This window comes from Agelaius tricolor, unplaced genomic scaffold (assembly GCF_023055355.1).
Source record: "Agelaius tricolor isolate 1412-34295 unplaced genomic scaffold, bAgeTri1.0.p SCAF_19, whole genome shotgun sequence".
Classification (NCBI taxonomy): Eukaryota; Metazoa; Chordata; class Aves; order Passeriformes; family Icteridae; genus Agelaius; species Agelaius tricolor.
In genome coordinates this window covers 1,558,890-1,625,915 of record NW_027269279.1, presented here as the reverse complement: position 1 = coordinate 1,625,915, position 67,026 = coordinate 1,558,890, and the positions used below count along the sequence as shown (strand labels likewise).

Here is a 67,026-nt window from a genome sequence, read left to right as displayed (position 1 = left end):
TCAAACAGGACACTGGGGCTTCCCAAAACTCAGAATTGCCCAGAAGTTCTAAATTTCTTTTCAATTAAGGGTCTCAGGTATGTGGGACTTGTTTGAAGACAGCAGGAATAACATTCCATATTCAATGCACTCTCCTAAGGAGCTGCCTTACTCTTTTTTGATATTTTTGGAGGAAATTTCAGTTTATTCCCCAAAGATGTGACTCCTGAGCTGGATTTTTTCCCTTTTAATTCCCTATTTCTGCTCCTGGGTGAGATTCCTCTTTTATATGAGCACTTGGAGAGCACCAGTAATAAAATCCCTCTTCCATTCCCCTGTGTTTAACTCTTGATAAGGTTCTTGTGGATTTCTTGTGTGCCCTCCAAGCTCTCTGGCTGACCTGGAATAACTCAGTGCTGGTTTGAGTGGATAAATGAAGGGAAAGCAGCTGTTGAATGCATTTCTTCCCTTGTTGCTGTCTCTTGTGTAGCTGCACCACGAGGCTTCTCTCATCCTGGCAGTGCAAGCAGTGCAGCAGATGCTTTGTTGTGACCTTCCCCACTTGACTTCCTTCTTGGAGGTAGTCCTGGCTTTTGGGGTGAGTCCTACAAACTGATTCCTGTTCTAAGAGATGGAAACACAAATAATGTTTAAAATCTCTGTGATGATGAAAATACCATCCTGTGATGACAACAAAGGGATTTATCCCCAGCAGTGAAAAATGTTGGGTTATTAAGAAAAGCTTCTAAGAAGGGCCTGAAAGATTTTTTTTTTTTGGGGGGTGTGATAAGATTAAAAGATTAGCACAGTCTAAACTCTGGAGCAGATACGGAGGTAGAGAAGTTTTAGCCACGTTTAATTTGACTTCGATTTTTATTCTTTTTTTTTTTTTTTTTTTAATTTATTTCCAGGAATGATTGGCTCTGAGGTTAAATCATATTTTGTCTCTTCTTAGAAAAACTTCTGGGCTCTGAGGCTGCTGCTGGACCAGCTTTGCTGTGAGGAGCACATCCTGTGTGGCACTGCCAACCTGCTCCTGAGGGACCTGAGTCGGGAGGAGGGGACCATGCTGAGAGTGTGAGTGAGCCCAGCTCTGCCTGCCCTGGCAATGCAGCACAGGGACAATGGGGCTGTGGATGTGGGGAATGCACAGCTGGGGTGAAGTTCCTCCACCATGGCTCTGGGGAGCAGGGACAGAGGGGGCACCTCCTTCCCTTGGCCCTGGGAGAGCCCCCCTGGCTTCCAGCAGTGCTGGCAGCATCTCCTGCCTTGGCTCTGTGGGAATTGGCTGCTCCCAGTGCCTCAACCCCTGTGGTTTTGTTGTCCAGGTGGCAGAACCTTGGCCCCCAGTACGTGGGGGAGTTCCTGTGCCTGTTCCTGACCTGCAGACACAAGAGGATGCAATCTGTGGGGCTCTTCAGCCTCAACGTGGTCATAGAGAACCTGCACCTGTGAGTGACTGCCCCAGGGCCCCCTGAAATCAGTCCTGGCATTGTCCCATTCTGAGAGTGGGGAATAACCCAGGGCCACCTGCAAGAAATCCTGGCATTGTCCCATTGGGACTGGATTGGCCCCAGGGCCACCTGAAATCAATCCTGGAATTGTCCCCCTGGGAACTACCCCAGAGCCACCTGCAGTAAATCCTGGGATTGTCCCATTGGGACTGCCCAGGGCCACCTGAAATCCTGGAATTGTCCCTTTGGGACTGAAATAAATCCTGGAATTGTCCCCCTGGGAACTACCCCAGAGCCCCCTGAAATAAATCCTGGCATTGTCCCATTGGGACTGGATTGGCCCCAGAGCCACCTGAAATCCTGGAATTGTCCCTTTGGGACTGCCCAGGGCCACCTGCAAGAAGTCCTGGGATTGTCCCATTGGGACTGAAATAAATCCTGGAATTGTCCCCCTGGGAACTACCCCGGAGCCACCTGCAGTAAATCCTGGGATTGTCCCATTGGGACTGGATTGGCCCCAGAGCCACCTGAAATCCTGGCATTGTCCCATTGGGACTGCCCAGGGTCACCTGAAATCAATCCTGGAATTGTCCCCCTGGGAACTACCCCAGAGCCACCTGCAATAAATCCTGGGATTGTCCCATTGGGACTGGATTGGCCCCAGAGCCACCTGAAATCCTGGAATTGTCCCTTTGGGACTGAAATAAATCCTGGAATTGTCCCCCTGGGAACTACCCCAGAGCCCCCTGCAATAAATCCTGGGATTGTCCCATTGGGACTGCCCAGAGCCACCTGAAATTCTGGGATTGTCCCATTGGGACTGCCCAGGGCCACCTGCAATAAATTCTGGGATTGTCCCATTGGGACTGCCCCAGAGCCACCTGGAATCTTGGGATTGTCCCATTCTGCAAGTGGGGACTGCCCCAGAGCCACCTGAAATAAATCCTGGAATTGTCCCCCTGGGAACTACCCCAGAGCCCCCTGAAATAAATCCTGGGACTGTCCCACTGGGACTGGATTGGCCCCAGGGCCACCTGAAATTCTGGGATTATCCCATTTTGTGAGTGGGGACTGCCCCAGAGCCACCTGCAATAAATCCTGGGATTGCCCCATTGGGACTGCCCAGAGCCACCTGAAATTCTGGGATTGTCCCTTTGGGACTGCCCCAGAGCCACCTGAAATTCTGGGATTGTCCCCCTGGGAACTCCCCCAGAGCCACCTGCAAACCCTGGGGTTCCCCCCAATCATTCTCCTGTAAATCTGGAGTCACCTTGGCTTGCAGCTGTGACCTGCTGGATTTTTGTAGATTTTTGAGCCATGCAAAGCCAGGGGTGGCTGCAGCTGTGGCCAGCTGGGAGGGAATGAGTGGGAATTTCTCTGTGTTTCAGATGTCCCTGGGCCAAGCAGCTCTGCACCTTTTTCCACGAGTCTGTGAGTATCCCAGTGTTTGTAGGATTTATCAGCAAACCCTGATACCCCTCACCAATCAAATATTGAAATGGTTTTTATATCAAAAAAAAACCATTCCTGAAGGGAATTAAGTGTTCTGTCTCTTGCCAGGGCTTGGGGCAGCTCCCCTTTGGCACCACAGTTCACCAGGAAGTTTCCAAGTTCGTCAGTGCTTTTGAGAAGCTTTAACTGGGACCAGATCCTCAGGAATGTTTTCCAGTTGGTTTTTCATCTATCCAGTCTCTTCCTGGAGAGTTCCTTGGGTTTGCTTTGGTTGTCACCTCCAGGAAGAGTCAGCTGAAAACTGAATTCCCTGGCTCTGGAGTGGGACCAGAGCCACATTTTGGGAGTTTCTTGCAGTTCCACATTTTCAGGAGTTGTTGGAAGAGGCAGAAGGCTGGAGTTGTTTTCAGAAGCTGACAAAAGCTTCTGGATGGAGCACGAAGCAGCAAAGAATTTTTCCTCTTCTTGGGACACAAACCTTGCAAGAGGCAACTGCTGAGAGGGAAAAGCTTCAAGCAGGAAACCAGGGAGCTGAGAACTCCCTCTGCAGCAGTTTGGGGTCAGGTGCTGTTTGCACAGCTCTGATTTTGGGTTTCATTCTAAACCAAGAGGCTGGAAGATAAAACTGAGCTTTATTTTCTTCAAGCAGCCCCAGTGTGGGGCAGTGGAGAGCTGGTTTGATTTGGAAATAATCCAGCTTGCAGGCTGGGCTTTTTGTTTTCTGCTGAAAATAAAGTTTAGATTGGTGCAGGTGCCATTTCCCAAATCCTGAATCTGATGGGAATTTGGAATTCACTCTGACCTGGAAGAACTCTGGAGCCTCTGCCCCTTTGGGATCCCTCTGTGCTTGGGCAGGCAGGAAAATGAGCCCCAAGATGTGCCCAGGGGCACTTTGCACATTCCCACAGGGGTTTGGGGGCTTCTGCAGCTCTTGGTATCCCAAAGTTCCCACCAAAAATGCACCTGGATGGAAATCTGACACCTTGATCATTAAAACTCTCTAAGTTCCACTGTAACATTGACATTTTGGGTGGTTTTTTTGGTTGTTCACTTGGTTTGGGGTGGGGTTTTTGGGGTTGTGTTTTGTTTTGGGCATGGGAATTTATTTTTGGCTTTGGTTTCTTTGGGGTTTTTTTAATTGGGTTTTTTTATTGGGTGTTTTGGTCCTGGGTTTTTGGGGGGTTGGGGTTTTTTGGATTTGAGGGGATTTTTGCCTCTTGGGTTTATTTTGTTGGGAGATTGGGTTTTTTTGGGAGGTTGGGTTTTTTTAGGATGTTGAGAGGGTTTTGGGGGGTTTTTCTGAGTTGAGAGGGTTTTGGGGGCATTTAGGGGTTTGTTAGGAAGTTGAGGGATTTTTGGGGGTTCAGGGGTTTTTTTTGTGGAGTTGAGGTTTCCTTTGAATATTTTGGTTTGGGGTTTTTTTTTTGGGGTTTGACTGGGCCAGGCTGAGTCTCCTCCAGATCCCCCCATCCCAGGACCCCAAAGAGGGACTGGGAGCAGATTTAGGGCAGGGGCTTTGTGTCCCCTTCCAGCCTGGATTTCTCCCCCTGGCACAGGAAATCTGGGAAATGCTTCTTTCCTGTAAATAAACCCTTCTCCATTATTGATCCCTGCTCAACTTTACTGCCTTGGAGCAGCCCTATGGATCCTTTAGGTAATGATTTAATCTTTTATGGATGAGGAAAAAAACCTTTTCTGGAGCTCTGCACATCCTTCTGGGCCTGGAGTGGTCCTGGAGGAGGGCTGAGCTCTGCTCCAGGTCAAATGGGGAGGAACAGAGCTCATTAAAAATGGAAAAGTGGCTTTGGAGCAGGAAATGGGGCCCTGGAGCTGCCTCATCCCAAAGCTGCAGCAGCCACAGCAGGAGGGAGCAGAGCTGCAAGGAAGGGACAGCACCAAAAATGACATTTCACAGGGAAAGGTGGGAATTGCACCTGGAACATCATGAATTTCACAGGGAAAGGTGGGAATTTCACTTGGAACATCATGAATTTCACAGGGAAAGGTGGGAATTGCACCTGGAACATCACGAATTTCACCTGGGAAATGGTGAACAGGGACAGGAGGAGAGGGAACTCCTCTGAGTTGGGTATTTGGGAAAATTCCTTCATGGAAGAGCTGGAAGGGGCTGCCTGGGCAGGGACATCCCCAGGAGGGTTGGGGACAGGAGGCAGTGGGGATCCATTAAGGGTTGGATTTGGGGATCTTGGAAGGAATTTCCCACCCTGAGGCTGTTCCCTCTCCTGTCCCTTGTCACCCCCTGGCTGTCCCCTCCTGTCAGGAGTTCTGCAGAGCCAAAACTTCCCCCTGCTCCCCCTTTTCTCCAGGCTGAGCCCCTTCCCAGCTCCCTCAGCCCCTCCTGCTGCTCCATTCCCTGCCCCAGCCCCTTTTCCCTGTTCCTGCCCCTAAATCAGCTCTGAGGGTCGGGGTCCCTGTCCTTGGCCCTAAATCAGCTCTGAGGGTTGGGGTCCCTGTCCTTGGCCCTAAATCGGCTCTGAGGGTTGGGGTCCCTGTCCTTGGCCCTAAATCAGCTCTGAGGGTCGGGGTTGAGTCCCTGCCCAGCTCCCCTGGGATCACAGGGACATTTCCAGCTGCTCTCCCAGCCTGAAATCCCAGTTTTAATCCCAGGCCTGGGGAAATGGCATCTCAACAGATGGCTCTGCTCGATAATAGTGCAGAGCCTGGGGAGCTTCAGCTGCAAAAACCAGGGGGGCTGCACCCCAAAATCCATGGAATCCCAGCCTGCTCCTGCCTGGAGCATGGGATGCACCCCAAAATCCATGGAATCCCAGCCTGCTCCTGTCTGGAGCACGGGCTGCACCCCAAATCCATGGATTCACAGCCTGCTCCTGTCTGGAGCACGGAATGCACCCCAAATCCATGGAATCCCAGCCTGCTGCTGCCTGGAGCATGGGATGCACCCCAAAATCCACGGATTCACAGCCTGCTCCTGCCTGGAGCAGCTCCCTGAAGGGAAGGGATGGGAGCCCAGGGCACGATCCTGCTTCTGGCACTTCAGAAGGACAGAGAAAACACATCATTTTTTAATAGTTTTTAAATATTTTATACATTGATTTCCTATGTATGTCCTATAAGATGTCTCTTTCAGGAAGCCTTTATATTTTTATTTTCATAATTTTAAATTTTTATTTTTATATTTTTATCTTTTTATATTTTTATATTTTTATATTTTATAATTTTTATATTTTATAATTTTATATTTTTATTTTAGTTTTCATTTTATATTATTATTTTTATTGTTTTTACTTTTCTGGAACTATTTATATACCATGCTAATTATATTTATAGAATTTATATAAGTATTTGTCTATAGTATTTATATTCGTATATTTATTTCTTTTATATTTTCCTATTTTCTATTTTGTATATTTATTTTTATTATGTATATTTATTTTTATATTTTTTAATATCTATATCTATTTTGTGTACATATATTTATATTTATATATGCATAAATGTAATCATGCACATGTATGTATGCATATATAGGTATTCTTTACATTGTGTTATCCATAATGCATAAAAAATAATAAATCTGATCTAGAAATTGTATCCTGTCTACATAAACACATATGTGTAATATGAATTTATTTTTCACTGCAATTTGATAAAAAATAGATTTGATTTTCTATATAATTTGGTATGTGTTAAAAAAAAATATATATATATATATATACACGCACACTCTTGTCTTTGTAGAGATATATATATATATTAGATATTAGTTATTATTTTATTATATATAAAATCATGGGCCTGGATGGTCTTTAAGGTTCCTACCAACCCAAACCATTCCATGATTCTCTTTTATATATATATATATTTTTAAAATTAAATATATATATATTCTACAATATCATATTATATATTTATATTATTATTTATTCTATCATAGATTTATAATATGTATTCTATCATATTTAGAGATATACGATCTTATATATAATCTTAAATATATATTATAATATTTTAATTTTTTTATTACTTTATATTTCACCTTCACCTCCTCTCTCCCCCAGGGAATTCTCTCCCTCAGGAATGGGGAATGGCTCCAGCCCCAGTTATTGGGGTAGGACCAGCCCAGCCCAGGTGTGATGCAGAGACACAAAATCCAATATTAACTCCAAATTTAAATCCATGTTTAGTATTATCCCGATATTAAATCCATATTTCTATTGTTTTTATTTATATAAATATTCTGTATTTATTCCCCGGGGAAGAAGGAGCCCTGGGCCAGGATTTGGGTGGGTTTTGCTGTGTTCAAACCTTGTTTGTTTTTTTTAAGCACCAACTTTTACCCCAGGTTTATTTTTAATGCCTTAACAAAGGCAGGGGGGTCCCACCTCTGGTTTTCCATGGATTATTTTGGCTTTAATCAGCTCCAGCTGTTCCGGGGCTTTTGTCTTTCCCTGTAAACCCCTCATCGATAATTCTGATTAATTCCGATTAATTCTGATTATTGATGACGCTGCCCCTTCTCCTGCCAGGTGTTCCCATCCCTTTTATTTTCCACTTTTTTAGTTATTCCCAGCCTCTCCATCTCCTCCGGCTTCGGGAAGGGGGAAAAGCCACAAAATCCAGCGGGGAGCAGAGCGGGAAAACCGGGAAAGGGAGGAGGGAAGGGATGAAGGAAGGAGTTGGGGAAGGGATGGAAAAAAGGATGAGGGAAGGAAAGGATGAGAAAAGGGATGAGGAAGGGATGAAAGAAGGGATTGGGACAGGGATGCAGGAAGGGATCAGGGAAGGAATTCAGGCAAAGATCAGAGCAGGGATGAAGGGATGAAGGAAAGGATGAAGGGATGAAGGAAAGGATGAAGGCAGGGATGCAGGAAGGGATGAAGGCAGGGATGAAGGAAAGGATGAAGGCAGGGATGAGGGAAAGGATGAAGGCAGGGATGAAGGCAGGGATGCAGGAAGGGATGAAGGAAAGGATGAAGGCAGGGATGAAGGAAAGGATGAAGGGATGAAGGAAAGGATGAAGGAAAGGATGAAGGCAGGGATGCAGGAAGGGATGAGGGAAAGGATGAAGGCAGGGATGAAGGCAGAGATGCAGGAAGGGATTTGGGCAAAGATGAGGTCAGGGATCTGAGCAGAGATGAGGGAAAGGATTGGGGCAGGGATCCCAGCAGGGATCCAGGGCCTCCCTGGGGATGTCCCCCAGCCCTCCCCTCTCCCTGTGCCCCTCAGGACGGGGGAGCAGCCGGGATAACCCCAATTCCAGAGCCGGAATAGCAGGAGGCGCCTCCATCCCGGGCGCTCCAGCGGAGCCAAATCCCCGGGGAGCGGCGGGGGGAGGATTCAGCCGCGATCCCTCGGCACCAGCCGAGCACTCTCAGATCATCCCGAGCGTTCGGGACCGCCGGGAGCCGGGGAGGCTGCGGGAGGAGCGCGGCCAAGGCCAGGGCTGCAGCTGCGGCCCCGTTTCTCTGCTGCCGGAGTCCTCGAACCAGGTGCGAGCGGGGATGTGCGGGGTCGGGGCAGCTCCCGGGGCGGGGACGGGGCCGATCCCGCTCCCGGCTGCACTCCGGGGATGCCAGGCTGGGATGGAGCGGGGCTGGCATGGAGCGGCAGGGTCTCACCCTTCCCTGCCCCTTCTCCCGGGGTTCATGGGCTTGGGGACAGGGAAATGTCCCCTTGTGCCGCCGGGTTTTGGGGTGGCACGGGTGCCACCCCACTGCGGGCACTGCTTGAGCCCCCTCTGCTGCTGTGCCTCAGTTTCCCCATCACGCCCATCCTCCCACAGGGTCACTGTTGGGGGACAATGGCGTGGGGGTGCAGAGGGGTTTGCTTTGCTCCCCAAATCTGTGCTGGCCGCCCCCCTGAGCCCTTTCCAGCGCTCTTGAGGCGGCCCCAAATCCCTCCTAGTCCCTTCAGAGCCGTGGTCGGGCAGGACAAGGACAAACAGCCCCTTCCCGAGGAGCCTCGGGCTGCTCTGTGCTGCTCCCCACCCAAATTCCAGTCAAATCTGCCTCAGTCCCTGCGTTTTGCATGAGAGGAGCGCTGGGCAGCCTTTGCCTCAACCAAAACAGCCCCAAAAGCTCCCGGAGCCCTTGGCTGCTCGTCTGTGGGCTTGGAAACCTCCCCCAGAGCCTGTCCCCATCCTGGGGGAGCCTTTGGGGTGCAACTGAGGGGTCAGGGCAGGACAAGGCACCAAAATCCCCATTCCCAGCCCAACGGAGCCCTCGGAGAGCGCGATGGACGAGTGGGATCTCCCACAATGGAAAAAAGAGGTGGAAAGCCTCAAGTACCAGCTGGCCTACAAGAGGGAGATGTCCTCCAAGACCATACCTGAGTGAGTGGGGACCTTTCCCTTTCCTTTCCTTTCCTTTCCTTTCCTTTCCTTTCCTTTCCTTTCCTTTCCTTTCCTTTCCTTTCCTTTCCTTTCCTTTCCTTTCCTTTCCTTTCCTTTCCTTTCCTTTCCTTTCCTTTCCTTTCCTTTCCTTTCCTTTCCTTTCCTTTCCTTTCCTTTCCTTTCCTTTCCTTTCCTTTCCTTCCCTTCCCTTCCCTTCCCTTCCCTTCCCTTCCCTTCCCTTCCCTTCCCTTCCCTTCCCTTCCCTTCCCTTCCCTTCCCTTTATTCTATACATTCTATGTTATCCATAATGCCTAAAAAATAATAAATCTGAGCTAGAAATTGTATCCTATCTACATAAACACATACGTGTAATATGAATTTTATTTTCCACTGCAATTTGATTAAAATTAAAATATAGATTTGATTTTATATATAATTTGGTATGCATAAATATATATATATATATATACATATGCAGTCTCTTGTTTTTGTATATATATATATGATTTATTTTTTTATTATATACAAAAATTGAGGCCCTGGATGGTCTTTAAGGTTCCTACCAACCCAAACTATTCCATGATTCTCTTTTATATAAGTATTTTTGAAATTAAATATAGATATATCGATATAGATATGTATATAAGATATATATAGAATATATATATTTAGATTATATATATTATATATTGTATATTATGTATTATGTATTATATTATATACTATTATATACTATAATATTATATATTATTATATGTATTATATATTATATACTATTATATATTATATTTATATTATATAAAAATATATATATATTTAGAATATACATATTCTACTCTATCACATTATATGATACAGTAGAATCTGCACTCAGGGTGCAGATCCCCCCTTCCCAGAGCTTTGCAGAGCTCAAAATCCTTTAAATCACGGCTGGCTCTGTTCCCTGCCTGCTGTCACAGAGTTGGGGACAGCCCCAGGGCCCCCCTTGGGCTGTGCCCACCCTCCCTCCCCTCTCTGCAGGTTTGTGAAGTGGATCGAGGACGGGATTCCCGAGGATCCCTTCCTGAACCCAGAGCTGATGAAGAACAACCCCTGGGTGGAGAAAGGCAAATGCATCATCCTCTGAGGCTCTGTCCCCCCTGCAGGACGGGCCTGGACCCCTGAGCTCCAGTTCCAGCCCCAGACCCTGAACAAAGCCCTGCCCTCTGCTCCTTTCTGCTCTCGTAGCTGTAGAAGGGGTTTTAGAAATGGGGGGACATGGGGAAACCCCCAGGATGGGCAGCCTGGGGGGAGGAGCAGCAAAAGCTGCTCCAGGGGTGTGCTGCAGCTTCATCTCACACTTCTGCCACCCCAAACAGGCAGAGTTTTGCAACCTGTAAAGAAGCTTTTTATAAAACCCCCCATTTTTAGTGATTTTAGATACTTTTGTACACTGTAGGATATTGCTTCACAGCAAACCAGGCAGAACCTGCCCCTCGAGTTTATGTCTGAAATAAACAGAGCAATACTTCACCATTGATTTTGTTAGATCCATTTTATTTCTTTCTTTTTTTTAACAAAATAAGAGGGTAATAAAAAAGATCATGGCCCAAAATCGTGGGCACACAGGCCAGCCATGAGTTGGAAAGGCAAACCCAGCTGATCCTCCAGCTCCAGCTCAGCTGAGCACAGCCCTAGAGCAGGTCCCTGATGCAGAGGTGCCCCTAGAGCAGGTCCCTGATGTAGAGGATCCCTTAGAGCAGGTCCCTGATGCAGAGGATCCCTTAGAGCAGGTCCCTGATGTAGAGGATCCCTTAAAGCAGGTCCCTGATGTAGAGGCTCCCCTAGAGCAGGTCCCTGATGTAGAGGATCCCCCCTAGAGCAGGTCCCTGATGCAGAGGATCCCCTAGAGCAGGTCCCTGATGTAGAGGATCCCCCCTAGAGCAGGTCCCTGATGCAGAGGCTCCTCTAGAGAAGGTCCCTGATGCAGAGGATCCCCTAGAGCAGGTCCCTGATGTAGAGGATCCCTTAAAGCAGGTCCCTGATGCAGAGGGACTCCCCTAGAGCAGGTCCCTGATGCAGAGGATCCCTTAGAGCAGGTCTCTGATGTAGAGGATCCCTTAGAGCAGGTCTCTGATGTAGAGGATCCCTTAAAGCAGGTCCCTGATGCAGAGGATCCCCTAGAGCAGGTCTCTGATGTAGAGGATCCCCCCTAGAGCAGGTCCCTGATGTAGAGGATCCCCTAGAGCAGGTCCCTGATGTAGAGGATCCCCCCTAGAGCAGGTCCCTGATGTAGAGGATCCCCTAGAGCAGGTCCCTGATGCAGAGGCTCCTCTAGAGAAGGTCCCTGATGCAGAGGATCCCCTAGAGCAGGTCCCTGATGTAGAGGATCCCCTAGAGCAGGTCCCTGATGTAGAGGATCCCTTAAAGCAGGTCCCTGATGCAGAGGGACTCCCCTAGAGCAGGTCCCTGATGTAGAGGATCCCTTAAAGCAGGTCCCTGATGTAGAGGATCCCTTAAAGCAGGTCCCTGATGTAGAGGATCCCTTAAAGCAGGTCCCTGATGCAGAGGCTCCCCTAGAGCAGGTCCCTGATGTAGAGGATCCCTTAAAGCAGGTCTCTGATGTAGAGGCTCCTCTAGAGAAGGTCTCTGATGTAGAGGGGCTCCCCTAGAGCAGGTCTCTGATGTAGAGGATCCCTTAGAGCAGGTCTCTGATGTAGAGGTTCCTCCTGACAGCGTTGGAGAAGCCCTCATTGAAGCGGAACCAGACGTCGCTCCTGCCCACGGCCTTTCCCATCTGCAGCTCCAGGGACTCCTCCTTGGAAACCTGGGGGGCTGCAGCAGCAAAATCCACTTCAAAAACCTTCAAATTGTATCAGCTGTGCCCTGGCTGCAGAGGGGGATTGAGGGAGGCTCTGCTAGGGCAGAGCTGATGCTCCCAAATCCCGGATGCTGCAACCAAAAATTCCCCCCAAATTCCCTTTGGATGGAGCCAGAATCCATGGATGTGCCCACAGGAACTCTCTGCCAGCTGGGCTAGGCTGGCATTGTCCCTGCTGCTGTCCCCTGGGGACAGGGCTGAGGGACAGGAGCCCCTCTTTGGGAATGGGGAGAGCCCCCAGTGGCACCCAGGGGCCACCCTGTCCCTGTGCCACCCACCCGGTTCTGAGGTCCCTGTGTCACCTACCCGGGGCCTTGGCCACCTCTTTCCGCTGGAGTGGCCTCCCAAAAAAGTCCAGTTCAGGCTGTGGGAAGCAAGAAGCAGGAATGGGGGTGGCTCTGGGGCACCTGCCCTCCCAGCTGCTGCTCAGGGAGGGACAGAACCACGGCAGGGCTGCCCCTGGGCACGGCTCAGGCACCCCAAGGCTCTGCTGAGCAGAGCAGGAGCCAAATGCAAATCCTGCAGGAAGGGCCAGAGGCCTGGGAATGCAAACAGCATCCAAATTTGGGGGAAAGGCAAAATGTGAGGCTCAGCTGGGCTTTTACAGGCAGGAGAGGGTGGGGAGCTGAGCCCTGGAGAGGGGCAGTGCCAGGGAAGGATCCCAGCCCCTCCTGGAGCCCAGGGTGGGACCATTCCAGAGCAGCTTTTCCAAGCTGCTTTCCCACAGAGTCCAAGTTCAGCTATTTCAGCCCAAATTCCCAGAGCTCCTCCCTCCCCCAGCCCTGAAAACTTCCCAGGGCACATCCAAAATGTCACCCAGCTCCAAGTCATGCCAATCCCAGTGATGCCTTTACGTGACACGCAGAGCTGGGCTGGGCTATTAAAGGAAACTGGACTAAAAATCCCAATTCCAGAGGAGCCAGGGAGAGCCTGGCAGCCCAGGAAGGGCTGGTGGGAGGTGGGGCAGGAACTGGGGCAGGGATTGGGGCAGGGATTGGGGCAGGGATTGGGCCTGACCTTGTCCTGCAGGGCTGCTCTCCTCACGATGTGCTCCAGGCGCTGCTGGTGGTTGGGGGTCCCTGCTGGCTCCTCCCCAGGGCCATTCCCGGGGTCCTGTGGGGAGGACAGAGCTGAGCCAGGCTCCCCTCGGGGTGTCTGAGCTCCTGGCACCCCCTTGGCCCCATCCCACCCAGCCCCTGCTCGCTGCCAGGTCCAATTCCAATATCCCAAAGATTTTTCCATCATTTTCTGCCTTGTGGGATCAGCCCCAGCTGAAGCCCCTTTCCCTGGGATTTCACATCCCTACCCTGTAAACAAGGAGCCTTCAGAGATGTTTTTTGCAGTTTCTCTTTGTCCCACACATCTCCCAGGAGCCTTTCTCCTGCTCCAAGGGGCTCCCAGGGATTAATTATCCCACTGGCACCAGGGCAGGGCAGGCACCAGCTACACCCAGGATGTTTCTCCACCTTTTCCACCCCTTCCCATCTTTTCCTGCCTCCAGGAGCAGGGGCAGAGCCACTCTGCTGCTCCTGGGTGGCTTTGGGAGCTTTGGGAGTGGCAGCAGCCAGGGAAGGGGAGGCAGGGAAGAGTTCACCTCCCACACGGCCAGGTACAAACAGCAGCCAAAAATTCCCACCTAAAATCCCCACCAAAAAATTCCCACCCCTCACTGGAAGGGTTCAAAGCTTGGAACTCCCTCCAGAATTCCTGCAAAAAGCTGAGCCCTGCAGCCCAGCCCAGCTGTGCCAGGGGGGTTAATCCTGGATTTCCACTCCGCAGGCAAAGCCAGCTTTGGGAAAAACACATCCCTGGGGGTTTCCTGCACATGCACAGCCCTGGCAGCCCTCTGGGGATGCCCACCTGGGCCAGGCTCCGTGCCTCTGTCCTCCTCATCTTCTCCAGCTCGATCTCCCTGGCAATGAGCTGCTTGGCCTGGTAGCTGAGCTGCCTGCGGGCCGGCAGGGCTGGGAAGCGGCACACGGCCTCCACGTTCCTGCAGCAGGGAAAAGGGAACCAACCCCAAAAATCAGCCAGCCCTGGGCAGCCTGAGAGCCCCAGCACCTCCCAGCCCTGCTCCTGGGTCATTCCAGGGGGAACCAACCCCAAAAATCACCCTGTGATTTCACCCTGTGCAGCCTGAGAGCCCCAGCACTTCCCAGCCCTGCTCCTGGGTCATTCCCCCCGTGCAGGAATGGGAATGGGAATGCAGGAGGGATTAGAAGGGTTTAATCCTGGCTTGAAAGCAAAAAGAGGAGATTGGACAGATTGGCCTGAAAAGCTCAGGGGCACAGCACAGCTCGGGCACAGCAGCAGCTCAACCTTCAGAGGCACCCTGAGGTGCCCCCCCAGACAGGTTTAATGGGAATGCAGCCAGGAACAGGAATTTGGGATCATCAGAGCAGCTGGATTCTTAACAGGCCTCTTTCAGTTTCCCCAGCAACAGGAAACCACCAGTCCCTCTGCCAGCTCTGAATATTTCATATTTGTCCACTATTTATTCACTATTTATCCACTATTTATTCACTATTTATCCACTATTTATTCACTATTTATCCACTATTATTGTCCCTAAAATAAAAGGAGCAAAGCCCTGAGTCAGGTGGCTCTGCAGTCATTCAGAAATCAGTTGTCAAACCAATGCTTTAGGAAGTTTTAAAGAAATAAAGCCCAGGTTTTGCTGGTGACATCAGATCTGTTTCCAGAGCTGCCAGGTGCCACAGGGGTGTGCCAAGGTGGGGCAGCCCTGCCCTGCCACCTCCTGGTGACAGCCACAGGAAGCTGCTCCCTTCCCTTTAATCCCATGAAACCCAACCTGCTCAGCCCCAGCCCAAGGGAGGGATGGCCCAGCTGATCTGGGGATGGAGCAGAGCCAAAAGTCCCAACTCCTTCCTGAGGATCACCACAGTATCCTGGAATGGTTTGGGCTGGAAGGGATCTTAAAACCATCCAGCTCCAACCCTGACACCTTCCACTTGCTCCAACTCCCATCCAACGCGGCCTTGGACACTTCCAGGGAAGGGGCAGCCCCAGAATCTCTGGGAATTCCATTCCAGGGAAGGATTTTGACTCCCACTCCCCTCCTCAGCCCTGGCACTCACGGGTCCAGCTTGAAGATGTACTGGCCCTCGGGCAGGCGCTCCTGCAGGTAGGTGAGGTTGTAGGTGAGCATGGTGCTGATGAGCTCAGCCAGCTGCTGCTTCTCCTTCAGGCTGTAGAGCTGCGTGTTCACCTGGCCAGGGGACAGCAGAGACCTTGCAAACCCCAAACAGCCCAAGCATGGGTGTCACTGTCACATTTTCTGGAAAAATCCCTTTGCCAGGCGCTCTCTCCTGGGAAGCTGAGAAGCCTCAGAGAAAAATGAAAACAATAATAATATGATTTGCTTCTCCTGTGTTTTGCTGCTTTGGAATGTGTTTGGAGATTTTTTACCAACTGGTCATTGTTTCATTGGTTTCATGTGAATTGTTTTGACTCAATGGCCAATCACAGTCAGGCTGTGTCGGACTCTGAAGAGTCAGGAGTTTTTCATTATTATCTTACAGCCTTCTGTAAGTATCCATCCTCTATTCTTTAGTATAGTTTTAGTATAGATTAGTATAGCATAATTAATATAATATAATATAATATAATATAATATAATATATGATATGATATGATATGATATAATATAATATAATATAATATAATATAATATAATATAATATATAGAATAGAATAGAATAGAATAGAATAGAATAGAATAGAATAGCCTTCTGAGAACATGGAGACAGATTCACCATTTTCCTCCCAACGATGGGGACTCAGAAAATGCCACACACAGGGTTTGTTTCTGGGTGAGGAAGGACCCAGATCAAGTTTAGTTCTTTCTTAGGGACACAGAGCAGGGACAGCCCCTCTCCTGGGCGAGGGTGACTCTGAGAGCTCCACAAAGCCCAGCCCAGGTGGGGCTCAGGACCCCTCCACACAGTTGGGCACTTCAACACTCTGTCCCCAGCTTCTGCACCAGCTGTGACACCAAACTCAGCCAGATTTGGGACACAAAGCCAGGCTGGTTCACCGGGTGGGGCTTGCAGAGGGCTCTGGGGAGCAGGGCCGGGGGCTGGGGGCACTCACAGGCCGCAGTTTGGGGGCGATGATGTCCAGCAGCAGGCACAGCACGTCCAGCACCAGCGCCTGCTGCCCCGCGCGGCTCCGGGCGCCCGGCGCGATCCCCGACACCATGGACAGCACCAGGTTCTGCATCTGGCCCAGCTTGGCCACGGCCTGGGGACAGCACAGAGGTTGTGTGTGATGGAACAGCCTGTCCCAGTGTCCTGGTTCTTTCCCCAGGTGTGCCAATCACCTCTCCCTTCCCCTCCCTTGCCCCTGCTCAGTGCTGTCCATCTTGGCATTCCAGCAAGGGCATCCTGTGATTGGTGAAGTTCAAAAGATGCCTCTCAGCCCTGGGTGTCATTTGTCCCCTGAGACTTCCCTCCCCTTACCTGGTTGGTGGCATTCCTACCCCTTCCCTGCCCCTCTCCCTGGGGTAAGAAGACACAGCAACCACGGGGTTCTCTGTTCTGTTGGAGCTGTTGCTGCATTCAGACCCCTGTGTGCCAGGAATAAAGCTCTGGATCCAAACCCTCCAGCAGAACCCAACTCCTTTCCTTCACCTGGCCTTGAAGCCTCTCCAGCAGAGGTAAACCTGAGCTCCTACATGCCTGGAGTTGTCCCAAGTGCCAGCTGCAGCATCCAGCTTAGCCAAAGGTGTCTCTGAGGTGAAACCACCACAGCTGCCACCCTTGGTCAAGCAGCAAGGGCCCGATGAGCCCAGGCACATTCCACCCAGCAATTTTGGTAATCAATCCCAATCCACAGGGACACCCAGGCAGGGTCCCTGCAGGCCCAGGGCTGGCTCCAGCAGCCCCTGTGCACTTGCCTCGGGCTGGCTGCTGGGGTAGGCCAGGCGGGGCACGGCGGCGGAGGCGAAGAGCAGGTGGAAGGCCACGGGCAGGAAGGGCAGGTAGCGCAGCAGCTGGAAGCTCTGGGCCTGCAGCACGGCCCGGCCCAGCAGGTCAGAGAAGCACAGCCACTCCAGGGCCAGGCACACGGAGCCCAGGCTGGGATCCCGCACCTTCATGTTCAGGAAGTTCTCAAACAGGCCCTGCAGGGGATGTGGGATCAGTGGAGCCCGGCTGGATGGGGTCTGAGCTTCCCTCCAGCCCCCCCCTGGCTGCTCTCACCTGGGCCAGCTTCTCCTGCTCTCCCGAGGAGATGGAGAGGTGCAGGATGTGGTGGAAGCGGTGGGAGGAGGAATTGAAGCCCCCTGAGCCCCCAGGGTGGGACAGGTCCTCGTCCCCCAGCATGAGCTGGGCTGGCAAAGAGGGGTCCATTCCTATCCTGTGCCTGGGGAAGCCCAAAGGGAAGAGCTGAGGGTTTGGGTTTGCCAGTGCTGGAGGAATATTTGGATCCTTGGAAGCTGGACTGGAGGCAACGCCAGTGCTGAATTATTGGGAGCTGAATGGAGTGGTAACAAAGCATCTGTAATGGCCTTAAACTGAGAGGAAAGGTTTAGAAGGAATATTGGGAAGGAATATCCCTTGGGAGGGTGGGCAGGCCCTGGCACAGGTGCCCAGGGAAGCTGTGGCTGCCCCTGGATGCCTGGAAATGTCCCAGGCCAGGCTGGACAGATCTTGGAGCAGCCTGGGACAGGGGAAGGTGTCCCTGCCACGGCAGGGGTGGCACTGGATGGGCTCTGAGGTCCCTTCCAACCCAAACCACCCCAGCATTCTATGATCAACACAAATCCCCTCAAGAAGTTGCTCTCCAGGACCTTGCACGTCCCATCCAGCCTCCCTTGAACACTTCCAGGGATGGGGCAGCCACAGCTTCTCTGGGAAATGGGAACAGCACCCCCCAAGCACCCAACAGACGTAAAAACCCCCTCCTCCTACCTCTGGGGCTTGGGCAGCTGGAAGATCTCTTGCCAGATGGAGAAGAGCCCCTTGTTCTGGTCCTTCAGGCCAATCCTCATGGTCTGCACCATCTGCACACTCAGCTCCTTCTGCCCTCGGCCATGCAGGAACTGCAGCAGGAGCCAGGGGATGGAGGGGATGGGGATCCCAAAGCCCTTGGGAACAGCTGGACACAGCCACCCCCCTCTTCCTCCACGGGCAGGGCTCAAAACACCCCAGGGGACAGGGAGATGCTTCAGGGACCTGACTGGGAGGGACTTTTGTCCCCTCTGTCCCCATGTGAGCCTGGAGCTCAGCAGAAACGTGGGCCATGCCCGTGTCCTGATGGCCATGCCCATGTCCCCAGAGCCATGCCTGTGTCCTGATGGCCATCCCTGTGTCCCCAGGGCCATGCCCATGTCCCCAGAGCCATGCCTGTGTTCTGATGGCCATCCCATGTCCTGATGGCCATGCCCATGTCCCCAGAGCCTTCTCTGTGTCCCCAGGGCCATGGCCGTGTCCTGATGGCCATCCTCATCTCCCTAAGGCCCTCCCCCGGTCCCCAGGGCCCTGACAGTGTCCCCAGAGCTCTTCCCATGTCCCCAAGGCCCTCCCCATGTCCCCAGGGCTCTCCCCATGTCCCCAAGGCCTTCCCCATGTCCCCAGGGCTCTCCCCATGTCCCCAGGGCTCTCCCCATGTCCCCAAGGCCCTGGCAGTGTCCCCAAAGCTATCCCTGTGTCCCCAAGGCCCTGGCAGTGTCCCCAAAGCCATCCCTGTGTCCCCAGGCCCTGGCAGTGTCCCCAGCACCTGCAGGGTGTTGATGCAGGAGCGGATGTCGCTGTCGGTTTTCTCACAGAGCGCCAGCAGCGCGCCCGTGTCCGCCCGCATTCCCTGCCGGAGCGCGATCTGGGGACAGACAGGGCTCAGCAGGGAGGGGACACGGAGCCAGGGGGACGGGGGACAGCCCCTGAGGCACGGGGCCGGGGCCCTGGGGGAGGCAGACCTCGCTGAGGCGCTGGGCCAGGCGGGAGGGCGCGGTGCGGGGGAAGCTGAGCAGGAAGGATTGCTGCCGCAGCGGGCGCAGCGCGGGCACGAACCTGGGGCAGGGAAACGGGGGTGAGAGAGCCCAGCAGGGAATTCCGTTCTTAATCCTGGAATTATTGAGGCTGGGAAAGACCTCTCAGATTGTTGAGTCCAACTGTTGCCCCAGCACTGCTAAAGTCACCGTGAAATGATATCCCCAAGTGCCACATCCACACAGCTCTGAAATCCCCTCAGGGATGGGGACTCCACCACTGCCCTGAGCAGCAACCAACACTTGGCTGCCCTTTCCATGAAGGAATTTTCCTAAATATCCAATCTAAACTTTCCCTGAGGCCGTGCCCTCTCCTCCTGTCCCTGTTCCCTGGAGCAGAGCCTGACCTCCCCCAGCCATCCACTCTGCAGGAGCTGTGCAGAGCCACAAGGTCCCCTCTGAGCCTCCTTTTCTCCAGGCTTAGCCCCTTTCCAGCTCCCTCAGGGATTCTCCAGCCCCTTCCCAGCTCCTTCAGGGATTCTCCAGCCCCTGCCCAGCTCCATTCCCTTCCAGCCCCTCAATGTGAGGGGCCCAAACCAGCCCCAGGACTGGAGCAGCTGCTCTCAAACAGAGACACTCCAAACAGCCACATCCTGTGTGGGGGCAGGGTTTGGTGTCCCTGTCCCCCCTCCCAGGGCAGGTGACACTCACTGGTCATTGCAGATGCAGATGATGGGCCTGAGCAGGAGCCCCCCCTCGCGCCGCCGCCGCCGCCCTGCGCCCACCTCGCCCTCGCTGTCCTTCCTCTGGATGATGGCCAGCAGGACATTGATGGAGGCCTGGGGGGAAGGAAACGGGATGGGAGGGATGGGGTTCTTGCTTGTGGAACAGTGGGGGGCTGTTAATGGGGTCACGTTTGAGGGGCTGGTGCCCCGGGCTCACCGCGGGCGCGCCGTCGATCTCGTCGATGATGAGGCAGTTGGGCCTCTCGTGGGAGCCCAGCACCGACCTCATCTGGGTGGCAGCTTCAATGCGGGTCTGGAATACCTCGGGGCTGCGGTCATCACTGCCAGGGGACACAGGGACAGGTGACTTTGGGCGTGGGGACACGGCCAGCATCATCCCTGGGACAGCATCACCCCTGGGACAGCACCATCGCTTCCAGAGGACCATCACCACCAGCATCACGTCCACAACAGCATCATCTCCAAAACAGCATCATCACCTCCAGAGCAGCACAACCTCCACAGCACCATCACCTCCAGAACAGCATCACCTCCATGCCACCATCACCTCCAGAGCACAATCACCTCCATAATAGCATCACCATCACCTCCAGCATCACCCCTGGGACTGCATCACCTCCAGAACAGCAACACCTCCACAACACCATCACCTTCACAACAGCATCATCACTTCCAAAACAGCACCACCTCCAGAGCAGCACAACCTCCACAGCACCATCACCTTCAGAACAGCATCACCTCCAGAGCACCATCACCTCCATAATAGCATCACCATCACCTCCAGCATCACCCCCAGGCCATCATCATCTCCAGCATCACCTGCCCTCTTTTGTGGGCAGGGCATGGGCTCACCTGGCCCTCAGGCCTCACCTGGTACCCAGGGGCTCACCTGGCACCCAAGGCTCTCCTGGCAGCCAGGGCTCACCTGGCCCCCAGGGCTCACCTGGCATTCATCTCCACGGCGTTGTACCCCGCGTGCCTGGCGATGACATGGGCCAGCGTGGTCTTGCCCAGGCCAGGGGGCCCACAGAGCAGGGCCACCTGTGGCACAGAGGGAAGGTCACCCCTGGAGGGCTTCCTCCTCGGAGGGGACAACGCTGCTGCCCGGCTGGTGGCAGCACAGGGACCCACAGCCACGTCCCCTCCTGTTCACCTTGTGTTTGGGTCTCTTGTGCTGGTCCAGCTCGGCCTCCAGCATCTCCTCAGTGAGCTGCACCTTGGTTTTCCACTTGTTGGGATGTTCCTTGGCATGGCTGGGTGGGGGATGAGCTGCAGGGCTGGGTTTGGGCTTCTTGCCAGCCTTGTCCTTGCCGAACACCACCGTGTCCCACAGCTTGAGCCACTTGAGCAGGCAGCGGTTGGTGTACTGCAGGGAAGCAGGGAAAATCCATGGAACCTGGGAAAATCCAGCTGGGGGCAGAGGAAAGCTCTCCTTCATGGAGGAGGCTGCTCAGGGTCCCATCTGGCATCTCCCTGGGACAAGGTGGGAATGATTCCCTTCCCAGCTCAGCCCCCATCCCTCAGGCAAAGCCTGGCTGAGTCACATCAGCCCCATCCCCGCTGGCCCTGCTCTGCCTTGGCTCAACTCAGCAATTCCCAGCCTCATCCAGCACATCCCATTCCCTACAAAACTTCTAACAGTCCCCCAAAAAAGTTCAAAATATCCAACAATTTCTGGCTAAAATCCTCTCAATCTTTTTTTGTCTTGCTTTGGTGACATTCCATAGATTCATCTGCCAGAACACCCCCAGCCTCCAGTGCAAAGCTGCCATCCCAATCTCCCAGGGACTCAGGACTGCTCCCAGGGAGAGCAGCACAGACACAGCCCCCAGCCAGTGCTTCCAAAGGCAATTCCTGATCCCAGAGCATGACCCCACCCATCCCAAGCCCCCCCTTGTCCCAGCCCCTCACATCATCACTGAGCAGCTCCATGTAGCGCTGGGGGCTGAACTTGTCCACCCAGAGGCAGTGGGATGCAGACTCCTCCTGGGCTGCTGGAGCTGTGTCCATGCTGGGATCCGGACTCTCGGTGCTGGGCTCGTTCCCCAGGCAGCTGCACCATGGAATTAATGTACCCCACAGCACCCCAGGAGTCCGGGCAGGGTGGGAACTCCACCCAGACCCTCCCAGGCTGAGGGTGATGAGGGCAAAAAGGCTCCTCTGCTTGCAGGTCCCCCAAAACTTTATCGTGAGGGAGGGAAACGCAGCAGCATGGCAGGGACTGGAGAGGGATTTCATGCCAGCATCTCACCTGCTGATGATCTCTGTCAGCTGCTGGGAGGCCTCCAGAACCTGCCTGCGACGCTTGAGCACAAACACAGAGGGGTCAGAGACACCCCCCAGTCCACGGCTGGGGACAGGAATTTGGGAGCCAGCTCTGTGGCCAGCAGGGGTGGCAGGGACACAGGGGAAGGTCAGGGACATGTGGTACCTCCTCATCCACCTGCTCCTTCAGGTAGGAGAAGGGCACCCCCAGCAAGTGGAGCGGCCTACGAGCGTTCCAGCCCAGGGAATCCGGGAGCTGCAGGGACACAGCACAGGCAGCCCCCTCCTGAGCCACCTGGAGGCCACCGAGGAGCAAACCTGACCTTCAGATCCCTCCTCACCTCCAGCCCTGTCCTGCAGGGATCATCCCTCAGCACCAAGAAGACCCTGGTGCCCTGGGTGGATGTCACGTTGATGTAATCCTCCAGGACGGGGGGTCTCCTCAGGACCCTCTTCTTTTCCAAGGGTGGTGTGGTCTGCATGGGGACCATTCCACTCATGTCCAGCTGGTTCGAGCTGGAAAACACCAAATTCCTTCAGTAGGGGAAGGGCCCTTCCCCTCTCTCCTGTTAAAAATGGGGTTCAGGGTGACCAACCTGGTATTGTGGAGAGCCAGAGGTGCCTCTGGGCCACCATCCCAGGAGACATCCGGAGCCAGCTCATCGTCTGCACCGAAATCGAGCTTCTTAACAGCTTCCAGGCGCTGCCGCTTCGGCTTCGGGGCTGGAGCAAGTGGAGAGCATCACTGACGGACGGTGGTACCCAGGGGATGCTCCAGCACCCGGCACCGCTCGGGGTGGGGAACAGGGGCACCAGCACCTGGGGAACCGGGTCAAACCTACTGCGGGGCTCGGCTGCTGCCGGGGACACGGCGGGGACACAGTCCCGGTCCCTCTTCTTGGCACCGGTGCCGCCGGGAGAGTTCCCGGGGAGGTCGGGCTCCTCCGGCGGCTGCCTCTTGCCCCGGAACTGCGATGTTTTGGGGCCGGCGGGCGGGGATGGCTCATCTGCAAGAGAGGTCAGACCACGGTGCCGGTCACCGGAGGGGACCCGCGGCGGCACGGGCGCACACGGGCGCGCAAAGCACAATCCCGCTCCCTCCCTCCCTCTGCCGCCTCCCGTCCCGGCGCCGCAGCAGCGCCCACCTCCCAGCTCGGCCAGCACCTCCAGCTCGTCGGCGAAGCGCTCGTAGAAGCCATCGTCGGGCCCATCCTCGGGCCCGGTCTCTTCGCTCGCCATGCGCGGCACCCGCCCCGCCGCCGTCGCCGCCGCCACCGGCCCCGCGCCCGCCGCGCTTCCGCCCGCGCGCGCCGCGGGGCCGGCGCTGATTGGGCGCGACGCGCGGGAGGACGCGGCGGGGGCGGCGCTGATTGGACGCGACGTGAGCGCTGCCGGGAGGCGCTGCGGGAGCGGGCGGGGCCGGGGCGGCGGCAGCGGCGCTGGGCGGGTCCCCCCAGCCGGGTCCGGGTCCCCCCAGCCGGGGCCGGGTCCGGGTCCGGGTCCGGGTCACCTCCCCCCCGTCCCGGGTCACTTCAGCCCGGTGCGGGGTGCTCTCCGCCGCGCGTGTCCCCGCCCCGCGTCCCCTGTCCCCTCCCCTCTGTCCCGTGCCCTCCGGCGGAGCCGCCGCGCTCGCGGCCGGGCAGCAGCGGGGAGCGGGGCAAGGCCGATGGCCGCCGCCGGGATGGGCAGAGGCAGCACCGCGGGGCTGCGGGGCCTCCACGCGTGACAGCGGGGCGGGCATGGGCCTTCCGCGCGTGGCGCCGGGGCGGCCCGGGACAGCGGGACAGCGGCGGGCCGTGCGCTGTGACAGCGGCATGGCGGCGGCTGGAGCGCTGCTGTAGCGTCCGTACCGCTGTGGGACCTGCATCCGCACGGTGCGACACCGGTGAGCCTGGGGACAGGCAGGGTGACAGCAGGGTTGCAGGTGACCTCGGCAGCATCGGTGCATGTGCGTTCCCTGCTGGGGTATCCCGTCTCCAGGCCCTGCCCGTCCCGTGTGTCCGGGGCCGCTGTGCCCATCCCGCAGCTGGCAGTTCCTCATCCCGATTCCCCCTCGCTCTCTCTGCCCCACAGGGCGCTGGCCATGGAGCCGGGCACCATCGACAACCTGTCCATCCTGTACCAGAGCTCCGACTTCATCGTGGTCAACAAGCACTGGGACCTGCGCATCGACAGCAAGATGTGGTACGAGACGCTGACCCTGCAGAGCCAGCTCAAGCACCGCTTCCCCGAGCTGGCCGACCCCGACACCTACTACGGCTTCAGGTGAGCGCCTGGGCTCTGCCCTCAGCTGGGGACACTGCTGAGATGCCCTGGATGCTCCTTTACCCCCGTGTCCTTCCCAGGTTCTGCCACCAGCTGGATTTCTCCACCAGCGGGGCCCTGTGTGTGGCACTCAACAAAGCGGCGGCGGGAAGTGCCTACAAGTGCTTCAAGGAGCGCCTGGTGACCAAAGCCTACCTGGCCCTGGTGAGCCCTCCCTGCCACCTCCTGCCTTGGCTTCTGGTGTTCCTGAACACCTCTGCCCTGAGGGAAAGCTGAGGGACTTGGGGGTGTTCAGCTGGAGAAGAGAAAGATTCAGAGTTGGAGCCTAAAGGGGCTCCAAGAGAGCTGGAGAGGGATTTGGACAAGGGCATGGAGAGACAGGACACAGGGAATGGCCTCCCACTGCCAGAGGGTGGGGTTAGGTTGCATATCAGGAAGGAATTCTGGCACAGGGTACCCAGAGAAGCTGTGGCTGCCCCACCCCTGGAAGTGTCCAAGGCCAGCTTGGATGGGGCTGGCAGCAGCGTTGAAGGTGTCCTTGCCCCCAACAAGGGGTTGGGTTTGGGGAGATGGATGGGCTTTCAGGTCCTTCCAGCCCCATCCTTTCTGTGATTCCATGATTCCTGTCATGGGGGTGGGTGAGGAGCACGTGCCAGGGCTCAGTGTGCACATTCCTGCCCCCAGGTGAGGGGACACGTGAGCCAGAGCCGGATGTCGATCCGCTACGCCATTGGGAAGAACACCACAGAGGGCAAGACCCACATGATGTGCATCGAGGGCACAGAGGGTGAGCAGCCCCATCCCTTGCTCTGCCCACGCCCCCAGGGATGCTCTGGGGCATCACAAACCCCCTCTGGCTCTCCTTGCAGGCTGTGAGAATCCCAAGCCGTGCCAGTCAGAGCTGATCGTGCTGGAACATGGATCCTACAGCGGAGACCCCGTCACCAAAGTGCTGCTGCAGCCACTGACAGGTGGGGACAGGGGCAGCTCTGACGTGGAGCAGAGCCTGGAAAGGGATGAGGGAAGCTGAGACCTGCTGTGCTCAGGAGGACAAATGCCATTAGGTGCACTGTCACCATGCCCTGAAGGAGGCATTCAGGAATTCCCTGTCCCTGATTCCCATTCTGTCCCCAGGGAGGACTCACCAGCTGCGGGTTCACTGCAGTGCCATCGGCCACCCCATCGTGGGGGACTTCACCTACAGCCACAGGCAGGACAGCAATCCCTACAGGATGATGCTCCACGCCTACTACCTGCGCATCCCCACCGGCAAGGAGCTGATCGAGGTGTGCGCGCCCGACCCCTTCGTCACCGCCATGGACAGCAACTGGGTGCCCCAGCACGTCACCCAGCGGCTGGAGGACGTCATCCAGGAGCTCAAGGACAAGGGGACACACAAGGAGGAGGAGGAGGAGGAGAGCCAGGAGGCTGCCAGAGAGGAGAGAGCAGGGGGTGAAGGCAGCAGGGAGGAGGCGGAGGAGCAGCGGGCGCAGTGTGAGCAGTGGCTGGCTGAGTGGGCTCTGCAGTGAGCACAAAGCACATCCCTGCATCTCCAGCTCCAGCCTTGTCCCAGCGGCTCCCCACGGACCCCAGCGCTGCCTCCACACCTGCACTCCCTCTGTGGCTTCCCTCGCTCCTGGGGCTGGCGTCAGGTGGATTTTAGGAGGGGTTGAGGTGGGGTTGTTTTGTGATGCCCATCATCCATCTGGTCACGGGGTGTCCCTTTCCCAATCCTGGGCCTCAGCAGCAGAGTTTGTCACACTCCAGCTTAGAGTGACCCCAGAGCTTTCCATCCCTGTCCTGGGGCCCGGGCACAGCTGGGCACTGCCTTTGCCATGGACATTCCCACAACCTTTCCATGCTTGGATGCAGAATTGCAGCCCAGCACAGGGAGGGGAGAAGGTGCTGGGTGCAGCTCCAGTGTCCCTGTCCCCCATTCCCTCACTCCAGCTGCTGTGCCATGACTGGGGGCTGGAGCACATTCTGGGGACACTGAGAGTCCCCCAGTCCCAGGGTGTCCTGTGAAACTGGACTGGGATGGGCATGGAAAGGTCCCTTCCCCTCCCTCAGCCCACCTGGGCAGTTTTTAAAGGTTGGTGAAGGTGAAGGAGTTGATACCAATGGATTTTAAACTTTTTTCAATTTTCTAGGAAGAGAATCTAGTCTTTTAGGGTTTGTAAAATACGGGTGGTCTCAGGAATGAGGTATTTTTAGTACTTCTGTGGTCAGAGAGCCAGCAGCCCAAAGCTTTTTTAATGGATTTTATTATTCCTTCTAGCACTGCCTTTCCTGCCTTTATCCCTGCTGAGACAGGTCAGAGGACACAAGTCCCTTTCTGCTCACCCACCTGAGGAGGGATCAGTGTCCTGTGTAGGTCCCATGGGGTGGCTCCTGCCTGGCAGGTTTCCAGAGGGTCCTGCAGGCAGGTCCTTCAGCTGGGCAGTTTGGGAAAGCTCTGGAACAGTAGGAAAAGGACAAAGGTGAAAGAGCAGGCAGGAGCTTAGCTTTGACAGATGCCAAGAAATTTCCTTGGAAGTGCCCTTGCTTTGCTGGTCATCCTGCTTCGCTTTCCCCTTCCCTGCTCATCCTCTGCAGCCCTTGGGGGACATTTGGAAATGAGGAGAACAGGACAGCTGGGGCCACACAGCCCCATCCCAGGGCTTTCTAGCACCACGTCAGCACATGCCCAGAGTTGTCGTCACCTCACCAACCCCATCCCGTTGAAAACACACCTGATGGGGTTCACACAGCTGATATTCCCATCACGAGGGGGAATAAAAAGGCACAGCCCTCTCCTTGTGGATAAACACACCCTGCAAGTCACCAAAATCCCTGGGGGGGGTGGGGGGAGAATTGATCACTTGTCCTATGTGTCCCTTCATGATGTGGCTTAGTGCCACCACTGCAGGGCGGGGATGGCCTGAGATGCCAGCCCTGGGCACTGAGCGGGCACTGTGGGCTCAGGGCTGGTGCCAGGGGGCTCGGAGGGCAGGAGGAGCAGGAACCCCTTGTCCTTCTGCCAGGCCCCGTGGCCGGGAAGGGCTGGGCAGGTCCCACAGCCGGGAAGGAACACAAGGAACCTTTGTTTGCCAAAGATTCGGGGAGTGACGCGCACGGGAGGTGCTGGAAAGCGACAGCGGAGACTGACACAGGGGAGACCCAGCCTTGTCCGCGCTGGGAGCGGGCCCTGCCGGGAACGCGGCCGGGATGAGGGGTGGGGACATGAGGACATGGCTGGGGCTGGCACCGTGAGCCCGCCGTGTTTGCGTGGAGGAGCCCTCACACCCCAGCCCAGCCTTTGCGTGCTGCTTCTCCCCAGCGCCACAGATAAAAGGGAATTTTCCTTACCCTGCAGAGGGAGTTTTCCAGGCGCCCTTCCCGGCTGCGTTCCAGGGCCGTGTCCCCGTCCTGTCCCCTCCTGCCCACGGGGCTGCGGCTCCTCCAGTGCCCTGGGGTTGTGGCGTGGCTGTAATGTCCCGTGCACTCCGCAGTTCCAGTTTTGGTGTATTTGCTGTATTAAACGTGTCTTCTGCCCTTCACTGTCCTCTCTCTGCATCCATTTCCCGGGGGCTTCCAGGAATGAGGGGAATGAGGCCGGACCGGCCCCGCGGGAGCGGCCCCGGGGCTCCGACCCGGCCCGACGGGGGAGGATTGAGTGTGAGAGGATTGTGAGAGGATTGTTGTGAGAGGATTGTTGCGTGAGGGAGGATTGAGTGTGAGAGGATTGTGAGAGGATTGTTGTGAGAGGATTGTTGCGTGAGGGAGGATTGAGTGTGAGAGGATTGTTGTGTGAGAGGATTGTTGTGTGAGGGGCTGAATTGAGTGTGACAGGATTCAGTGTGAGGGAGGATTGAGTGTGAGAGAGATTGTTGTGTGAGGGAGAGGATTATTGTGTGAACTGCAGAATTGTTGTGTGAGGATTGTTGTGTGTGAGAGGATTGTTGTCTGTGAGAGGATTAGTGTGAGAAGATTGTTTTGTGAGGGGCTGGATTGTTGTGTGAGGGACTGGATTGTTGTGGGAGGGGCTGGATTGAATTTTAGAGGATTGTTATGTGAGCTGCAGGATTGTTGTGAGGGACACTCATCCCTCAGGTCAGAGCAGAGGAAAAACTTACTGAAGACCCAAGGAATTATTACAGTCTTTAAGACTGGGAGATTTTTTGAAGATTATGAACTAGACGTGGGCAGAGGGCCACTGGTTAAGGGAGAGGAGCACTCCCAGCCCTCCTGGCACAGGGACCTGCAGTCAGAGCTCACAGCTGACCTGGGAATGTCCCCAGGAACAGCCTGGGGCAGATGTTCCCCCACATGTTCGAGTTCAGAGTGGATCCTCCAGTGGCAGCTCCCGAGGGGGTTTCAGGGCCAGCTTTGATCTCCACAGGGACACAGCGGACACGGTGACCCCCTGAGTGGCCCTGATGTGTCCCTGCCCTCCTGCTCCAGCCACCTTTGTCCAGCCAGCCCGGGGCAGGGGCTGGGTCCCTCCGGTAGCCTCATAGCATTCTGTAATTTTACTGTCCCAACAGGAGCTATTTTCACAGTAAATCCTTCCAAAATAGAAATCAGCAACACCCATGGGCGTCGACCCAGCCCTGGGGCTGAAAGACCGGTTGCGGGATGGGGCTGGGGACAGGACAGGGCTGGGGTGACAAACCCCTCTTGACACTGCCAGCAGCTCCAGGGACCCTTGGTGAGGGCTGGGACCCCCAAACCTGGCTGAGAGGGGGGTGCAGCCCTGCCCCAGCCCAGCCACCCTTCCCTTTTCCCGGGATAAAAGCTCAGATAAAGTTTGTGCTCACAGCTCCTCCAGGTTGTCATCTCAGAGCCTTGGGAAGGATTTGATTCCTTTGGTCTTGGTCCCCTTCATGACACGTGCTTGACATTTGGAGCACGATCAAGGGAAAAGCTGAAAAAAAGGGAATGGGATTACTGTGATCCGGGGAAAAAGAAGAGGGGAGACACCTCCCAGAGGGTGCTGAGCCCATCACTGGGCTCAGTCTGTTCTGTACCCTACCTGCCCTATAAAATAACCCCTGAGCAGCTTTACAGGTTTCCCCCTCACCTGGAGCACCTTAATCCCCCTCAGGGGCACAGAAACTCCCAAACCAGAGGCTTTAACTCCTTCTGGGTTCACTTTCGGTTCAGCTGAACCCAGAGCTCAGTGACCCTTTATGAGAAGTAGGAAACAATCCCAAAGCAAAGCCAGGGAGAAGGAAAGGAGCCTGACAAAACAGAGTTGAGAAACTGCCCCGTCACACCCCGTGTGCAGAGCAACATCCCCACCCCGCACAGATAAAGTGCCGAGCCTGCCCAGCCCCTGGCCCAGCCCCACCAGCACCTTCCCGGGGGAATCCTCCCATCCCGGAGCCAAATCCCTCTGGACGAGGGGGAGGAGAACAGCTCGACACAGCCACGGTAGGATTTTGGGGGGAAAAATGAGATTTGGGGGGGGGAAAAATGAGATTTAGGGGGGGAAAATTCCTTGTGTTGAGTTCAAACAGTGATAATGGATTGCTGTGGGCAGCCCTGGGGCAGTTTCAGGAGCAGGGATTGATTTTCTATCAGGGGATCCCTGTGAGGGGTGTGGAGGGGTGGGGAACACCTGCTGGGCTCCCCCACTGCCTTGCACTGGATTTCTCCCAGTCTGTGCTGGTGAGGAGCTGGGGGATTGAGGGGGACCCTGTCCCTGCAGGACAATTGTGGAGTTTCTTTTACAAACGGGTGGGAAAAGCCCTGTTTTCTGTTATATCAGATTTAAAATCTCTCCCATGGTGGCTGGGGGCCTGTGCAGCACCACAGAGATGGGGTGGGCACAGTGAGACCCCTGACCCCAGAGCTCCAGTCCCAGTGCTGGGTGACAGAATCTCCCCAGGACCTCCAGTGCTGTCCCCAAGCTCTGACCCCAAGTGTGGAACAGCTCCAGTCCCAGTGTTGGGTGACAGACTCAGCCCCAGGACCTCCAGCAATTCCAAGTGTGGGGCACGGCTCTCCAGACCCGCTCCAAGGACGAACCCCCGGTACCAGCACCATGGTGTGGGCAGCCCCAGCCCTGGCAGCCGTCACCCTCTGCCTCCGTGAGTCACATCCTGTCCCCAACAACTGCCCCAGGACCCCCTGGCACCCCCTGGCACCCCCTGGCACCAGGGATGCTCCAGCTGTGCTGCTCCTCATCCCGATCCCGCTTGGTTCAGCCCGCCAGGGCTCTGCCTCCTGCTCCCCTCAGCATCCGCAGGCTTTTCCCAGGGACATCTTCCCAGATTTCCAGGGATGGATTTATCCCCTTTTGTCTTCCACACCCTCTTGGATGGAGCCGGGGGTGCTTGGGCTGGGGGCTGCTCCCTTCATAGGGATCTGCAGCATTTCCTAAACACGAAATTAGCAAAGGAAAGGCTCTTCCCAGACTTCAGACCCGGAGCTCCTTGGAGCAGCCCCGATCGATGAGCCTTTCATACTCCAGGGATGTTTCCTAACCTGCTCCTGCTTCCTCGCAGGTGTCGCCACAGACCCGGTGAAAGCCACAGCGGTGAGTCCCTGCCGGCTCTGCTGGCTCCCACCGTGCCAGGGCTTTCCCAAAATTCCCCAGCAGGGGCTGGAGCTGCCACCGTTCCCGCAGTGCTCATTTCCAGGGCGGCACAGCCACCCCCTCCCTGCTGTCCCCCTGAGCACAGCGTGGCCCTGTCCTTGTCCCGTCCTTCCCCTCCATGCCCTGCTCCCAAACCCAGCTCCAGACAAGCAGGGACAGACCGACCTGAGTGTCCCCGCTGCTGAGAGTGGCTTTGATGGCTTTTGTCCCCACAAGCAACCCAGGGGATGCTGCAGCTCCTGGCTGCTCCCACGGGCAGCAGTCTGGGTCCTCCAGCTGGGTCAGATCCCATTCCCTGAATCTCAGATCCCTTCTTCCCTTTCCTTACCGGGGCTGAGCATCCCCCATCCTCTCCACAGGCTGCCCTGATTGTTGGGGCCGTCCTGTCCAACGCTGAGCATCCCCAGTAAGTACCAGCTCCGGTGGGGGCTCTAGGGGCTCCCGGGGGGTCTGTTGGGGTGAATTTGCCTTTATGCCACATCTGCTGCTGTGCTGGGTCACTGGGCAGGGAGGATTTACAGCCCTGTGCAGCCGGTTCCGAGCTGGGATTGCAGCGGGCTGGGCTCCTGCAAAAACACAAACACACCGAGAGAGAATTCTCCTTCCTCCACGCGGCTGCAGCGGGAGCCTCGCCCCGGCTGAAACCCGGGCGCTGCTCTTTTCTCCCTCACCCAAATCCCGGGATATGGGGGCACCCACCCGGCCGTGGGGATGGCAGCACCCCGGCACTGATTTTAGGGGACATTTTCATGACACCCCACATGTACAGCCTAGGGGCGCTGGTGTGTGACCTGGAGCCGGGCACCATCCCGGCCTCGGACCCCAGCATCCTGGAGAAGCTGAAGCTCTGCCCGGCGCTGACAGCGGCACAGCAGGACGCCCTCAATGCCCTGCTCCTCTCGGGGGACACAGCGTACGGGTGAGGAGCCCTCCTGCTCCTGGAGGTGAACAGGAGGGGTGGGGATCCACGGGCATGCTGAGCTGGTCGTGCTCCTGCTGCCGCAGGGATCCTTCAAGCTGGGATTTACAGACTCTGCAAGATCTGGGGCCGCTCGTGCTGGCGTTGAACCAGACCACGCTGAGTTTGGTGGCCGAGGTAAGGTCCCTTCCTCCTCGGGGGGAGAGGAGCATCGGGCAGGTCAGCTCCGAGGCTGGGAGACCCGGGATCCTGTGCTCCCCGATCCAAGAACCCCTCTGTCCCTGTGCTCCCCGATCCAAGAACGCCTCTCTCCCTGTCCCCCCGATCCTAGAACCCCTCTGTCCCTGTGCTCCCCGATCCTAGAACCCCTTGGTCCCTGTGCTCCCCGATCCTAGAACCCCTCTGTCCCTGTCCCCCCGATCCTAGAACCCCTCTATCCCTGTCCCCCCGGTCCTAGAACCCCTCTGTCCCTGTGTCCCCGGTCCCAGCACTCTCTGTCCCTGTGCTCCCCGGTCCCAGCACTCTCTGTCCCTGTGCTCCCCGGTCCCAGCACTCTCTGTCCCTGTCCCCCCGGTCCCAGCACCCTCTGTCCCCGTCCCCCCGGTCCCAGCACTCTCTGTCCCCGTCCCCCCGGTCCCACACTCTCTGTCCCAGCACCCTGTGTCCCCGCAGGCAGCACAGGAGGATTTCAGGAGGAGCATCGCTGCCGCCTACATCAGCCAGGGGCGTTCCCAGCGGGAGAAATCCCTGATGCTCCTCAGGGCGCTCGCAGCAGCCTCAGCCGCCTCCCAGCCCCGGCGGCAGCGCAGCGCCGACCGTGAGCGTTTCCCTTCCCTCCGGCCGGGCCAGAGCTCTGGGAGGGGACAATGCCCGGGGCTGGTAGGGTCTGGGAGCTCCCGGCTGGACCAGACAGAAATCTGGGATTCCCACAAACTGGGGAAGTGGGGAAATGTCCTTGAAGCACGGGGTTGGGAGGGTTGCTCTTACCTGGGAGCAGGGATGTGGTGGCAGCACTCAGGAAGGAGCTGGGACAGTGGGACAGTCCCCAGGGCAGGATGATGCAGGAGCAGAGGATGCTCCTGGTAGGGGACATGGAACAGTTTGAGCTGATTTTAACAGGACTAAGCACAAGTGGGCTGCAAAACATCACCAGGTTCTTCTGGAATGACTTTAGGGAATAACAGCAAATGAGACATCTCCATGGGTTGGGGACCAGGGGATGGGAGCAGGATCCACTGTGGCTTGAGCCCCATTTTTGTGATATCCTGTCCTTCAGCAGGGCTCTGAGCCCTGTAGCAGGAGCAGGGCCAGGTGGGAAGAGATCCCACACCTTCTGCCTGACCAAGTCCTTGCCCTCAGGCTGCCAGTTCGAGCCCATCACCACCAGCAACATCGAGGACATCCTCTTACTCTTCCCTGAGGAGCTCGACCTGTGCCTGAGCAATAATGTGTTGGTAGAAAACCTGGAGGCTGTGCAGGATCTGCCATTCACCTCAGAGGCTTCCTGGGTCCTGAAAAAAAAGGTGGATGAGGTAAGGGGTGGCACAGGACAGGAGCCCCCCCAGCAGCACAGGCCAAGCCAGGATGGGCAGGGAACAGGGCTCAGTGGGCACAGGGATGAAGGTGCCCAAGTGGGTCCTTTGCACTCATTCCTGCCCTATTTTCCCTTCCCTCTTTCCTGCCCCACAGTTTTTCCAGGGGTCAGAGATCCCAGATGAGAAGCTGAGGCACCTGGGGATGCTCGCCCACCTGTACACAGAGGAGGAGATCAGCAAGTGGCATGTGACATCCAGTGACACCCTCTCTGCTCTGCTCAGAAATGTGGGAGGAGTGTGGAATGATTCCCAGGTAAACCCACGGCAGCAGAAGGGGATGGATGGTGAGGAACCCAAACTGGGACTGCCCCTGTCCCAGCCCAGCTCAGGGTGGAGGCATTGTGGGGTTTTGGGGGGTTGGCAGCCCTGCCATCCTTCCCAGGAGCATCTCCCATCCCTGCCTGTGCCTCCCACGTGCCCTGTGTCCCTCAGGTGCAGCAGCTGCTCAGCAAGTACCTGGCCCTGGGGGGCTCCTTGACAGGGCCCCTGCTCCAGGAAATCAGAGGCAAACACCTGTGCAACCTGCAGGAGGAGCAGATCCAGCAGATCCCTGCTGCAGCCATTGGGTGAGCTGCTTCTCAGCCCTGAGAGGCCCTGGGCTCTGGGGAGGTGGCATGGAAGAGCCCCAGGTCTGTTGGGGATGTCCCCAGTCCCAACCAGCCCATGGGATGGCCGTGTCCCAATCCCAGATCCTACCTGAGCTCCAGGACCATGAGCAGGGATATCTCCCTTGTCCCTCCCAGCCACCAGAACAATTTATCTGCAATTTGGGATGCTGCTGATGCCTTGAGAGGCTGCCTGGAGCAGAGGCTGAACAGTGTTAAGGAATAAAGCAGGGATTTATTAAAAGGCCTCAAAGGATTCACCTTGGGCAGTGCAAGGGCCTGGCCAGGGCTACACCCAAGATGGGTCAGGAGTTGTCACACTTTGCTAAGTTTTGGTCCATTCCCATATTGGGTTCATTGTCCAGTTCCAGCTCAGGTGATGCAGTCCCACCCTCCCAGACTGCTCTCCTCCATTCCCTGTTGTTTGCACTTTTGGGGCCTGGAGCTGCAGCGGTGTCCTTGGTTCTGGGGCTGGAAAAGGAAAAGGATTGTTCTGTGTGACTGAGCTGTGAGGAGAACTGCTGACACTTTGTATGGAGTTCAGAGTCATGGACCAATGCAGTGCAGAATCTGGGAAATAGGAAAGCTCAGACTGAAGGCATCAGAGCTGACCTGTGCCCCCCTTCCAGGACTGCTGGGCAGTTGAACATCTCTTCATGCTCCCAAACCAAGAAGGATCAGCTCTATAGGAAGGCCCAGGAGGCCTTTGCCAGCCTGGCCAGCACCCCTGGCTACTATTACTGGCAGATCCGTCCATACCTGGGTAGGTGCTTCCCCTCCACCCTCCCTCCCTCCCTCCATCAGGTTCAGGGTCACAGACAGGCCTGGCAGTCTCCAGAACCTCACCAAATCCCTCCCCAGAAGCGCTGGAAGGGTTTGCACATCTCCAGGTGTCCCCTGGGCTCTCTTTTAGGTGGAGCTCCAGCAGAAGATCTGAAGGAGTTGGCTAATGCTGGTGTGGCCATAAACATGGATCTGGACACCTTCCTCGCCCTAAACCCTGAGGAACTGCAGGTACAGCCCTGGGGTGCTGCTGCCCCTCTCCCCAGGGAAGGGCAGGGCTGGCTGAGTGCTGAGCAGGGGGGGCTGAGGTCAGAGCCCAACCAAATCACCAATTCTCCACTTTCTCACCTTCATAAATTTCCTTTAGGAAGTTTCAGTTGCTCTGCAGCCCCGTTAGCAAATCGTTTGGGGCTGTAAGGGCGAGGGAAGGGGGTGCTCTGTGTGTGTGTTGCAGAAACTCAGCGTCACTGATGTGAAACATTTGCTGGGGGAAAACCTCCCTGAGCTGAAGGAGCACGAGCACGAGCCCTTGGTGGTGAGCTGGGTGCAGCAGCAATCCCAGCAGGAGCTGGACTGCGTGCTGGACATCGGCCTGCAGGGAGGGCGGCCCCAGCCCACGGGGACAGGCGGCTCCGCTGCCACCAGCACAGCCACTGCCACCACCCCAGCCAGTGTCACCTCCACCACCACTGTCCCCACCACCACTGCCCTTAGCAGCCCCTCGACCCCTCAGCCGAGCACGGTGCCCCCCAGGACCCCCACCCCGAGCACTGTGAGCCCAACCCCCCCAGGCAGCCCCCCACACACTGCGGGTCCCACTGTCCCCCCTGTCCCCACTGCCAGCCCCTCTGCTGTGACCAGCACAGCGCCCTGCTCCACCCACCCGGCCCCCACCCCAGACAGAGCCACCTCCCCTGCTGCCACCCTGCTCAGCACCCTCCTGGCCACCAGCAGCCCCAGTGCCACCCCAGGCCCTGCTGTCACCTCCAGGGCCACCACCAGCACTAGTGCTGGCACTAACCCAGCTGGTACCACCCACAGCACTGTCACCACTGTCCCCAATCCCACCTCTGCTCCTACTGCCACCCACAGCACTGTCACCACTGTCCCCAATCCCACCTCTGCTCCTACTGCCACCCCTGTCCCCAATCCCACCTCTGCTCCCACTGCCACCACTGTCCCTAACCCCTCCTCTGCTCCCACTGCCACCCACAGCACTGTCACCACTGTCCCCAACCACTCCTCTGCTCCCACTGCCACCCACAGCACTGTCACCCCTGTCCCCAATCCCACCTCTGCTCCTACTGCCACCCACAGCACTGTCACCACTGTCCCCAATCCCACCTCTGCTCCTACTGCCACCCACAGCACTGTCACCACTGTCCCCAATCCCACCTCTGCTCCCACTCCCAAACCCTCCTGTGCTCACACTGCCACCCCTGTCCCTCACTCCTCTGCTCCCACTACCACCCACAGCACCATCACCACTGTCCCCAATCCCACCTCTTCTCCCAGTGCCACCCTTGTCCCCAACCCCTCCTCTGCTCCTACTGCCACCCCTAGCACTGTCACCACTGTCCCTAACCCCTCCTCTGCTCCTACTGCCACCCCTAGCACTGTCACCACTGTCCCCAACCCCTCCTCTGCTCCTACTGCCACCCCTAGCACTGTCACCACTGTCCCCAACCCCTCCTCTGCTCCCACTGCCACCCACAGCACTGTCACCACTGTCCCCAATCCTACATCTCCTCCCAATGCCACCCCCATCTCCAATGCCACCTCTGGCCCCACTGCCACTCCTGTCCCTAACCCCTCCTCTGGCCCCACTGCCACCCCAGCCCCACACACGCCCACCCCAATTCCCAGCTCCACCATTGCCCCCCAAACAAGCCTCAGCTCCTCCCCAGCCATGCCATGCCAGCCCAGCTCCCCTCCCAGCCCTGTCCCCAGCCCCAAACCCACACCTGGGAGTGTTCCAGAGCCAGCCCAGCCAACCTCCAACGGCCACATCAACCTGCAGACCGTGCCTGGTGAGCTGGGAACGTGGGAAAGGCTTGGCAATGCTGGGGAGGACAAAGCTGCCTGCTCCCTCTCCTTCCTGGGGGGATTCAGTGCTGGGGGACAGCTGGGGACATGGCCCTGGGGCTGCCCTTGGGTTCTCAGGTGCACTTCAAGGTGTCCCATCACCTCCTGAGCCCACAGCCCTCCCTGGGCAGCTGCAGAATCCCATTCCCTGTGCTCTCCCTCCCTGCAGGATCAGGATCAGGATCCAGGCTCTGCTCCTGCCTTGCTCTCCTGCTGGCAGCCACCATGGGGAGCATTCTGCTGGGGGGGCTGCTCTGAGCACCCCCACCCTGCACACCCCTCCCTCCAGCCCAGTGGAACTGCACCAGGCACGGCCCTGCTGGACAGCAGGAGCCAGGAAAGGGAAGAGAATTCATCCCCATTTGATGCCAGCACAGGATTTGGTTATTTTTGAGGCTGGTCAGTGAAGGAGGACAGAATTTTCCAGCCTGGAGAAGCCCCACAGGTCCTTACTAGAGATTTACTCCCTGTAGTACAACCAGCAGTGCCAAGGCAAGAGCACTGGGCCCAGCTCTTGCAGGGATTTCCTGTCCATCCCATCCTACTGGGATCTGTTAAACAGTGGGAAAACTCAGGGACTGAGTCACTGGTGGCCCTGCACCACAGCTGAGAGATCCCCAAAAATCCTCTTTAATTTTTTCACAAGCTGCTTTTTGATCAAGGTTTGCTCAAACCACACACAGACTCTCCTGGGATGATTAGCTGGAGATAATTTGTCTTGATTACTGTTCAGTGCTATACAATAAAACATCAATCTGGTTTTTCCTAACCCAACATGTCTTTTGAGGTGTTTAGTGCTTTGTGGGGAAGCTTTTCCAGCATAAATGCCAAATCTGCAGTGAAGGACAGACCTCCTCCCTCTCTAGAAAGCTCAGACAGTGAAGATTTTTAAGACATAAAATATACAAATCCCTTTTTCCCTCCCAGACTCTCCTCCTGAAGCAAAGGGGGATGTCAGGAGCTGGATACAGATTTCATGGAGGTTTTTTTTCTTTGACAGATATTTCCAACAAGTGGGGAAAAATATGGAAAACCTTGGGCAAAAACTTTCCCTCCAGATGATGAAGCTGAGAACAGTCTCAGCTCCTAAATGTTGAACAGCCAACCCCAAGGAACAGAACAGGCAGATCCTGGCATTCTGAGCCTTCATTTGGGGGGAATTCCTGCAGTCAGGAAGGTGAGGGCAGCCCCAAGGAAGAGCAGACACTCATCAGTTTGCTTCTGGCATTTTTACTCAGTTCCAGGATTTATTTACAAGCAGCTGGCAAACTTCACTCCCACCCTGAGGTCTTGGCAGTGTCACGAGGTCAGGCTCTGGGAAATGTCATTTTTAACCTGCAGAACTCACCCTTAAACCCAGCAGTAAGATGGGGTTTAGCAGTGGTTTGGGGCTGAGCTGGGCTTGGGCTGTCCCAAAGGAAAAGATCCTGCACCAAAGAGTCTGGGATCTTCCCTTCAGACACAACTGGGGTTTTTTCCAAGTGATTTGAAAGCCAAAAGTACCTAAAAGTGAGTCCTGGGCTGAGCCCAGCTGCCTGGAGCTCTGGGCACTCCTCAGGCCAGGTCTCAGAGCAGGTCACAGGCTGGTCCCTGGTGGGAGGAGATGGTCAAGAGAGGATGGACACGGTGAGGAAGGTGATGAGCAGGGCAGGCAGGAGGTGGAACACCATGGCCACGGTGCCCAGAGGGGCTGAGGACATTGCTGGAGGACAAAGAGGACATCAGAGCAGAGACATCAGTGACTGAACTGTGGAAAATGGATTTCTAGAGATAAGATTTGTTTGAGATGAGAAATGCTGACTTAGAAATGCCATGGAATGAGACAGACATTGTTGAGAGAGAGAAGTAGAACTAGAAACAAGTTTCAAAGGAGGGCCTTGCAAATAAGACTGGATACTTTGGAGAAATGGAACTGTGAAAGATGCATTGTGGTAGGACCCACTGAGGGGTAATTTTAGATTATTAACTTTAAGGCATTTACAGCATGGTGTAGAAAAAAGCTGAAATGCTTATAATAGGATTAAGTTGTATATATTAAGTATAATAGTTGGCTTCTGATTGTGATGGTGTGAATTTTAACATCTGTATGGTGTCACCCTTCACATGAGACTGAAAATGGAATAAAAGTTTTTAAAACACCTCTCAGTTACCCCATCTCTGAGTCAGAAAAGGGCTTAATCTGACAACTGAACACTCCTCCATGGGGAAAGCATCCCTCCATGCCCCTCCAGGGATTCTCTTCACCTGTCTAAGCACAGCAAACACCAAGCTGAGTTTGGGGTTGAAACTGGAGGATCCTCAAGTTTCTTTCAACCCTGACTACCCTGATCCTGCCTCTAAGCCCAAACCCAGCACCCCCAAGGAGGAAGGCCTGGAGTGCTCCTCACTCAGCTGGGATGTTCAGTAGGGATGCTCCCAGTGGGATCCCAGGATTTGCCCTGCAGGGCTTCAGCCTCCTCAGCAGAGCTGCCCCCCTTGCAATCCTTGCTGCAACCCTTGCTGCAACCCTGTCCTGGACTGCCAAGTAAATTGTATTCTATTTGCCATCTGCATGGCAGCTGAATTCTGCTCTGTGGGCAGTTTTCCTTATCTCTTCCACACCCAATCCTCCCTCCAGGGGGACATCTGCTGATAACAGGCTATTAGATGTCCCTGCATGGCTGATAAGAGCTACAGCATCCCACTGGGAGATGTGAGCCCAGAGGGGAGAGCCAAGCATTCCTACCCAGATATAATCTGAGATTCTGGAACACCAGCACGGCTTCTGCACTGGATTGCCCAGAGGAACAGCAGCTGCCTCTTGCCCTGGATCTTCAGAGGCAGAGACTGCACCTTTCTCCAGGATCCCTGCTCCAGCAGAACCAGCCCTGGCACTGCAGGAGGGCTGAGCCACAATTCCAATGGGACTGCTGCCAACACCCACAGGGCGTCAGGCTGGGTTCTGACTCTGGCAGTGTTGGTTTAGTTCACTGCATTGTTTATTTTATCCTTTTATTTTCCTCCCTATTAAAGAACCGTTATTTCCTACTCCCACATCTTTGCCTGAGAGCCCCTTAATTTCAAATTTATAGCAATTCAGAGGGGGGGATTTACATTTTCCATTCCAGGAGAGGCTCCTGCCTTCCTTAGCACACACCTGTCTTTGCTAAACCGGGACAAACCCCGAAAGAACCGCGAAACCCCAAGCACCAGGGCCCCAAACCGACCTGGGAATTTGGGGGTGATGAGGTTGATGTATCCCTCCTGCACGCCCCCCGTGAGGCCGACGCGGAGTTTGTCGAGCTCCGGCTGCTTCTGCAGCGCCAGCCAGTCCCGCACGGGGGCCCTGCTCTGCCACTGCGCCAGCTCAGGGAGATGCACCCCCAGCAGCCCCTGCACCTCCCCGGGCGTCAGGAGCTGCCAAAAACAAACAAACAATCACACAGCTGGAGTTAGGAGTGTGCTGATGGACCCCGTGTCAGAGATGGAAATGAGATTTTAAAAAATTTAATTAATAGAAAAGAGATAAAATTATTTAATATCTATAATATATATTATATATGAATAATAGATAAACAATATATAAATAATTAAAATAGTAATAATTATATACATTCTATATTAAAATATCTATATTAATATTATCGTATTATTACAAATAATTAATATTAATTATAAGCTAATAATTTGATATTTAATACTATATTGATTATATAATTTATTAAATGATATTATAGTAATATATAATTATTTATTACATATAAATAATGATAAACAATATATAAATAGATATAATAAATTTAATATATATTATATATTAAATAATTCTGTATTGTTTAATGTATAAGTAAAAATATGTAATATTAAATATTTAATAATTAGAAAATATTTTAAAATAAAAATATCTATGGAATTTGGATTTGATGATTTCCACCAATGGACAGCACAGCCAAACCCAAGCAGAGAACACAACAAAATGCAGGGAATTCAAGAATTGCAAGGCCCAGCTCACCATCAGGGAGTCTCTCCTCAAGGTCACAAAGGTGCTCACGTTCATGTTCACGTCGTCCTTGCTGAGAACCTTCAGATCTGCAGCAGGAGCCCCCCCTGCAGCAAAGCAAGGAGAACATCAAAGGATGGCAGAGCCCAAAGCAGCACTGCTGGGTCTCTGCACAAAATGAGGATTTCTCCAAACCCATTGGGCTGGGGCTGATAACGCACTGAGGTCCAGCTGCAAAACATGGGGATGCTCCTCCTTTTTTTATTGGGAGTTATTTTGTTGGGCATTAAAAATCTGTGGTGATGCCAGACAGGGGAAAGAAGGGTGAGGAGAATTTGGAAAAATTCTTGGCTTAACAGGGAAAAAAAAAAATGTGACATGGAAAAGGGCCTGGAGATAAATCCTGAGTTTGATTTTCCCTGTGATGGTCAGGAAACAGATTTGGGCAACTTAAAGCAGGCACAGAATATTTTGTGCTATCTACAAGCTGGAAAGACAAACTTTTAACAACTTGACTTTAAAAATCCCCAAATCTTTGATGGATTTTGATACCCATTTCATTTGTGGCTACGAGTTCTCCTTCTCCACGACATCCTGAATTTTTACATACCCAGGTAAGGTAAAATCAGCTCATAGTAAGCAGGTAAATGGTGCTGATCAGAGAAAGCTTCTTTGGCTTTCTGGTACAAGATGTTCTTTGTCTCCTGGGAACAGGCTGAAGGATTCAGAGATGCCAGTCTGCAGAAAAATAAAGATTTAGGGTGAAAAAAGCTTTTATTATCTTCAACCTGTTCAATTTTTGCATATTCTGAGTGCTTTTCTGGGAGTCTCTGCACAGCACAGGTGATCCCTAATTCCCAGCTCTATGGAGAGAAGCTGAGAGAAAAACAATGGCCCAGTTTCCTGCTGAGAATTTGTCCTTCAGGTGATAATGGCTCTGATGGTGCCCAATAAATCTGTCCGTTTGCCAAGTGGTAATTAATTAATTTCATTTCATTTCATTCAGTCTTTCAGAGGAGTTCAAACTGGAAATGCTTAAAAACCACAAGGATGTGGCACCTGATGGTTTAGTGGTGACCACAGTGCTGGGTGATGATCTGAGAGGCTTTTTCCGACCTTAAGGACTCAGTAATTCTATGAAATTCAATTTAATTAACACTTCTGCAGATGAAAGCAAGCACAGAGTCAGATTTGCAGCCTGCTGGGCTGAAATAAAGGAGGGTTGGATTGGAAATCTGAGCCCTGCCTGGCAGGTTCTAAGGTGCTTCCTAAATTCCCTTTCCCTGAGAGCAGAAAAAAGGAAAAGGATGTGTGGCACTCAAATTTTTTGGAAAAATCCCTTTTTCCAGGATTTTTCTCCTGGGAAGCTGAGAAGCCTCAGAGAAAAAGGAAAACAATCATTATCTGATTTGCTTCTCCCATGTTTTGCTCTTTTGGAATGTGTTTGGAGATTGTTCAGTTGGTTTCATGTGAATTGTTTTGACTCAATGGCTAATCAAGGTCAAGCTGTACTGGGGCTCTGGAGAGAGTCACGAGTTTTCATTATTATCTTTTTAGCCTTCTGTCTGTATCCTTTCTGTATCCTTTAATATAGTTTAGTATTCTTTAATACATTATTGCATCATAAAATAATAAATTAGCCCTCTGAGAACATGGACTCAGATGCATCATTCCATTCCACCACAAACACAATAAGGATGGGAAAGGGCTTTTGGAAGAAGCCAAGGACACCCCAGCTTGGGACTCACCTGAGGCTGGCGGGGTCGATGGCCTTCAGCTGGGTGGCATTCAGCAGGCACACGTACTTGGTGCCAATGGCATCCAGGGCCGTGGCATTCAGGGCATGGCCCAGCTCCATGTAGCGTTTGATTGCTGCTGAGGCCTGGAAACACAATTAATTAGATTCATTTCATGGCATCAGGAGGTGTGGTTTCGTCCCTGAAAGAAACTCAGTATTTTAGAATTACAAAAGTAAAATGGAACTGTTTGTGTTGCTATGAGTTTTGCGTTAGAGATAGAAATATTTGGGTTTTATCTAGAATAGTTTTTTTTTTATTGTACACAATTTTCATATTATTTTATTATTTTTAATTTTATTTATTTATATTAATTTTTTAAAAATATTTTTATAGTATACCATTTTTTATATGGTATTAGAAGGCATTGTGTTTGAATTCAATTGGTTTGTAATCTAGTGAAACTTAGTTCATTGGTTGGTAAGGGTTATTGCTTATTAAACAATATATGCTATATATTTATATGTAGGTAATACATTTATATATGTTATAGGTTTATTAAAAATTTTATAGATAGGTTTATATATTTATTTAATCGATTGGTAATCTAGTGAAATCTAGTAATCTAGTTCATTGGTTGGTAAGAGTTATTGCTTATTAAACAATATATCTCATATATTTATATATATGTAATATATTTATATATGTTATAGGTTTATTAAATATTTATAGATAGGTTAATATATTTTTAAATGGAATTTTATGGGATAGATTCCTTGTTTTTTATAGGTGTGAACATTTTTTACAAGAATGGATTATTGTGCTAACTGATTTTTATTCTTATGATTTTTTATTTAATGGGAACTAAATAGGTTAGCTTAGAACAGAAAGGCCTGATTTTACAGGGCCTTTCTTTTATAAAGTTTATTGGGCCACACAAAATTGTGGCACCAGAGATGCTTCAACCACCTCAGAACCCAAAGCAGCCCCAAAGCCAGGAGAGCAAGGCCAAGCCCCTACCAGGGAATCCGGGGGCTCAATTTTCAGGAATGCAGCCAGTGTGTATGCTGAGCTCATCTTCCAGGTGGAGATATCCTCTGGGCTGAGCAGGGGGAGCAGAGGGCCCATCCCAGAGAGCACTTTTTCGGGATAACCATCGGGATACCTCTGTGGAGACACCACGGGGATGGGCTCAGAGCGGGGCTCAGGGAGCTGGGCTCAGCCTGGGGAAAGGTGGAATCACTTTAGAGCTGTTTTCATCTCTCTGATTGGGATTGGAGGGAGGATGGAGCCACGTTCCTCTCAGAGGTGCCCTTGAAAGGCTCAGAGCCAACAGGCCAGGAAAACTCTCATTAGATACAGAAATGAGCGATAAGAAATAAATATTTTCCCAGTAAAGGTGGCAGACCCTGGGAGAGGAGCTGAGAGACAGTGGAGTCATATCCTTGGAGATCATAAATTCACCAGGACAAAGCCCTGAGAGATCCCACCAGTGGAAATTTGAGTCGCACCCTTGGAGATCCTAAATTCACCAGGACAAGGCCCTGAACAACCCCATCAGTGGAAATTTGAGTCACATCCTTGGAGATCCCAAATTCCTCAGGACAAAGCCCTGAGTAGTCCCATCAGTGGAAATTTGTCACATCCTTGGAGATCCTAAATTCCCCAAGACAAGGCCCTGAACAATCCCATCAGTGGAAATTGGACATTTTTGGGCTGGAATTACCTCGTGCAGGTATTCCTTCAGCACAGCCAGCTGGGGGTTGCTGAAGGGGTAGTTGAGGACCTTGGAGAGGTCATTTTCCAGGTAGAGGTGATTTTCCAGGGAGATGTTCTGGAGGCAGGCATGCAGGAGCTCCTCAGGTATGTAGAAGGCAGGCATCAGCTCATCATCCAGCATTTTCTTTGTTATCTCCAGCTCAGCTGGGCAACCTGCTGAAGCCATGGCAAACACAGGGTTAAATTAAATCCTTTGGCTCCAAGCTTTGGATCCCAGAATCATTTTGGTTGGAGAAACCTCCAAGGTTGATTCTGTGCCCGATCCCCACTTTGTCACCAGTACTGAGCTCCTTGGACACCTCCAGGGATGGGGACTCCAAACCTCCCTGGGAGCCTCTCCCAAGGCCTGAGGAGCTCCAGGGTGAGCCCTGGGCCCAGAGAGAAGGGTCAGGGTGAGCCCTGGGCCCAGAGGGAAGGGTCAGGGTGAGCCCTGGGCCCAGAGGGAAGGGTCAGGGTGAGCCCTGGGCCCAGAGGGAAGGGTCAGGGTGAGCCCTGGGCCCAGAGGGAAGGGTCAGGGTGAGCCCTGGGCCCAGAGGGAAGGGTCAGGGTGAGCCCTGGGCCCAAAGGGAAGGGTCAGGGTGAGCCCTGGGCCCAGAGGGAAGGGTCAGGGTGAGCCCTGGGCCCAGAGGGAAGGGTCAGGGTGAGCCCTGGGCCCAGAGGGAAGGGTCAGGGTGAACCCTGGGCCCAGAGGGAAGGGTCAGGGTGAGCCCTGGGCCCAGAGGGAAGGGTCAGGGTGAGCCCTGGGCCCAGAGGGAAGGGTCAGGGTGAGCCCTGGGCCCATGGGGAATGCTCTGGCTCAGGGCAGCCCCCGTACCCTCCTCTGCTCGCTTGTGCCGGCGGGGCAGGAGCTCCCCGATGACGGTGGCCAGCTCCTCCCTGGACAGGTGGGAATCCCAGGCAAAGTTCCTCAGCCAGGTGGTCACAGCTTTCTGCAAGGAAAAGGGATCATCAGGGGGATTTGGGAATGCTGGATGTGCCTCCAGCACAGCCCCTGCTCCTCACACACCAGGCTCTGAGCCTGGAGCACCAAAAGCAATTCCTTAAATGTTTGAACTGTCCCTTTTCCCCAACCCATCAGTGACTGAAGCTCCTCACAAAGCACTGGGAGTTATTCCTGCTCTCCCCAAGTGACAGAAAAGGGCTGGAAGTGACCTGGATTTGCAGGTCCAGCCTGTCAGCTCTGATACCTTCAGTCTGAGCTTTCCTATCTCCCAGATTCTGGACTGCATTGGTCCATAACTCTGAACTCCATACAAAGTGTCAGCAGTTCTCCTCACAGCTCAGTCACACAGAACAATCCTTTTCCTTTTCCAGCCCCAGAACCAAGGACACCACTGCAGCTCCAGGCCCCAAAAGTGCAAACAACAGGGAATGGAGGAGAGCAGTCTGGGAGGGTGGGACTGCATCACCTGAGCTGGAATTGGACAATGAACCCAATATGGAAATGGACCAAAACTTAGCAAAGTGTGACAACTCCTGACCCATTGTCCATCTTGGGTGTAGCCACAGCCAGGCCCTTGCACTGCCCAAGGTGAATCCTTTGAAGCCTTTTAATAAATCCCTACTTTATTCCTAAACTCTGCCCAGCCTCTGTTCCAGCGCCCAGCTCCACAAACCCTCCCTTCCCACACCCCATCCCTCCGGCCCCAGGTGCTTTAAAAGGAAGAACTGGAACCAGGCTGGCTCTGCAGACCCCAGCCCCATTGCCAGCAGTGCTCCCCAGGCTCCCCAGGCCATGGGCAGAGCCCACCTTGGGGATCTGCTGCAGGATGCTGGGGCCCAGCACAGGAATCAGCCCACTCAGCTCGCTCAGGGTGAAGGCTGACCACACTGAAGGAGGCCTGCAAACAGATATATATTGCAAATAAGTAAAACCTTATAAAACAAAGGCCTTATAAACATAATTTAAACCTTACTACTCTAACTAATCTATTACATTCCCATAGGAAAAGAATTATAAAAATAAAAATCTATTTACGTAACAATCTCTTCTGGTAAGAAAAGAGTTTGCATTTATAAAAATAAGAAGTGTATCCCATAAAAATCCATAAAGAGAAAATATAAAGTATCTAGAATAAGAAAAGTTTAATAAACATATACACTAACCATTACCAACCAATCAACTGAGTTTCAATGATTTACTAACCTGTTAAATTCAAACACAGTACCTTCTAATAGCATATAAAATGAGCTATATACAATAAAAATTCAGCTATTCTACACAAAACCAAGTGTCTCATCTGTCTCATTTCTATTTCTAATGCAAGTTACAACGAAAATGAGCAGGTATCAGCTCTCAAGGAAGAACAAAACTGAAAAAACCACCTTTAAATCCCCCAGGATTACATCCTTGAAACATGTGACGTTAAGAAAACATAAGGTTTTAACCCTAAAACACCTCAACCACTTCCTGTTGCACAAAATGTTATTGCAGCAGAGCAGAAGTTGTCAGGGACATAAATCAGGGCAGCTGGGTGGGAAAATGGCCTTGAACAAACACATTCTTTTCTTAAGGCTCTTTCTGGAACCCAAAGAATTTCTGTTGCTTGCTATGGCCCAATTCAGTGCCAAGATCTTGGGGCAACTGACCAGGAAGGAAAATATTTTGCTTCCCTGTGTGTTAGAATGGGGATTTATCAAACATCTCTCACTGGACAGGCAGAATGTCTCCTGGAAATCTGTGCCTGACAAACAGCCTGACCTCACCTGTGACCACCAGGCCAGGCAGAGAAATTTGAGTAATGAAAAATCAATTTTGCAGACTGGAGGAAAAGCTTTTATAACGAGCAAGAGAGACACAGAAGTGATCACATTTTTCAGGAGAATTTCACCCAGGCCTTTCAGCTGAAATAATTTCAACCAAACAACATAAAAGACCCAGTGCAAAGCTCAGAATGAAGAAGTTTTTTTGGTTTTTGATCAAGCTGCTTGGCTGGACTTCAGGCCTTAATAGGACCATGGGCTTGATTAAGGGAAGAGTCCAGGAGGAAAACCCATACCCAAAGGTGGTGTTGCCACTGCTGAGGACGTCCCTGATGGCCTCTTCTTGCTCAGGCAGGAAAGATCCACACTGGCTCAAATCCTTCAGCAAAGTGCCCCCAGAACCCCTGATGTAGTCCCCATCCAGCTCACACACCAGCCAGCCCAGGACCTCAGCGTTTGTCTTATTTATTTGTGTGCCAGGAATTCCCTGGAATAAAGGCAGAGGCATTAACTGGGGTGGAGCGTCCCTGAACTCCAATTCCTGCAGGGCCCCAATTTCTGCAGGACCCCAATAAGGCCTGCAGGACCCCAATCAAGCCCTGCAGGACCCCAATTCCTGCACGACCCCAATCAAGCCCTGCAGGACCCCCAATTCCAGCAGGATCCTCATCCCTCCAGGATCCCCATCAAGCCCTGCAGGATCCTCATCCCTGCAGGATTCCCCATTAATTCCTGCAGGACCCCAATTCCAGCAGGATCCCAGTCCCTGCAGGACCCCCATCCTTGCAGGATCCCAATCAAGCCCTGCAGGATCCCAATTCCTGCAAGACCCAAATAAGCCCTGCAGGACCTCAATAAGCCCTGCAGGACCCACATCCCTCTCCCCATACCAGACACTCCAGAGCCTCCAGGAGCAGCTGCTGCCTCTGAGGGGCCTCTCTGGGCAGAACATCCTCGTTTGCCTTCCCAACGTTGATGAAGAACTGGCTGCAGTTCCCTGCATAGTCTGAGGGGCTGGAAAGACAAACTCCATGAATTTTAGGGAATGAGGTGAAGCTCGAGGCACCCCGTGTCTGATAAAACATCTTCCACACCTGCACACTGAACTCCAGGAGCTGTTCCTCCTCAGGTTTCTTCTATGCCATTAAATCCTTTAAAAATTCCTTAAGTTTAAAAAATGGTTCTTAAAAAAATCAATTTTCACCTGAAGGAATCTATTGTTCAAGCTGTTCTAATTGTTAGATTCAAATTCAAACTAATTCATTGTTAGATTCAAATTCAAACTAATCTATTGCTAAAACTGTTCAAGGTTTGGGTACAGAACCACAGCAGGGAGGTACTGGAACAGGGGAATTCACTTTATTCCATTTTCTCTGGTGTTGTAAGGTAAAAGCACATTCAGAGACCTGGGAATGCTAAAATTGGCCTTGGCCACTGCCTGGGATGGGGCAGCCTCAGCCTCTCTGGGAGACCTCACAAGGAAGGATTTATTCCAATATCTCATACAAATCTACCCTCCTCCAGCTTTCTGCAATCCCATTTTTTAGTCCCCAGAAAGAGGCCTAAACAACTCTGAAATAGGAATCAAATTAGTCAGCCTGGTTATAAACTAATTTTTATTTTTCCCATGTTGCTCTAAGGCAAGATGATGGAAACCACAGCACAGTTACCTTAAAAACAGCAGCAGGTCTTGGGGATAATTGTCCCAATCCTGGGGAATCCCATGCACAGTCACCATCCTCAGCAAGCAGCTCAGCTGCAAGGACACCAGAGATTGCATCAAGGAGAGAAACCACCACAAAACACAAGGAAAAGATAAAATAATGGGAAGATTTTATGCGAAAGGAAGGAAAGGAAGGAAAGGAAGGAAAGGAAGGAAAGGAAGGAAAGGAAGGAAAGGAAGGAAAGGAAGGAAAGGAAGGAAAGGAAGGAAAGGAAGGAAAGGAAGGAAAGGAAGGAAAGGAAGGAAAGGAAGGAAAGGAAGGAAAGGAAGGAAAGGAAGGAAAGGAAGGAAAGGAAAAATTATGGAAATCAAAGGGTTTGGACTTCTCTTCAGGGAAACTCAGAGCTGTGGGAGGGACACCCAGGACATTTGTTCACAGGAAGGGACCCACAGGGACCACCCTGACACCCCAACAACCCCCCCTGTGCCTGGGTCACCCTCTGGGGGGAGAACCTGTCCCTAAAACCCATCCTAACCCCCCTGACACATCCCTGCTGCAGCCCCTGAGGCCCAGGGGCTGCTCTGGCTGAACAATTTCCTTCAGTACCCGCAGGACAACCCCAAACCCTTGGGAATGTGGGCATTACCTGGTCCTGGCCCAGCCTGACCTTCTTCTTCCTCATGACTCTGGCCAGCTCCTGGAACCTTTCTGCCCCCACAGCGCTGGCAGCTGCACAGGTGAAGCCCTGGAGCACAGACTGGGAGAGCCTGGGAGTTCCCAGCAGGAAAATCAGGAGGGAAAAGCCTTCAGGAAGGTGCATTCAGAGCAGGACTCTGCTCACCCCACTGGGTTTCCCAGATATAAAGCTCTGCTTTCATAATTTTCATCTCAAATACATCAAAAAACACAGCAGCCCCTCTAAATGAATCCCTGGAATTGCCCTCTGGAAGGTTTGGAAATGCATTCCCTGCTTGGAAATGCATTCCCTGCCTGGAAATGCCTTCCAGAGGCAATCTGGAGCAAGATTCCAGGTGCAGCCTGAGCCAGCAGCATCACTTTAGAAGGAAAATGTGGTCCCTGGGTGTATCTGGCAGCTGAGCCCTGGTGAAGCTCCATCTTCCACATCTGTGTTTGGGCTCCCATTCCATTTCCCATCTGCTTCCATGGGTTCCAGGGGGTGGATGTGGATGCACCATGGGAAAGGTGGGAATTGCCAGGAAAACAAGCAGAAAGGGGAAGGAGAGGAGGGAAATCTTTACCTGCTGAAGTCAGGCTCTGCCTTCACCACATCACTGAAGAACATGGCAGCCTGGGGAGCATGGGCAGAGAGGTCAGAGGTTTTCCAGGGAAAAGGGCTCAGTTTCCAGGGGGATTTGTGGAATTCATGGCCCCACAGAGGGCAGGGCTGCCAGGGAGGGGAAGGAGGAACCCTTTACCTGCTCTCTGGTCCATGGTTTGTTGTTGAGATCCTGCAGGTTTGGCATCTCTTCCCCAAAAACCAGCAGGGATTTTGGGATGGAGGTGGCCAGAGCACTGGGAATGAGTTTAACCAGCTCAGAGGGGTGGCCAACCCTGGAGGAAACCTTGGAAAAAGACAAGAGAACAAACCATGGCAAACCTCACCCAGCTTTAGCCCAAATCATGGCAGGATCAGAAGCAGAGAATTGTTTGGGTTGGAAAAGACCTCCAGGATCGAGTGCAACCTTGAATTATTCTATGGTTACAAGATATAATATATATTTTAATATATATTATATATTAAATATATGTATAATAAAGTAGTTTTATATTTTATATATTTTTATAAAATATTTTCTGTTTTATATATTTTTATAAAATATCTATTATGAAATATATAGAATATGTTTTATTAAAAATATAAATATTAAAATATATATTTTTATATATAATATAAAATATATTTATATATAAATATATATAAATAAGAATAAATATATTTAATAATATAAATAAATAAGAATAGTATGAAATAAGAAAAATAAATATAATATAAAATAATATAAAATTATATAAATTAATTTTTTATCAATAATAAAAAATAATATAAAATAATATAAAAATAATATAAATTAATTTTATTATTATAAATAATAATAAAATAATATAAAATAAATAAGAATATAAATATATTTATATTCTTTCCCTGGGAACATCCACTGGGAAGCAGTTTCTGGGAGCACCCCATAAAACAAATCCCTCCTGGCCTTGTCCCCAAGAGGCTGAGCAGGCCAAGGACAGTGACACAGAGGCAGTGGCAGGGTTTGAGTGGCCAAGGACAGTGACACAGAGGCAGTGGCAGGGTTTGAGTGGCCAAGGACAGTGACACAGAGGCCATGGCAGGGTTTGAGTGGCCAAGGACAGTGACACAGAGGCCGTGGCAGGGTTTGAGTGGCCTGTCCTGCTGCCACCCCGCCTGGCTGTGACCAATGGCCCAGGGGATGCTGGCAGGTGCAGCTGTGGCACACCTGGCCCCAGGTAAGCAGTGCCCCCACCCCTGCTCCAGGGTGAGACAAAACAAGGTCACCTTTTCCACCAGGATCCTTCTCAGAGCATAGGGCAGAGTGTCCACGTGCTGGGCAAAGGCTGGCAGCTGGATGGCCTCCAGGACAACCTCTGGGGACAAACTCCAGAGTGTGCTGCTATTGAGGCCACCCACCAAAGTGCCCAGCTCTGCCAGGCTCTGTCCATCCAGGATCTGCAAGGGAATCCCAGAAAAAAAATCAGCTTGGAAGAGACCTTTGAGATCATTGAGTCCCAGCTGTGCCCCACCAATCCCCAGCCCAGAGCTCTGAGGGCTCATCCCTTCAGTTTGAGCTTTTGTATTTTCCAGATTCTGTATTGGTTTCTAACTCTGAACTTCATATAAAGTGTCACCAGTTCTCCTCACAGCTCAGCCACACAAACAATCCTTTTTTTTTTTTGTCAGATTAAGCCTTTTTCTAACCCAAAGATGGGGTAACTGAGAGGTGTTTGAAAAACTTTTATTCCATTTTCAGTCTCATGTGAAGGGTGACACCATACAGATGTTATAATTCACACCATCACAATCAGAATTTAACTATTTCTTATTTATGTTACAAGCATTTCTTGGCCTATCAGCTTGTCCTACACTATGCTATAAATGCCTTAAAGTTGATAATCGAAAATTACCCCTCGTGGGTCCTACCACAATGCATCTTTCACAGTTCCATTTCTCCAAAGTATCCAGTCTTATTTGCAAGGCCATCCTTTGAAACTTGTTTCTAGTTCTATTTTTCTCTCCACACTGCCTGTTTCTCTAGAAATTCATATTTCTCTACAAATGTTTCTCTACAAATTCATTTCCTGCTTTTTTCCAGCCCCAGAACCAAGGACACCACTGCAGCTCCAGGCCCCAAAAGTGCAAACAACAGGGAATGGAGGAGAGCAGTCTGGGAGGGTGGGACTGCATCACCTGAGCTGGAATTGGACAATGAACCCAATATGGAAATGGACCAAAACTTAGCAAAGTGTGAAAACTCCTGGCCCATTGTCCATCTTGGGTGTAGCCCTGGCCAGGCCCTTGCACTGCCCAAGGTGAATCCACAGAATTCACAGAAATTTACTGAGTTGGGAGAGACCTTAAAGATCATTGAGTCCAACCAGTCCCAACTCCTGAACTCACCCCTGGCCCCCAGTGCCCCATCCAGGCCTTGTTAAACACCCCCAGGGATGGGGACTCCACCGGGCAGAACATTCCAGAACTTTATCACCCTTTCTGTAAAAAACCTCTTCCTAAGACCCAACCTAAATTCCCCTTGGTGCAGCTTCAGGCTGTGTCCTGTGGTTCTGTCAGAATCCTTTGAAGCCCTTGTAACAAATCCCAACTTTATTCCTTTAACTCTGTTCCCAAAGCATCAGTGCCACCTCCAGACGCCCCTTGGACACCTCCAGGGATGGGCACTCCCAACCTCCCTGGGCACTCCCAGTGCCTGAAACCCTGGCCAGGAGCAGCCTGTGGGTGTGAGGAGCTCTGCAGTACCTGGTAGCCAGATTGGAGCAGTTTGTTGACCACAGCCCTGGCCTGCTCATCCCTCCAGCCCTGCACTCTGCCCAGGGCAGGCAGAGCTGCCTCCAGGTGCTCCTCTGGGATGTTCTCCTGGATTCTGGACACTGAGAGCCCCAGGGCAGCCTGGCCCAGGGCTGCCAGCACGGCTGGGGAGAAATCCTCCAAATTCCTCAGCAGGGAGGATGCCACCTGTGCCACGAGACAGAGCAGAGTCAGAGCAGCAATGCTGCATCCCACAGCCCTAAATCCCTGGGGTTCTGCCTCAGGCTTGCCCGTGGGGGTGTGGAAGAGGTTTTACAGTGACTTCTGTGAGCCAGAGAGAAGTGTGATAAGTTTGTTTACCCCTGAAAGATTTTCTACTGAGGTCGTTGACAGAGAAACCAAGAAAGAAAGAAGAAGAAGGAGAACGAAGAGAAACCAAGAAACAAAAAAGGAGAACGAAGAGAAACCAAGAAACAAAAAAGGAGAAAGAAGAGAAACCTGCAACTGTCTGTTCCAATGAGCACTTTGTTTGTCTTTCCTGACCAATGAGTAAAGTGTAAACTCATGAGCTTTGTAAGAATGTATAACAAGCACGCAGGCTGGAATAAAAACAGTTTGAAGCCCTCTGGAAATGGAGTGTGTTGCTTTGAGATGTCTCCCTCTCAATGTGGATGGACCATCCCCACCACTGAGCCCCGTGAGGTGATGGGAACCCAGCCAGACACCACAACAAAGACACAAGGTGACCCAGAGGAGGGTGACAAGAGGGCACACAGAGCTGGGCTCACCCCAGCAGGTTTTGTGCAGCTGAGAGGATCCCCAGGTGCTCACCCACGGGTTTTGTGCAGCCGAGAGGATCCCCAGGTGCTCACCCACAGGTTTTGTGCAGCCGAGAGGATCCCCAGGTGCTCACCCACGGGTTTTGTGCAGCTGAGAGGATCCCCAGGTGCTCACCCACGGGTTTTGTGCAGCTGGGAGGATCCCCAGGTGCTCACCCACGGGTTTTGTGCAGCCGAGAGGATCCCCAGGTGCTCACCCACGGGTTTTGTGCAGCCGAGAGGATCCCCAGGTGCTCACCCACGGGTTTTGTGCAGCCGAGAGGATCCCCAGGTGCTCACCCACGGGTTTTGTGCAGCTGGGAGGATCCCCAGGTGCTCACCTGCAGCTCCGGGGAGGCTCCGGGCATCCCCCTGCTCCAGGGGCAGCTCCTCCCCAGCCTCTGGGCCACTCCCAGCGCCTCCTCCCTGCTCAGGTTGGCCACTGCCCCGGGGCTCAGGTAACAAAGGAACCTGTCCGGGAGGCTGGGGACAAAAGGAGGGGCTGGGTCAGAGAGGGGCTCCAGCAGAGCTTTCCTCTGCTCCAGAGGATGCTCTTCCTCCAGGCACCTTCCCCCATCATCTCAGCTCTGCTGGTGCCAAGGCTCCAGCTCAGGGAGCTGGAAATCCCTGGAAGCAATGCAGGGAAATCATCTCCCAGGAAAAGAACTGGGGATCTGGCCCCAGAGGGCAAGGGCAGCAAGGCTCCATTTGAAAATGGAAGCTTTGAAAGGAAAAAGAATGGAACCCTTAAAGAGAAAATGGATGGAACCCTTAAAGAGAAAATTGATGGAACCCTTAAAGAGAAAACTGATGGAACCCTTAAAGAGATAATTACAGATCCTTTAAAGAGAAAATTAATAGAACCTTTAAAGAGAAAATGAATCAATAGTGCCACGCTGAGCCATGCCAGGAAATCAGACCCCCTCAGATCCGTACCTGGCCAGGGGAAGGGCAGGAGCAGAGGTCAGGAGCAGGGTGTAGTACAGGGCAGTCTCCCTGAGCAAGGTGAGGTTCCCAACCATCTCCATATTCACCGGGTCCCTGGCAAATTTTTGAAGCTGAAGGTGGAAAAAAAATAAAAAGGGAAAATGACTCAGATGGATCCTTCAATCCTGACAGTGACATGGGACAGTCTGAACCAACCTCAGGGCTTTTCATCTGGGTTTAAAGTTGTGCTGAGGTTTTTTTTTGTTCGTTTTAAAGTAAACACTGGGACCCTGATCAGGTTTGAGGTTGCTCCTCTCACTGGCTCAGTTTGCTCCTTGCAGAATTCCCTTTGTGGAACCAACTTCTGTGCAAATCCCTCTCATTACATCATGGGGAAAAAAACTGCAGTGGCTGTTCACCTCAGATTAACCAGAGAAATATTCCTGGCAGGAATTCCAGGGCCAGGTTGGACAGGGATTGGAGCACCCTGGTCTTGTATTTTCTGCGACCCCCATGGCAGGAAGGAATGATGAATCTGACTCCATGTTCTCAGAAGGCTAAATGATTATTTTAACTTACTATATTATATTAAATACTAAACTAAACTATACTAAAGAATACAGAAAGGATATAGACAGAAGGTTAAAAAGATAATAATGAAAACTCATGACTGTCTCCAGAGCCTTGACATAGCTTGGCCCTGATTGGTCATTAAGTCAAAACAATTCACATGAAACCAATAAAACAATGACCAGTTGGTAAATAATCACCAAACACATTCCAGAGCAGCAAAACACAGGAGAAGCAAATCAGATAATTATTGTTTTTTTTTTTTTTTTTTTTTTTTTTTTTTTTTTTTTTTTTTTTGAGGCTTCTCAGCTTCCCAGGAGAACAATCCTGGGCAAGGGGATTTTTCAGAAAATATGACAGTGACACCCTGGGACAGTGGATGAGGCTGGAACGGGATGGGTGACCCTTCAATCCTTCCAACCCCACCATCCTGGGGCTCTGATTCTGCTCAGGGCAGGACTGTGACCCCCCCAGGGTCCCCACTTACTGTGGCTTCATCCCCAAAGAGCTGCAGGTCCTCCACGGTGGCGTGCTCCAGAAAGGATCCCAGGAAATTCCGGAACCAGGCAGTGGAATTGGGGCTGTGGCAGCTCTGGCTGTGTCCTGCAGGCAGACAGGAATGCAGGAGCACAGAGCCCATGGAGCAGAGCCCCTTTCTCTGCAGACAGGAGTGCAGGAGCACAGAGCCCATGGAGCAGAGCCCCTTTCTCTGCAGACAGGAGTGCAGGAGCACAGAGCCCGTGGAGCTGCAGCCCACTGGGAACTGGGATTTCTGAGGCTGCAGCCCAGCAGAGCTCCCTGCTCACACCACAGATTCCCATGGGACAGGGCAGAAGGAATCCCAGCCCTGCCAATATTCCATGCCCAGCCTCTTTCTCCTTTTCTCCCAGCTCACACCCAAATCCAGTGCTCACACCACAGATTCCCATGGGACAGGGCAGAAGGAATCCCAGCCCTGCCAATATTCCATGCCCAGCCTCTTTCTGCCTCCCTCCACGTTCACCAGAAGCTTTCTGCAGGAAATTCATGGCAGCTCCTGCCTGGGTCCCCCTCCTGAGCACAACCAAACCCCGCACAGGCAGCAAATTTATAAAAAATTTATAAAAATCCTGGGTTAATCAAGCCTCCAGGCAGGGAAATCATTCCCAAATCCATTAATTACTGACGTTCCCAGCCTGTTTTCATTGGAGATTCCCAAACCCCCTGTGAAGCCTCAGCCCTGGGAGAGAGCCCAGGGAAATCAGGGGAATCCTTTACCATGCTGGGTGAGGAAATGCTTGATCCCAGAGTAGAGATTCCTCTGCTCCTGCACAGAAAGCTGGGAATAGATTCCATCCAGGGCAGCCACTCTGCAAAAGGAGGGAAAACACCTCAAACCTTGCTGAGGCCAGGGCTGGGCTCTCACAAAAACATTGATATTCTCAATCCCATCCTTTTCTGGTGGATTATGCCCTTTTCTGACCCAGAGATGGGGCAACTGAGTTTTAAAAACTTTTATTCCATTTTCAGGCTCGTGAGAAGGGTGAGACAGTACAGATGTTGTAATTCACACCATCACAATCAGAAGCCAGTGCATTGTAATTTCCTAACTGTAAAAAAGCCAGTGTATTTTAATCTCCTAACTGTAAAAAGCCACTGTATTGTAATCTCCTAATTGTAAGAAAGCCACTGTATTGTAATCTCCTAATTGTAAAAAAACCCAGTGTATTGTAATTTCCCAATTCCAAAAAAGCCAGCGTATTCTAATTTCCCAATTCCAAAAAAAGCCAGCGTATTCTAATTTCCCAATTCCAAAAAAGCCAGTGTATTCTAATTTTCCAATTCCAACACACTATAAGCATTTCTTGGCCTCTCTATAATATTTCTAAATCAACATTTCTTATCTCGAAACAGACATATAAATACACACTATACAAATATTTAATTAAACTTCAAAGATTTTCTACAAACCCATTTCCCACCCTCCTCCAAAGTGATTTTTTCCCCCAGAGGAGCGCCCAGGGCGTGGCCCTGGTGGCCCAGAGGGGACATCCCACACTCACAGCAGCTGGAATTGCTCACAGGACATGTCCTTGGCACGGAGGCAGCCAAAGCCCTCGGGGTGCAGCAGGAAAGGCTGGAGGCCCCCACGGAGCCACTGGAGCAGCACTGGTGGGGTCTCAATGCCAGGCACCTGGAGCATCCTCTCCCACAGCCCATTGAGGAGCACCAGGCTCCACTCCGGGGAAAGGGGCACCTGGGAGAGCTGGGGGCAAGGCAGGAGGGAAAAAAAACCTGAATTCCAGGGAATTCCAACCAGACATGGACAGCAGTCCAAGCAGATCTGAGTGCTAAATGGAATCTGCTGTTTTGGATGGGGCTCTTTGCACTGTAGGACAAAACACGGCGTGGACTCGCTGCTCTTTTCAAGGTAAAAAGAGAATTTTTAATTTCTGACTCCAACGTTTATAGATTTCCAAAAGTGACAGTGGATTGGAGGGTGACAGTGCCACCTCTCCAATGACACTGGAGGGACCAACAGTCCATCAAATTTCTCCTCCTCCAGAAAAGAATGCAAACCAATGAGTTATTTACATAAAGTGTGTGAGAAAGTTCCTTACAAGAATGTCAACATCTGAAGGCTTAGAAAATCTAAACCTTAAAGAAAAAAACCTTAAAGAAAAAAAAAACCCGAAAGAAAAAAAAACCCTAAAGAAAAAAAAAACCCTAAAGGGAAAAAAAAACCCTTAAAGGGAAAAAAAAAAAACTTAAAGGAAAACAAAACCTTAAAGAAAAAAAACCTTAAAGGAAAAAAAAACCCTAAAGAAAAAAAAAACCTTAAAGAAAAAAAAAACCCTTAAAGAAAAAAAAAACCCTTAAAGAAAAAAAAAACTTAAAGAAAAAAAAAAACTTAAAGAAAAAAAAAAACTTAAAGAAAAAAAAACCTTAAAGGAAAAAAAACCTTAAAGAAAAAAAAACCTTAAAGAAAAAAAAAAAACTTAAAGAAAAAAAAACCTTAAAGGAAAAAAAAAAACACTTAAAGAAAAAAACCCTAAAGAAAATCTTTTAAAAAAATCAGGGTGATATCTCTTTCCAAAATAAGGTAAAAAAAATATTAAAAAATCAGGGCAACATCTCTTTCCAAAATAAGGTAAAAAAAATCTTAAAAAATCAGGGCAACATCTCTTTCCAAAATAAGGTAAAAAAAATCTTAAAAAATCAGGGCAACATCTCTTTCCAAAATAAGGTAAAAAAATAATCAGGGCATTTGAAATGAAGTCTTTCCCTGAGCAAAAATCCCCTGGATTTGAGGGAATTCCATTGGAGGGAAGACCCACCTGCTGGCTGAACTTGGTCAGGGACGCCAAAAGCTTCCTGGCATCATATTTGGAAAAGAACAGGATGGAATATTCTGGATCCAGGGCTGTGCTGGGTTTAGAGGCCAGGCAGGAATATAAGGAGGAGAGGAAATCATCCTGGAGGTCCTGGAGCCAAGCTCCCTGGAGGAGAGAAGGGAAATGCAAATAAAGACAAGATTTAGGGGGGGAATCACCCTCAGGGAGCTCATCCACACCTGGGCATTGGGAAGGGGTTCCTCCCTTGAGGGGGTAAAACACTGGCACAGGTTTTAAAAGCTTTATCCAAAAAAAAAAAAACCCACCCCCAAAATTGCCAAAACTTTGCCCAAATTTCTGAAAAATTTCATCTAAGTAGAAACTTCCAAGGGATCCTCTCTAATTCCCAAATAGTTTTTTCGGGGAAACGGCTTACAAACAGTAGAAGACAAAAACAAAACCAAGAAAAAAACAAACACCAAAAAATTCCAACCCCCCCCCCCAAAAAAAACCCCATTGACAAATATTTACAGGAGTGCCATCCTTCTGTCAGAAATATTTACCAAAACCCACAAATCGCTGTCAATTTAATTGCAATTACTGGCAGCAACTTAAGAGATAATGACAAAACCAGGGAAGAAACTAAACCTGGAGTATCCAGATGGCATTTTCCAGGCTGCAACCAGTTCTAATTGTGATTTTACCCCTTTCAAATGTACTTTTACCCCTTCTATTGTGCTTTTACCCCTCCTATTGTGTTTTTACTTCTCTAATTGTACTTTTACCCCTCCTATTGTGTTTTTACCCCTTCTAATTGTACTTTTACCCCTTCTATTGTGTTTTTACTTCTCTAATTGTACTTTTACGCCTCCTCTTGTGTTTTTACCCCTTCTAATTGTACTTTTACCCCTTCTATTGTGTTTTTACTTCTCTAATTGTACTTTTACCCCTCCTCTTGTGTTTTTACCCCATCTAATTGTGCTTTTACCCCTCCTATTGTGTTTTTACCCCTTCTAATTGTGCTTTTACCCCTCCTATTGTGTTTTTACCCCTTCTAATTGTGCTTTTACCCCTTCTAATTGTGCTTTTACCCCTCCTATTGTGCTTTTACCCCTTCTAATTGTGCTTTTACCCCTCCTATTGTGCTTTTACCCCTCCTATTGTGCTTTTACCCCTCCTAATTGTGCTTTTACCCCTCCTAATTGTGCTTTTACCCCTTCTAATTGTGCTTTTACCCCTCCTATTGTGCTTTTACCCCTTCTAATTGTGCTTTTACCCCTCCTATTGTGCTTTTACCCCTTCTAATTGTGCTTTTACCCCTCCTATTGTGCTTTTACCCCTTCTAATTGTGCTTTTACCCCTCCTAATTGTGCTTTATCCCAACACCCAGCGTGACTCTCCTGCAGACTCATCCCAATGCTGTGACACCAATTTTTAAGAGTCAATTTGATTTGCAAAGTCCCTTTGCCCCAACTTCCTTCTCACTCCGGGGGTTTGGAGAAGAAAATCCCCAATTCCCCAAGGTGTCCGTGGTGCTTTGGGCACCCCTGAGCCCTGTGGCACAGGGCAGTGTCCCCCAGAGGGTGGCACTGCCACAGCTCAGGGTGAAACCCCGGGCACAGCCTTGGCTGCTCCCCCAGGGCTGGTGGGAAGGGTCAGAATTCCCAAGGAACACAAATCCCAGCCCCAGGGACTGAGGGATTGAGGGTCCTCACCTGGGCACAGGCCAGCTGGGCAAAGCTGAGGCTGCACGGGGACCTTCGGCCTCGGGCCACCTCCAGCAGCTGCTCCTGGCTGGCACTGGGGGGACAGGGACAGCACAGGGACGTGGGAATGGGGACTGGGAATCAGGAAACTGGGAATGGGGAACTGGGAATGGGAAACTGGGACAGCACTGGGAATGGGAATCAGGAAACTGGGAATGGGGAACTGGGAATGGGGGAACTGGGAATGGGGGAACTGGGACAGCACAGGGACGTGGGAATGGGGACTGGGAATGAGGAACTGGGAATGGGAATGGGGAACTGGGAATGGGAGAACTGGGACAGCACAGGGACGTGGGAATGGGGACTGGGAATGAGGAACTGGGAATGGGAATGGGGGAACTGGGAATGGGGAACTGGGAAAGCACTGGAGATGGGAGAACTGGGACAGCACTGGGAATGGGAATCAGGAAACTGGGAATGAGGAACTGGGATGGGAATGAGGGAACTGGGACAGCACTGGGAATGAGGCACTGGGAATGGGGAACTGGGAATGGGAATCAGGAAACTGGGAATGAGGAACTGGGATGGGAATGGGAAACTGGGACAGCACTGGGAATGGGAAACTGGGACAGCACTGGGATGTGGGAATGGGGACTGGGAATGGGAATCAGGAAACTGGGAATGAGGAACTGGGAATGAGGAACTGGGACAGGATGGACTGGGAATGTGGAAACTGGGAGAGGAGGGGATGGGAATGGGAGAAACTGATGGGAACTGGGAGAGGATGGGCTGGGAACAACTGGGTGGGGACAGAACTGGTGGGGCACTGGGCAGAACTGGGTGGGGAGATGAGAGCAGGAGTGGCTGGGGACAGACCCAGATGTGAGTGTCACCCCTCAGCAGCCCAGAGCACAGCTGGGCACAGCACCCAAAGTGCCCTGAGCAGGGTTTGGCTCCTGGCTGTGCCCCCAGCAAGGATCCAGCCCTCCCAAACGAGCAGGAGCAGAGCTCAGGGCACACAGGGACACAGCAGGACGAGGCTGCTGGCACAGGGACAGGCAGGGGTGCACTGCTGACCCTCAGCCACCATGCAGGTTGAGTGAGCTCAGAGTGGGGCTGTTTGAGCCCCACTGGAGCCAAGATAAGCTCAGCACCAGTGCCAAGGCCCTTGGCTGCTCCCCAGAGCCCGGCCCTGCCTTTCTTTGTCTTCCCAGCCACAAACCCCAGCAGGGCACCTTCCCTTCACTGTTTGAACAAGTGCAACCAGAGCCCTCCCTGCCCACAGGCAACCCTGGGGAAAATCCCAAAATCTGGGCTCACAGGGATGTGGTCACCCCAAGAAAAGCAGAATCCCTCCCAAGGAAATGCCCCAGCCCCTGGGGATGGCTCACCTACCTCTGCACTGAGGCACACATGGCTGATTCTGAGCCCAGGACAAGAAAAGAGAGACAAAGGTAAGGAATTGTGGGAGGGTTTGGCACACAGAGCCCTCTCTGAGTTTTGTGATAAATATTTGGAAAGGAACTCACCATTGATGGGGGAGCTGGAGCACTGCACCAGGAGGAGGAGGAGAAAAGAGACAGGGTTAAAATGCAGCTCTGACATTGTCTGGGATCACTGCACACAGACTGGGGGAGCCCTTTGGAATGGGATGGGACCTGAGCACACTGAAACCCCAAACCCTGAGCACACTGAAACCCCAAAACCCCAAACCCTGAGCCCACTGAAACCCCAAACCCTGAGCACACTCACTGAAACCCCAAACCCTGAGCACACTCACTGAAACCCCAAACCCCGAGCACACTCACTCAAATCCCAAATTCTGAGCACACTCACTCAAATCCCCAAACCCAAACCCTGAGCACACTGAAACCCCAAATCCTGAGCACACTCAAACCCCAAACCCTGAGCACACTCACTGAAACCCCAAATCCTGAGCCCCAGGACAGTTCCTGGCTCTGCACCTCAATCCGTCGGGCACTTCCATCCCATCCCACCCCACAAGGGGAGGGAAAGTTCCCCTGGTGGTTCCAGTGGGGTCCCAGAGGAAGGGGGGCTGCCATGGCTGCCCCCTCAGCCCAAACCACCCAGGAATGTTTTCACCACACAAATTTCAACTTTTGGGTTGAATCTGCCTTACCAGTTCTGTCCCAGCAGCAGCAGCAGCTCCCTGGCACCCTGCAAGACAAGGGGATTTGGGAGCAGAGCCAGCACAGAGCTCCTGCCCAGCCCAGCCCAGCTCCCTGAAGGGTTTCAGAGCTCATTTTCTGCTGGATTCTGGTTTTTTCTAACTCAGAGGTGTTTTAAAAATTTTATTCTATTTTTAGTCTCGTAAAGGGTGAGATAATACAAGGATTATAATTTAGGTTATTATAAAATATATTATATTAATATATATATAATGCAATGTAATGTAATATAGAATATACTATATTTTATATTAGTATATATTAATCTAGTATATATTATAATAGTACATAATATATCAACACATTATATAATATAGAAATATATTATTGATATATATCAGTACATTAATATATTATATACTATATTATATATAGTATAATAATAACATATAATGATATAATATAGTATAAATATATTATGTAATTTATAAATATATTATAATATATATTATATTATATTGTATTTTATACCAGTGGGATGAGGGCAGGGACAGGGAGGGGACACAGAGAGGGCCCTGCAGCTCTCAGGTCTGATGGAGGAGTGACTTTCCTGCTGTGGATGAATTCACAATCCCAAAAACTGCATAAGGAAGGGGGTCCTAAAGCAGCTTGGATGAGCACTTCATTAGCACAACATCTTCATTGCCTTCTTCACTTCATTAGCACAACACCTTCCTTAATTACCTCATTTTTAATCATTTAATTAATGCAGAACTGTCACTAATTAACAGCCTAAGTAACCTTCCCCTAATGGGGTGCAGGATTTGGACCAGGGCCCAGGGAATGGCTGGGTGGGATATTGGGAATATGGGAATTGGGAATGTGGGAATTGGGAATGTGCCCTCCCACCCCGAGGGCAGGGCTGGGTGGGATGTTGGGAATTGGGAATTGTTCCCTGGCAGGCAGGGCAGGCCCTGGAATGCATTTCCCATCCCTGGAAATGTCCCTGCACAGGGCTTGGAGCAGCCTGGGATGGTGGGAGGGGTCCCTGCCCATGGAGTGGAGGGGATTTAAGGTCCCTCCCAACCCAAACTGTGCTGGGATTTATAATTCAATGAATAGAGAGGTAATCAGATTTAATTATGATTATTCCTTAAGTGCTTTCCCAGCAGAGGAACAGGGAGCACACAGACAGGGGGAGAATCAGCCCCAGTGGGACATTCCACCCTAAAAACTGAAATATTTCACTCCCAAATCCAACAACAAACAGGACAATGAAAGGCTGGGGAGTTAGAGCAACCGCCAAAGTCACATTCAGTGCTCTGGCAGCACAATTTCCCCTTTGAGGGCGATCCCAGGTATGGAAAACCCTCCTGGGCCAGCCCACAGCAGAACTCACCCAGCAGCAGCAGGAGGAACCCCAGCCCTGGCAGCAGAGGAGACATTTCTGGACAGCTCTTCAGGAACCACCTCAGCTCTGCCAGGAAAAACCAAACAGGAATAAATAAATAAAAACCAAAGCAAGACGGGTCTTCAGGAGAGCCACAGGAACCAGTTCAGAAAGGAAAAACCAAAGAGGAATAAATAAATAAAAACCAAAACAGCACAGGTCTTCGGGAGAGCCACAGGAACCAGTTCAGAAAGGAAAAACCTAAGAGAAATAAATGAATACCAACCTCAAACCCAGAGGAGGAAAGGTAAAGGTCAGGTGGAAATCTGGACACCCCAACACCCTTCACAAACCCCAAAATTAGCCCCAAAAAATGGGGACAACTCCTGGGGTGGGGGGTCCAGGAAAACACAGGGAGAATTTGGAGTTAATGAAGGCACCACGCCCTGAGCTGGGTCTGGGGTGGCAGAGAAAGAGGAAATGACCCAGGGGGGCGGCAGAGGGACAGGAGGTGGCAGAGAAAGAGGAAATGACCCAGGGGGTGGCCCAGGGCCAGGGGGTGGCCGTGCCCGCCCAGAGGGGCCCCTGTGGCGCTCACCTGTGCCCGTGCCGGTCCCTGGCACGCCCGGGCACCGCGGGCTCCTTTTGACGGGCGAGCCGGGGCGTGGCCCGGGCTGCTGCATCCCGGGATGGAGCGGGACACGCCCTGGGGCTGGAACGGGCCCGGGCACTCCCTGAGCTCCGGGAGCACCGAGGGGATGGAGCGGGGACCGGGCATTCCTGGGCTCCGGGAGCACCGAGGGGATGGAGCGGGGACCGGGCACTCCCTGGGGATGGAGCGGGAGCACAAAGGGGATGGAGCCGGGCACTCCCCGGGCATGGAGCGAGAGCCGGGCATTCCTGGGCTCCGGGAGCACCGAGGGGATGGAGCGGGGACCGGGAACTCCCCGGGCACGGAGAAGGGACCGGGCACTCCCTGGGGATGGAGCCGGGCACTCTCGGGCTCCGAGAGCTCACAGGGGATGGAGCCGGGCATGGTGCGGGAACCGGGCAATCCTGGGCTCCGGGAGCACCGAGGGGATAGAGAGGGAACCGGGCATTCCCTGGGCATGGAGCGGGAGCCGAGCACTCCTGGGCTCCGGGACCACAAAGGGGATGGAACGGGGACCGGGCACTCCCTGGGCATGGAGCAGGAACCGGGCACTCTCCGGCTCCAGAAGCACAGAGGGGATGGAACCGGGCACTCCCGGGGGATGGAGCAGGAGCCGGGCACTCCCTGAGCTCCGGGAGCACAGAGGGGATGGAGAGGGAGCCGGGCACTCCCCGGGCACGGAGCAGGAGCCGGGCACTCCCTGGCTCCAGGAGCACAGAGGGGATGGAGCCGGGCACTGCCTGGCTCCAGGAGCACAGAGGGGATGGAGCCGGGCACTGCCGGGCTCCAGGAGCACAGAGGGGATGGAACCGGGCACTGCCGGGCTCCAGGAGCACAGAGGGGATGGAGCCGGGCACTCCCTGGCTCCAGGAGCACAGAGGGGATGGAGCCGGGCACTGCCGGGCTCCAGGAGCACAGAGGGGATGGAACCGGGCACTCCCTGGCTCCAGGAGCACAGAGGGGCTGCGGGACAAAGCCGGGGCTCTTGGGCAGGGCCGGGACCCGCCGCCAGCCGGGTCTGTCCGTCCCTGCCCGGATTGACCCAGCCCGGCCGGGCAGCGCTCCCTGCAAGCCCCGGGAGGGTTCGGCACCAGGGATGGATCCGTTCTGTGCCCGGAGCTGCCGGGAAATGTCTGGGTGTGCCCGGCAGCCCCAGCTGGGAGAGGTTTGGGCAGGCAGGATGGGCATGGAGCTGTGCCAGGATGGGTTTGGGGAAAGGTTCAGCCCCAGGGGGGGCTGGCAGCGAACAGAGCTCCAGGAGAGTTTGGACAGCGCTCCAGGGATGGGATTTATTGGGATACAACCCCTGTGAGCCCTCCCCACTCAGGATATTCCATGGTTCCATGTGGATGTCAGGCTGGGAGCTCGGTGCCTTTGGGTTCATCTCAGGGTAATTTTGCATCCTCAGATTTGGGGGAAAAAAAAGCAAACCACAAAACAAAAAACCACTAAAACAAAACAAAAAACACCAAAAAACAAAAGAAAAAACCAACAAAAACAACAACAAAAAAACCCCCAAGACAAACCCCCCCACAAAAAAAAAAAAAAAAACAACCAAAAAAACCCCAAGACATACAAAAAAAAAACCCCACCAAAAAATAAAACCCCAACAAAACAAAAAAAGGAACAAAAAAACCCCAAAAACAAAACAAAAAACCACCAAAACAAAACAACCCAAAAAACCAAAAGAAAAAACCAACAAAAAAACCAAAAAAACAAAACAAACCCCCCACAAAAAAAAAAAACCCAACCAAAAAAAAACCACCCAACAAAACCCCAAGACAAACAAACAAAAAAAAAACCCCACCAAAAACTAAAACCCCAACAAAACAAAAAAACGAACAAAAAAACCCCCAAAAACAAACCAAAAAAACACCAAAACAAAACAACCCAAAAAAACCAAAAGAAAAAGCCAAGAAAAAAAAAAACAAAACAAACCCCCCACAAAAAAAAACCCAACCAAAAAAAAAAAAACACCCAAAAAACCCCCAAGACAAACAAAAAAAAAACCCCACCAAAAAATAAAACCCCAACAAAACAAAAAAACCAAACATAAAAAAAACCAACCAAAAACCACCGAAACCAACCAAACAAGAACACCAAAAAAAAAAAAAAAAAAACCAAACCCAACCCACCAACCAACAAAGAAAAAAAAAAACCACCAAAAAAACCCCAAACAAAACCAAAAAAACCAACCAAATTTTAAAAATCGTTATTTGTCACTTTCTCGGCGCTTCTCCAGACAGGTTTTTTGCCAAGCCCAGCTCCGGGCCTGGCCTGGGCTTGCCCGTTCCCGGCCATCAATAATTGGTGTCGCTGTCCCCTCCCAGTGCCACCACACCCCCGCCGTTCCCGGCCCTCTCCAGGTCCTTGTCCCCCCTCGGGAATTCCTGGAGTCACGAACAAACCCGGCTGCTCTGACTCAGAGGCTCCCCCGGGCCCCATCCCAAAGCACCAACCCCGCAGGGGCCGCCAGCACACGGGAATTAGCGCAATTAGTCATTAGCATTAATTAGTCACAGGGCTGGAGCTCAAGGCGAGAGGGCTCTGAGGACCCTCCGGCCGGGTTTCAGAGACCAAAGCTCTGGGTTTTGGTGTTTTGGGGATTTTTGGCATTTTTTGGGGATTTTTTGGCATTTTTGGGGAGATTTTTTGGCATTTTGGGGGGATTTTTTGGCATTTTTGGGGGGATTTTTTGGCATTTTTGGGGGGATTTTTTGGCATTTTTGGGGGGATTTTTTGGCACTTTTTTGGGGGGATTTTTTGGCACTTTTT

The 67,026-nt window shown here is 52.4% G+C and overlaps 6 protein-coding genes and 1 long non-coding RNA gene across 9 annotated transcripts in view; 4 read left to right on the top strand and 3 right to left on the bottom strand.

Annotated features, from left to right (window-relative positions):
• The window catches only part of LOC139598370 (uncharacterized), a 15,002-nt gene extending 11,101 nt beyond the window's left edge, over positions 1–3,901 (top strand). The window contains exons 15-19 of the mRNA XM_071444690.1: positions 470–577; positions 935–1,056; positions 1,308–1,430; positions 2,822–2,864; positions 2,994–3,901. Of these exons, the coding sequence (XP_071300791.1) occupies positions 470–577; positions 935–1,056; positions 1,308–1,430; positions 2,822–2,864; positions 2,994–3,071 (474 nt within the window). The 3' untranslated portion in view covers positions 3,072–3,901. The remainder of the gene's footprint in view (positions 1–469; positions 578–934; positions 1,057–1,307; positions 1,431–2,821; positions 2,865–2,993) is intronic.
• A 4,295-nt stretch (positions 3,902–8,196) lies between these two features.
• Positions 8,197–10,714, top strand: GNG13 (G protein subunit gamma 13). The gene is made up of 3 exons (XM_071444889.1): positions 8,197–8,356; positions 9,076–9,198; positions 10,220–10,714. The coding sequence occupies exons 2-3, from the start codon at positions 9,101–9,103 to the stop codon at positions 10,323–10,325; spliced, it is 204 nt and encodes a 67-aa protein (XP_071300990.1). The 5' UTR covers positions 8,197–8,356; positions 9,076–9,100; the 3' UTR covers positions 10,326–10,714.
• Positions 10,715–10,718: 4 nt separating this feature from the next.
• On the bottom strand, positions 10,719–23,332 carry CHTF18 (chromosome transmission fidelity factor 18). Its single transcript, XM_071444885.1, has 22 exons — positions 23,165–23,332; positions 22,862–23,026; positions 22,616–22,742; positions 22,361–22,535; positions 22,186–22,275; positions 22,006–22,058; positions 21,666–21,807; positions 20,908–21,120; positions 20,698–20,795; positions 19,951–20,074; positions 19,720–19,847; positions 18,997–19,090; positions 18,801–18,899; positions 17,993–18,123; positions 17,282–17,444; positions 16,978–17,202; positions 16,173–16,322; positions 15,158–15,288; positions 13,920–14,052; positions 13,077–13,172; positions 12,366–12,423; positions 10,719–12,013 (listed from the first exon to the last, which is right to left on the bottom strand). Exons 1-22 carry the CDS (start codon positions 23,256–23,258, stop codon positions 11,877–11,879), a joined length of 2,826 nt encoding a protein of 941 aa, XP_071300986.1. The 5' UTR covers positions 23,259–23,332; the 3' UTR covers positions 10,719–11,876.
• A 75-nt stretch (positions 23,333–23,407) lies between these two features.
• RPUSD1 (RNA pseudouridine synthase domain containing 1) lies at positions 23,408–27,823 on the top strand. Of its 3 annotated transcripts, none has more exons than XM_071444888.1 (6): positions 23,408–23,904; positions 24,093–24,284; positions 24,365–24,488; positions 24,969–25,071; positions 25,154–25,255; positions 25,419–27,823. In XM_071444888.1, exons 2-6 carry the CDS (start codon positions 24,103–24,105, stop codon positions 25,811–25,813), a joined length of 906 nt encoding a protein of 301 aa, XP_071300989.1. In that variant the 5' UTR covers positions 23,408–23,904; positions 24,093–24,102; the 3' UTR covers positions 25,814–27,823. The 3 variants fall into 3 exon arrangements, with proteins under 3 accessions (XP_071300989.1, XP_071300988.1, XP_071300987.1); XM_071444887.1 differs by having other exon boundaries at positions 23,408–23,961; XM_071444886.1 differs by having other exon boundaries at positions 23,408–23,967.
• Positions 27,824–31,628: 3,805 nt separating this feature from the next.
• LOC139598369 (mucin-6-like) lies at positions 31,629–36,963 on the top strand. Its single transcript, XM_071444689.1, has 9 exons — positions 31,629–31,786; positions 31,873–31,963; positions 32,459–32,603; positions 33,146–33,318; positions 33,476–33,634; positions 33,814–33,947; positions 34,616–34,749; positions 34,900–35,000; positions 35,224–36,963. The coding sequence occupies exons 1-9, from the start codon at positions 31,629–31,631 to the stop codon at positions 36,961–36,963; spliced, it is 2,835 nt and encodes a 944-aa protein (XP_071300790.1).
• Positions 36,964–38,094: 1,131 nt separating this feature from the next.
• Positions 38,095–64,282, bottom strand: MSLN (mesothelin). Its single transcript, XM_071444688.1, has 20 exons — positions 64,198–64,282; positions 61,476–61,503; positions 53,905–54,046; positions 52,737–52,952; positions 51,261–51,431; positions 50,152–50,298; positions 49,975–50,024; positions 49,362–49,482; positions 48,722–48,807; positions 47,942–48,065; positions 47,348–47,538; positions 46,099–46,189; positions 45,163–45,277; positions 44,296–44,504; positions 43,590–43,736; positions 42,582–42,715; positions 41,444–41,571; positions 40,846–40,940; positions 40,061–40,250; positions 38,095–38,556 (listed from the first exon to the last, which is right to left on the bottom strand). Exons 1-20 carry the CDS (start codon positions 64,280–64,282, stop codon positions 38,462–38,464), a joined length of 2,565 nt encoding a protein of 854 aa, XP_071300789.1. The 3' UTR covers positions 38,095–38,461.
• On the bottom strand, positions 54,442–56,409 carry LOC139598175 (uncharacterized). Its single transcript, XR_011681816.1, has 3 exons — positions 56,318–56,409; positions 55,548–55,663; positions 54,442–54,621 (listed from the first exon to the last, which is right to left on the bottom strand). It is a non-coding gene; the product is annotated as an uncharacterized lncRNA (long non-coding RNA).
• Positions 64,283–67,026: the final 2,744 nt, after the last annotated feature.

Excerpts from the sequence above, each read along its gene's own strand:
- LOC139598369 (XM_071444689.1), top strand. The coding sequence starts at position 31,629 with ATGTACAGCCTAGGGGCGCTGGTGTGTGACCTGGAGCCGGGCACCATC. Across the intron at positions 31,964-32,458 it reads CGCTGAGTTTGGTGGCCGAG|GCAGCACAGGAGGATTTCAG; the intron begins GTAAGGTCCCTT and ends GTGTCCCCGCAG. Across the intron at positions 32,604-33,145 it reads GCGGCAGCGCAGCGCCGACC|GCTGCCAGTTCGAGCCCATC; the intron begins GTGAGCGTTTCC and ends CCTTGCCCTCAG.
- MSLN (XM_071444688.1), bottom strand. The coding sequence starts at position 64,282 with ATGCAGCAGCCCGGGCCACGCCCCGGCTCGCCCGTCAAAAGGAGCCCG. Across the intron at positions 49,483-49,974 it reads GCAGAGCCTGACTTCAGCAG|GCTCTCCCAGTCTGTGCTCC; the intron begins GTAAAGATTTCC and ends GGGAACTCCCAG. Across the intron at positions 40,941-41,443 it reads GCTGATTTTACCTTACCTGG|GGGGGGCTCCTGCTGCAGAT; the intron begins GTATGTAAAAAT and ends GCTTTGCTGCAG.
- CHTF18 (XM_071444885.1), bottom strand. The coding sequence starts at position 23,258 with ATGGCGAGCGAAGAGACCGGGCCCGAGGATGGGCCCGACGATGGCTTC. Across the intron at positions 18,900-18,996 it reads TGGCCCAGCGCCTCAGCGAG|ATCGCGCTCCGGCAGGGAAT; the intron begins GTCTGCCTCCCC and ends GTCTGTCCCCAG. Across the intron at positions 17,445-17,992 it reads CAGCTGCCCAAGCCCCAGAG|GCACAGGATAGGAATGGACC; the intron begins GTAGGAGGAGGG and ends GGGCTTCCCCAG.
- RPUSD1 (XM_071444886.1), top strand. Across the intron at positions 24,489-24,968 it reads CCAAAGCCTACCTGGCCCTG|GTGAGGGGACACGTGAGCCA; the intron begins GTGAGCCCTCCC and ends TCCTGCCCCCAG. Across the intron at positions 25,256-25,418 it reads GCTGCTGCAGCCACTGACAG|GGAGGACTCACCAGCTGCGG; the intron begins GTGGGGACAGGG and ends TTCTGTCCCCAG.
- GNG13 (XM_071444889.1), top strand. The coding sequence starts at position 9,101 with ATGGACGAGTGGGATCTCCCACAATGGAAAAAAGAGGTGGAAAGCCTC. Across the intron at positions 9,199-10,219 it reads TCCTCCAAGACCATACCTGA|GTTTGTGAAGTGGATCGAGG; the intron begins GTGAGTGGGGAC and ends CCCTCTCTGCAG.